This window comes from Helianthus annuus, chromosome 15 (assembly GCF_002127325.2).
Source record: "Helianthus annuus cultivar XRQ/B chromosome 15, HanXRQr2.0-SUNRISE, whole genome shotgun sequence".
NCBI classification, from domain to species: domain Eukaryota; kingdom Viridiplantae; phylum Streptophyta; class Magnoliopsida; order Asterales; family Asteraceae; genus Helianthus; species Helianthus annuus.
The window spans coordinates 170,266,839-170,338,927 of NC_035447.2; the positions used below are offsets into that span (position 1 = coordinate 170,266,839).

General features: G+C 38.8%; 4 protein-coding genes, 1 non-coding gene and 1 pseudogene across 5 annotated transcripts; 2 read left to right on the top strand and 4 right to left on the bottom strand.

The window, feature by feature from the left end:
• The first annotated feature begins 4,812 nt into the window (after positions 1 to 4,812).
• LOC110912766 (histone H4) lies at positions 4,813 to 5,280 on the top strand. The gene has a single exon (XM_022157570.2). It carries the CDS (start codon positions 4,872 to 4,874, stop codon positions 5,181 to 5,183), a length of 312 nt encoding a protein of 103 aa, XP_022013262.1. The 5' UTR covers positions 4,813 to 4,871; the 3' UTR covers positions 5,184 to 5,280.
• Positions 5,281 to 8,834: 3,554 nt separating this feature from the next.
• Positions 8,835 to 9,379, bottom strand: LOC110914407 (uncharacterized mitochondrial protein AtMg00810-like). The gene is made up of 2 exons (XM_022159199.1): positions 9,177 to 9,379; positions 8,835 to 9,120 (listed from the first exon to the last, which is right to left on the bottom strand). The coding sequence occupies exons 1-2, from the start codon at positions 9,377 to 9,379 to the stop codon at positions 8,835 to 8,837; spliced, it is 489 nt and encodes a 162-aa protein (XP_022014891.1).
• A 10,054-nt stretch (positions 9,380 to 19,433) lies between these two features.
• Positions 19,434 to 19,540, bottom strand: LOC118487843. The gene has a single exon (XR_004882786.1). It is a non-coding gene; the product is annotated as a small nucleolar RNA R71 (small nucleolar RNA).
• An 8,185-nt stretch (positions 19,541 to 27,725) lies between these two features.
• LOC110914408 lies at positions 27,726 to 37,874 on the top strand (annotated as a pseudogene).
• Positions 37,875 to 41,724: 3,850 nt separating this feature from the next.
• Positions 41,725 to 43,733, bottom strand: LOC110912768 (TMV resistance protein N-like). Its single transcript, XM_035984516.1, has 6 exons — positions 43,719 to 43,733; positions 42,771 to 43,646; positions 42,439 to 42,678; positions 42,171 to 42,360; positions 41,940 to 42,006; positions 41,725 to 41,806 (listed from the first exon to the last, which is right to left on the bottom strand). The coding sequence occupies exons 1-6, from the start codon at positions 43,731 to 43,733 to the stop codon at positions 41,725 to 41,727; spliced, it is 1,470 nt and encodes a 489-aa protein (XP_035840409.1).
• A 1,986-nt stretch (positions 43,734 to 45,719) lies between these two features.
• Positions 45,720 to 49,664, bottom strand: LOC110912767 (TMV resistance protein N-like). Its single transcript, XM_022157571.2, has 4 exons — positions 49,445 to 49,664; positions 48,832 to 49,317; positions 46,133 to 47,252; positions 45,720 to 46,030 (listed from the first exon to the last, which is right to left on the bottom strand). The coding sequence occupies exons 1-4, from the start codon at positions 49,615 to 49,617 to the stop codon at positions 45,779 to 45,781; spliced, it is 2,031 nt and encodes a 676-aa protein (XP_022013263.1). The 5' UTR covers positions 49,618 to 49,664; the 3' UTR covers positions 45,720 to 45,778.
• Positions 49,665 to 72,089: the final 22,425 nt, after the last annotated feature.

Consider the following 72,089-nt stretch of genomic DNA (forward strand, 5'->3'; position numbering starts at 1 on the left):
TTGCTTCTTCAATTCTAGCATTTCGGTAGGAGCTAATCGATAAGGTGCCTTGGCTATCGGTGTAGTTCCTGGAATTAGATGAATTCTAAATTCTACCTCCCTATCTGGTGGTAACCCAGGTAAATCTTCTGGAAATATATCTGGGTATTCTGAGACTACAGGAATTTCCTTAAGTTCCTTACCTTTAGTACTAATGATTACTGAAATCATATATACTATTCCTTGTTTTCGTTCATAATTAGCAACTTTCATTACTGATATGAACTTCAGTGGCTTTCGAGGTTTATCTCCTGTAATCATGATTACTTCTCCAGTAGGTGATTGAATTTCTATAGAGTTTTTATCACAAATGATTTGTGCATGGTTGGCTATTAACCAATCCATTCCTAACACGACATCAAATTCAGCTAATTTCATAGGTAATAGGTTTGCAGCAAATTTATGACCTGAAAGTTCTATTCCTACTTTTTGCAAAACCTGATTGATTTTTACTGAATTCCCATCTGCGGTTTCGACTGTAAAAATCTGCCTAATGGTAGTTAAGGGTAACTTAAGAGCTTGGCAGAATGAAGTATTTATAAAACTTTGGTTTGCACCAGAGTCAAACAATACTTTTGCATAAACGTCGTGAACTAAAAACGTACCGGCTATCACATCCGGAATGAGCTCTGCTTCTTGAGTGGTTAGCTGGAATGCTCTGGCATTCTTCTTAGTAGCTCCTTCGGTCGCTTTGGGTTTGTTATCTACTGGTTTGGCTAACTTAGGACATTCTGTTTTGAAATGTCCGGCTTCTCCACAATTGTAACAAATTATGGATTTCTTTCTGCAGTTTTCTTCACGATGTCCTATCATTTTGCAAAAATTGCAAAGTTTGTTACATCTTCCAAAATGTTTCTTTTTGCAAATTTTGCAGAATGGCTGAGTTAAAGATTGCCCTGCTCCTATTTTCTTGAAATTACTACTATTACCCACCCTATATCCTTGGGTAATTTTCTGAGCTAGTTCCTTCTTCCTGTCTTCATCTCTTGTGCGTATCAGTTCATCAGTTAGGGTGTTAGCTAATTCTACTGCATCGTCAATAGTGCGAGGTCTCGCAGCTTTAACGATATTTCGAATTTCGCTAATTAATCCCCAAATATAACGAAAAATGAGTACCGGTTTTGGCGAAGCCAGGTTAGGTACCACTCTCGCATATTCGAAGAATGTCGAAGTATAACCACGACTATCCACACCTAACATCCGATGAGTTAGGAACTTATTTGCCATTTGTTCCTTTTCATACTCAGGACAGAATTTTCTTTCTACGAGATTCTTAAATTCTTCCCAAGTCATAGCATAAGCCCTATTTCTTCCTTTAGCTTGTAACACAGTGTTCCACCATTCAAGTGCTCCTTCTTTAAAAAGATTTGATGCGTACATGACTTGATCATCTTTAGCACACTTACTTATTGCAATTACTGCTTCGGTTTTCTCTAACCAACGCAGTGATGCAGTTGCCCCTTCATTGCCTGCAAATTCAGTGGGTTTACAAGCAAGGAATTCCTTGAAAGTGCAACCAGGTGTTGCAGCTTTCTGTTTCTTAGGGAGCGGCGTGTGCTGAGATTCATTATCATGATTAACATGATTATTGCCCCCATTTATACTATTACTGAAGTTGTCTTCATCTCCATCATCATCTGCATCATCTGCATCCATTCACTACATCATCTTTATCACCATCATCATCATCATCATTACAAACCCACACCATCAGCATCTTCATCAGCCAGAGCCAAAAGATGTCAACGAAGCATTTAACTCATAAATAAATAAAAACCACATGACAGTTCCAATAAAAAATTTCAGCCGAAATCAACTGAATGACAGTTCCAAGACTCAATTCCGTGAATAAATAAAAGCAATTTCGTTGAATGTTGAATAGAATGAGGCTCAGAATCTGTAAAAAACAATCGGTACAGATTGGATAAAACCTCCATGGCTGCAAAACTAACGGTGGCATCAAATATATATACCGCCGGAGAATTGCCCTGCCAAGACTTGGTATATCTCAACCACCGATTCACTCAGACGATTAGAAACTCATCATCATCGCCCCTTTTATTCCAGTTAAGTAGTTGACCACAACACCCATTTCTTCTTCAACCTCTGATCTCCACCCACAACAACCCAACCCCATAACCACCGCATCAGCATCATCATCGTTTGAGGGATGCAAAAGGTGGGTATGTTGCAGAGGGTATAAACTGGTGTGGGGGTTGGGTGTTCGATTGGTAAGACAGTCGACCGGCAACCGGCCAGAGGTGCACCGGTCACCCGCTCGAAGGAAACAAGGGGGGATGGCAGGTGGTTGTTGGGGGTTTGTCGGAGGTGGGTGTGGTGCTACCGGAGAACGGAGACGCCGGAAAACCAGCCGGTCACCGGTGTGAGATCGAGAGAGAGCAGAGGGAAACGGGTGTGATGTTGGTGATGAAGATGATGCAGAGGGTAATATAGTTTTATGTTTTTAATTGTTAAAGGGTGATATAGTCATTTCACACATAGTTAACTGAGAAATTTAACTGATGTTAGGGCTGGGGACCAACCGAGTGCATTTTTTACAACTTTTGGGACCAAGCGTGTAATTAGAAAACCACTAGGACCAAGTCTGAAATTTTTGAAAACCACATGGACCAACCAAGCATTTAACTCGGTAAAGAATTAAAAAAAGTGTGATTGGTTGAAAGGGGTTGGGACCCACCATTAAACTCAATCAATCAAACTCAATCATTCGGTGAGTATAAACCGAAACCCCTCAATCACCGATCACCGAATACGTGTCGGGATGGTTGTCACGACCCCCGACCCGGGGAAATAAACCGAAAACCACATGAGCCACTACCTTAAGCCTGCCCTGCTGCCCAGCACTTTTCCTGAATTACAATAGATCACCTGAAACATGTTTGAAAAATGTTTTGTCAGCGGGGAAATACTGAGTGAATCATTCATTTTACTAAAACGACACATTTGTTATAATTTACAGTATTAAGAGTTTTTACATATGTTTCAGATATCAACCAACTACCCACAGTATTTGTCACTCGACCGGATCTGTGACTGTGGTCATATCACCATTGGCTGCCCCAATGAATGACATATATCACTTAATTTTAGGTTCGCCCACCTAATGTGATTAAAACAGTAGTAATGTGCACAATACCCCACATACTGGCTGTAATTTGGTGATTACATAAACTTAATCACTGTAATTATAATTCTGAAAATAATTTGGAGTATTGTAAAACATTTGATAAAAAGAGAATGACTCACATTGCAGATTTAACACGGACAGAATATGGATTAGCCTTGTTAACCTAATTTAAATAATAATGCACACAAAACCGGGTTAGTAATCAATACAGCAGTTACGATAACTCACGAGATCAAATTCTCACAACGAACGACAAAGTGCGATACTTAAACATCCATCGATTTAACGACGAACGACAAAGTATCACCCTAATGTGGGCGACACTTAAACATCCATTGGATATATTGATCAGTCGGAAAATGAATCGTAATAGCGATCGAGTGATTACCCTGTTTTGCGGCAGCACTTCGTGATCAGTGTGTGTTTAATTGTAGTGTTATAACTCTAATTCGACGTATACAGAAACTTTGGACGTCGTTTTAACTTCCCTGTTCAAGTCCCAAGGTCCTCTATTTATACCCGAAAAATAGCCTTGCTTACGGACCGTATGCCATTTCCCCTTACGGTCCGTAAGGGGTGCAATCTAATTACATAGGCTAGCTAGGTTCGGGACTAGCTTTGGTGACTCACTTATAAAACGAATTTTAATTTGTACAACGAATATTATGGATAATTATCACTAGGGTTTAACCCCCCTTGAGTTTTAGGGGCCCTGATCCTAATTCCGATTGTTCTGAAAATTTTAGGGTTAGTGCAGAATTACTTGGGTGTTTCAATTAGGGTTTTCTTATTGACTAATTATCATCCTAATTATGGATTTTGATGAGAGTTATTACAATGGTTCACCGATCGGTGAAATAGGGATGCAAACGAGCCGAGCCGAGCCCGAGCTCGACCAGGCTCGAGCTCGTTTAACATATGAAAGCTCGAGATCGAGCTCGGCTCAATTCGAGCTTTATTTCTAAAGCTCGAACTCGGCTTGAAGGTAATTTTTCAAGCTCGAGCTCGGCTCGGGCTCGACTCGTTTAGTATTTATTAATTAATTTATATTAATTATAATTATTATTATACATATAATTAAGTTATTTTTTTATATTTATATAAATGGTAATTATTATTATTATTATTATATAAATATATGTTTAATATATTAATAAAAAATATATAATCAGAAAACTCGTTTAGACTCGCGAGCCGGCTCGAGCTCGATAAGCGAAGCCCGGGCTCGTTTACTAAACGAGCTTATTTTTTAGGCTCGGACTCGAGGTCGTTTAAGCTCATCTTGTTCGAGCTTTTTTTCAAGCCGAACTCAAGTAGCTCGGCTCGTTTACACCCCTAGGTGAAGTCAATCACCAAAGCCACCCAAACACACCATACCATCCACCCTTAGTTTTCAATCAAAATAAATAAATACCACGTCATCGATTCACAACTCGCCCAAAAAGAACTTCCAGACATCCAGTCCGTCGATCATAATCTCATCGACGTCTCACAATGATTTAAACCTCATTACACGGATCTATAATCTCCACCGTCGATCATATCTACATTGACCGCTTAAAATTCAAAATCCCCAATTCCACCCTTTATAAACCCTAATTCACAATCCAGTTTCAATCAAACAATTTCTTTCCAGAAACCAAAAAAATCCAGTTAGCTTCTGTTGAATTTGTTGAATCTAACAATGTCTGGACGCGGAAAGGGAGGAAAGGGGCTGGGAAAGGGCGGAGCAAAGCGTCACCGGAAAGTTCTCCGGGATAACATTCAGGGAATCACTAAACCGGCGATCAGGAGGCTGGCTAGAAGAGGAGGAGTGAAGAGGATCAGCGGTCTGATTTATGAAGAGACACGTGGAGTTTTGAAGATATTTTTGGAGAATGTGATTCGCGACGCGGTTACGTATACGGAGCATGCGAGGAGGAAGACGGTGACGGCGATGGATGTTGTTTATGCGTTGAAGAGGCAGGGAAGAACTTTGTATGGCTTTGGTGGTTGAATAGTTGATTGATACTAGCATCGTTGTTAGATTATTGTATGAATTGTTGTCTTATCTTGGAACAATTTGGTTTTGAATTATTTGAAATATTGTGATAGTGGATGTGTAAGTATTTTGAATCGTTGATTTGCGGGTTGAAACGGTTCTAGTCAAAATGGTATTGGTTGAAAGAGTTTGAGTTGAAACGGTTAGAGATTCTAATGAATTTACTTGAATTCTTTCACGTATGGGATAAAATTTGAATTGTGGGAAGGAATTCACGCCAAATTCTAATACTATTTTCAACCATAGTTGTCAATAGTGCACTATGTATCAAAGCGACGGTTTTTTTTTTGTATTTTTTTTTATGTAAATAGCCTTTAGATATACTTATAAAATAGCTGGATTTATAAGTTTATGTTAAATATACATGTAAAATAACATATATATACAAGGGTATTTTGATGTAATATACATATAAAAATTTTCAATTTATTTTCTAGTGTATCGCTATTTATAAAAAAGCTGTTGGTATTTGTCGCAATTTACTACGTAGCATATAGGTCTCTTGTCGCTATTCGCTATTAACAACTATATTGTCAACCAAACGTTTGAAGACAGGAATAAGATTCAAATTCCAACAAATTATGTGAACCAAATGCCTTTAGAGTTCGAATTCAGATTCCAATTCTCGTAAATTCCATTGAATTATGGCGAACCAAACGTCCCGTCACAAACTCAAGATTGAATCGTGTAGTTGTTTTGGTTTATGAATTTTGTGACTTTACTGTTAACTCAATGGGTGTTTGGTTTAGCTTTTTAAGCTTATGCTTATTAGCTTATATAAGCTAATTATAAGAAGTTTATGGGAACATGGTTTTTTAGTTTATTTGAATAAGCTTATTTGAAGAAGATGGTTTTTTGTTCATTTGCCCTCAAATGGTGGATTAACTCATTACACACAATGATATTATACCCCTTCCCAAAATACAAAATAACTTAACAAAGAGCTTATCAACTTGTAGAATATAAGCTAATCCAAACACTTAAAAATAGCTTATTAAATGAAAGAAAATAAGCATAAACTATTTTAAAATATAAGCATAAGCTAAAAAAAAATAAAAGCTAGGCCAAACACCCCCTCAGAGGGTTAATTGAAGAACTTTAGTAGTTGCTTGGCTTTAATCAAAATTGTGCTTGTGGCTTTAGTTGCTGTTATTTTGTGAAGTTTTTAGTTCAGTGCCTTGTTTACTCTTGAGGAAGCATGAGAACAGAACAGTAGGATATGGCATGACCATTTTTTTTGTTAAAGATGTTTGATTGAAATAAAAGAATTTAATTTGTTCAAATGACATAGAGGTATTTTCTGCCTTGCCTCTTAAAGCCACTGAATGAAACCACTAATTTCATCAAAACCGCTGAACCATACAAAGGCTTTCATATCATAAATCCGCTGAACCATCTTCTTAAAAGTTGCCGTTTCATGTAACAATCTTCTTAAAAGCCGCTAATCGCTGAATGAAATGGTGACCATTTTAATAAAAAATCGCTGAATGGCATGGCATACCATCAGAGCATTCGTTTTTGTCTTTATACAATTCAAGGATAAACTTACAATCGGGGCATCGTTTTTTGGACAAATCTTTATCGGAGTTTTTCTTGTTTTTAGACATGGGTAACATGTATAGATAGTAAACCATTTTTTCTACTTGAAAACTTTTGATCTTATACACATGTTATTTGCAGGTCTACATAAATATAGTTCTTTGCAGCATGAACATCTGTAAGGTAGCTGTTTACATTTTCCTACTGCCTTTCATTATGTTCTAGATAACGGGTCAAAATAGGGCCGTGTTGGTTTTGATTACCCACATACATTTTTAAAGTTTAGTTAATAACTGTTTTGTGAAACAAACTTAGAGGGTGTTTGGGATTACGTTTTGAAGTGATTATTTGATTATTGCGTTTGTAAAACATAAACAATCTAATTTGATTATTGCGTTTGTAAAACATAAATAACCTAAAAAAGTGTTTGGATGAAAAAGTGATTATCTGCCTCCAAAATGCAGTTTTGGAGAAGCATGTACCTACATGCTTTTTCAAAACGCAGTTTTGAAAACGCAAAATCTATTTTGAAAACGCATAATCTATTTTGAAAACGCAACACCAAACACCCCCTTAATCACTAAAAGAAATAATTTGTTTTAGGCATTGAAAATAGACGTCAACGACTTTCAACCCTTTTAGCTCTTCTTTTTTAAGAAGATGGTTACATGGTTTAGCGGCTTTTAAGAAGATCGTTACATGAAACGTCGACTTTTAAGAAGATGGTTCAGCGGCTTTATGAAAGCCTTCGTATGGTTCAGCAGTTTATAAGAAAAAAAAAGACTTAATCAAATCACAGGCATAATTCATCTATGTTTTTGTACTAGTTATAACAAATAAATTATCATAAAGATGCTAACAAAAGCTACGACCAACTTGGTTCAATCCAGGCGTGCGGGTAGGTGTGTTCCCTTCCAACCCCGACAATTTCTTCAACGTTTTTGCCATTGAACATGTGGTACCTGCATGTTTCAAATGAATAGAACAGTGCATTTCCATCCCTGGAATGCAGTCGCGGAAAAAAGATGGTATTCTCCGTTTCAGGCGCTTTAGCTTCAATGTAGAGACATGTTGTGTCATCAATGTAGATCATGTACCTTCCTAAGCAGTATGCTTTCTCCCAATCTTTTGTATGATCATTCAGCTTGAATACCTCCACGATATATTCGCCTACAACGACTAGTAAAAACTGTTGATCACGTTTCACTAGAAAGCAGTCTCCTTCACAAATTCTTTCCGGTCCAACTTTCTTGAAATTGTAACGTTGAAAATTGCGTAAATTTTTTAAAACACAAACTTGGCCCTTGTCACAAAGGACATAAAGATCTCGACCACAAAATGTTGGAAAACGAAAGTGACGCAGGGGGCACCACCAAAATCCAACTAAATCGTATGCCAGGTTTGCACTCGTGCTACAAAGTGGACGCAAACACGTACATCATGACTTCTTGTATAAAATCCAACAACAACCATACAATCAGGGGAAGTAGGAGGCGCAGAGAAACATAAGCTATCTAAATCTAGATGCTATCATAAGGTATGGAGATAAAATGATGTTTTTGATTACTGAGTTCATGCTTGAATACACATACATATGCCCAATTTATAGTAAACTCAAAACAAGAATAAAAGGAAAGACAATAAATGGCCGAGCTGGATTCTTGGCTGTAAAACAACTGTGATTGGGCTGGAAATCCTCATAATATTCTTCACTTATTCTCTTCTTTCCGACACTCCCCCTCAAGTTGAGTAGTGGGGTCACCAATACTTAACTTGCTCAAGCAGCTACTAAAAGCGTTTCCGTTGACGACCTTTGTAAGATTATCTGTGAGTTGATCTTTTGACGATATATATGGGAGCTCTATGATTCTTTCCTCCAGTTTCTCTTTGATGAAATGTCGGCCTACCTCCACGTGTTTTGTTCGATCATGTTGTACTGGGTTTTCTGAGATTTGTATTGCAATTGTATTGTCACACATAACTTTACTGGGCTCCTTTTGAAAAAAACCAATGTCTTCTAGTAGCTTCCTGATCCAAAGAACTTCGCTTAACCCTCGAGCTATACCTCTAAACTCCGCTTCTGCACTTGACAGAGCAACCACCTTTTGTTCTTACTTCTCCAGGTAACAAGGTTTCCATCGACCAAGGAGAAGTACCCTGAGGTTGACCTTCGATTTTCCTTATCTTAGCCCAGTCTGCATCAGTGTAGAGCTCAACATTCAGATGTCCATTTGTTTTGAACAACACTCCATGGCCTACGGTCCCCTTGAGATACCTTAAAATTCTCTGAGCAGCTTCCATGTGGGCAACTTGTGGTGGTGCATGAACTGACTTACTAATCCAACCGCATATGCTATATCAGGACAAGTGCGAGAGAGATAAATTAGCTTACCCACGAGCCGTTGATACCTTTCTTTGTCCGCAAGCTCCCCATTAATTTCCATGCGAAGGTTGTGGTTCACCACTATTGGAGTATCTGCGGGTTTACAATCAATCAACCCGGTTTCCGCCAGAAGATCAGCGACATACTTTCTTTGACAAATGAAGATCCCCCGTTTAGACCTGAGAACTTCAATCCCGAGGAAATACTTGAGATTCCTTAGATCTTTCATTTCAATTGAAAACAGATTCCCTAGATCTGGTTTAATTTGATTGAATACACCCACCGACATCCAACAGTTTTCTTTCCTTTAGGAAGAACACACTTCTCCCACGTGTCGTTTTTCATAAGGGCACGCATCTCCGTTTCCATTGCTTCCTTCCGGTTCTTCTTACCCTGGTCTTCCTTTACGGAACTCGGTATTTGTTCGGAGTATAATGAGGTAACAAATGCTTTCGCACTGTTAGATAAGTTCCCGTCAACCATATTGGCCATAGGATACCTTGAATTTCTGGTTTCCCTTTCTGGGGAGTACTGTTTTGGAGGAACCCTTCTATTGGCTCTGGGAGGTAAAACGTATATTCCTGGTGTTGTTCCAGAGCCTCCATCATGCTGTTCATTAGATTCGACTTCTCATTGGACTGCGTTATTTTGCTCAGCAATCTCCACCTGTTCCATTGTCTCGGGACTTTCCTGATTGTTAGTGGTATCTGGATCAGATTCAGGCACATTTCCAAGATTTGGAGAGTCACCTTGAACACCAGTCTGGATGATTCTTGGGTGAGACTTTCGACAGGCTTAGTATGTGTGGATGTATGAGATGACTCATCTTCGCTTGCAGATGGTGTCCACTTCAACCAGCTCAGTGAGTCTTAATGTTCTATCTCCTCCTGACCATTGAGATGGGACTGATAGTAATATTCTGTTTCAAGAAAGTTGCAGTGGACAATGGTAATCACACGACGTCGTGATGGGTTATAGCATCGGTATCCTTTCTGATTCACCCCATAACCAACAAAGACACATTTTTCGACACATGGATCAAGTTTGGATCCTTCGGTTTTGGGTATTTGGGAAAAAACGGTACACCCAAAGAAACGAGGTGGTAAGGTAAGGGGTGGGGGTAGTTTGGTGAATGTGGATAAGGTATCTAGGGGAGTTTTTAGGTCAAGGGCTTTGGTTGGTAAACGATTAAGGAGATACACAACTGTGTTTATAGCTTCGGGACAAAAAGATTTAGGGACTTTGGATTCAAGCATAAGGGCTCGGGCCATTTCTACCAAAATGCCATTTTTTCGCTCAACTACACCATTCTGTTCTGGGTGTTTTAGGCAAGTGGTTTGGTGAATCATTCCCTTATCTTGAATAAATTGTTTCATGGAGGTATTAACGTACTCCCCTCCATTATCAGATCGTAAGATCTGAATGTTGGTTTTGAATTGAGTTTGGACCATGGTGTAAAACATTCTAAATTTGTCAAAGACTTCAGATTTGTGTTTTAAAAAATATACCATGTCATCTGGGTACAGTCATCAACAAATAATAGGAAGAAACGAAGATTTTGACCTCCATTCGTTTCTGCTGGACCCCAAACATCGGAATGTATTAGTGTAAAGGGTTCATTGACCCTAGTGTTACTTGGTTTGAAAGGTTTTTTATTGATTTTGGCTAAGGCACATGTTTCACAGTCTAATGTACTGTTGGACGGAAAGAGTTTAGGGAGTAAAAGATGTAGATACACGGCGGAAGGATGCCCTAATCTCCTATGCCAAAGCCATGCTTCTCTACTCTTTGTTCCGTGAGCAAGCATCGCAGTCCCTGATTGAGTTACCTCATCCACATAGTATAAGCCCTGTCGTTCAGTGCCACGCCCAATTAGCTTTCCAGTTCTGATGTCCTGTAAGATACAAAAATGAGGATGCATTAGAACTATGCAATTGAGTTCCTTTGTAACATGACTTATTGATAACAATTTGTGTGTTAATGAAGGAACATATAAACAATTTGACACTCTCAGATTGGGATATATTTCGACAGTTCCTCCTCCCTTTACTAAAGCATTTTCGCCATTTGCAACCTTGATGTGGGTTCTGTTTGGTTTCTTTGTAGACACGAAGTCTGACGGCTCGTACGTCATCGTATTAGTGGCTCCACAATCAAAAATCCAAGGACTGAGTTGATCACCGCTTTTCGGTGTTGTTAAATAGGCTTCCCCACTTGTTGACGGATAGTCTTTCAACAACTCATAGTTCCTGTGATTAATCATTTTCAATTTTTTTAAATGTTGTCTTATAAAAACTTTATGTTTAAACAAAAAAGGTGACAATCCCCTTTTTGTTCATTCCTTCACGTACTCTCTCACCCCACCACACCTTTTACTTTTTCTTTCCTCTTTCTACTGTTTGTCTTGTTCTTGGTAGCCACACAAAGAAAAAAAAATTATTTCTTATCCTTGAATAGCTCAACCTCTCAAACACAGAACCAAAAAAACTCCCCCAAGACTTTCTTTTCTACACAACACTTCTACACATTTTAGAGTGAGAAAGAGAGGAGAATCAGAGAGAGGCGAGATGGAGGCCTGTGGTTTACGGAGTTTAGAAGCAACGGTGCTGATGTAGATCTGGTCCTGTCACACCCCGAATTTCCACGTGTCACCGGTGGGCCCGGTGGGGGATTATCGTGACGTAGTTGATATCATCATTGTCAAACAACACAAATTATAATGCACAGCGGAAGCAAAAAAAAATTAGATTTACTTCAACCATAAAATGTAATATCTAAGTATCACAAGTAGTCGAAATAGATCCACAGGCGGATCGGAATAAAAAGGAGAAAATTGTTCAACAGATAAATGCATCCCAAAGTTTGCGAGACTCTATGATGCTAAGGAGAAGCCAGCCTATTTCGTGTAGCACCTGCACTTAATCTTTTTGGGGAAAATACGTCAGTTTACACTGGTAAATACAATTTAACTGACTCATTTTGAAAACATTTAGAAAATTGATTTAAATGCACATGGCACAAAACTTTTTATAACTTGGGAATAATTAATCAAAGTTAAACTTGTAAAAGAATTACATGTTCGTTATGCGTCTAGTCGCCCGGATCGTGCCAGGTTTAAGGTTAATTGACACACCACTCAGTATAAGTCCGCGGCGGGAAGCCAATGTTTATACGTTAATAAAATGGACGTATTACCGGGTGTACGCCTACACCCGGGTGTCAAGGGCGTGGCCATTTCTTAAAATGATGCCAAGGATATCCGGGACATGGTCATTAAGCTCCCAAAGGCGTAAAACAAACAAAACTAGTTTTTAAACGGGTCACATTGATAATACCCAACTACTAATGAGTTGGGGTCAATTGCCCGACCAAGCGGTATTTTATATACCGTACCCCCAAGCCCGTATAACGGAAAATAAGTTAAAAGTATTTACCTGAGCAAGTATAAACCACAAAAGCAAAATGCAAGTGTCTTTTACTGGGCTCCTATTCTGGAACGAAGGTTTATAATAACCTATTAGAATCCTAACGGGTCTTTTATCATAGCCTAAGCTTAGACCGGTTAGTTTCGAAGGATAAACATGGTTTAATCGCGAGGAGTGCGAAAACCGAAAAGGAATGTGACTTAGACCCTACAAGCTTGGATACTTGTATGACATGGGTAAACTAAACACATTCAGAATTTAGAGACTAAGATGATACGGTTTGGCCCGTTTCGGCTAATGTGCGTAAACTAGTTACATAAGCCGATCCGAACGCGAAAGTGCGTAACGGGCAACCATATAAGTCATATACAAGTTTCCTGAGATTATATGCACCAAATATGTTGTAATATCAGTAAGATATGTCCTATTATGCCCCAAATGATTTTCAACTCACTTTACGCCTCATAAGGGCATTTTGGTAATTTCACATAAACTTAAAAGGTCAAAATGGAAACCTGAGTTCTCAACCTTAGTTTACTGTTATGATATAAAATTTTACTAATTATATCAGTAGGTATTAAACCTTATGTATATAAACTAGTTTTAACATATACTATGTCGTAAAAATGCCTAAAAAGGCGATTTGGAGCCATTTCCGGGTTTTAAAAGAAAAGCTGATATTTTTTATAATTCCAGAAGGCTCAAATTAATATATTTAACACAACAAATCAGTAGAAAAAGGTTTGGGGTCAAAAGGTTTTGTAAAACTCATTTTATAGCCGAAAAGGGCAAAACCGGCATAAGCCGAATTAAGCTTAAAACCTTATGTTATGCTCAGCCTAAAAATAAATAAAAATCTTTAAAATTCCCAAAATATTATTATATAACAGTGGGTATAAAGTTTTGATACAAAATTTGGGTTTAGGTAGGTTACATGCTAAATACGCTAACTATTTACTAAGAAAGCTTCTATTTACGCTAATGAGCATAACTTCTAACCTAGACCTCAAACTGATGTCAAATTTTGGGGACAAGTCTATAATTCAGTAACTAAGATGTCTACCCTTTTATATTTTCATAAATCATGATTTATGGACATTTGGGCATAATGGTCAACATATGGGCATTTAACGGAAACATGCATACGATCAAGATATCTAATGAACCAAGTTGTATAATCACAAGAGGATATACTAACATGTTATTAGGTCCAAAAGAAGCTCTAAGGCAATCTTAATCATGACTAAAACGGGTCAGAACTGAAAGTTAAAGCGAAAGTCAAACTATGCGACTTTCGGTTCCAAACCGGGTCTAAACAGAAAATTGTCGAGTTGAACATGTTGGAACATGTTCTTACATTATTTACCAAGTTATATTAACGATAAAATAGGTTGCATGCATCCTACATTGCTAATTATAAGTTAATTTGGATTTAAGCATTCTGTTGACTTTTTATAGTTAGCTTTGACTCGACAATTGACATGCTTAGAGTGGGAATCTGGAAATACCCTTTTAAGGGTTTGTTACCCACCTAATTACCTACTTAAAGGTATTTTTAATTCGTGATTTGACAGAGCACATTTTAATTAATCATGAAGTCAAACCTTAATTACGACGGTTTGACTTTTACTTAATTAACTAAGCTAAAATGGATTAAGGGAGGTTAAGGTCACTTACAAGGATCCTAAATAGGATTAGAGACTTAAAGAAAGTTGGTTGCTGTCTAGGAAGTTCCAGAGAAAAGCTCCAAGTGAGTGACACATTGAATGATCAAAGTTCACCACTTCACTTCCTTATATAGGGACCAAGATGCTCTAGGATCAAGACATGGAAGTCTAGGATAGTTACAAGATCACCCCAGGTGTCCCTAGTAGGCTAAATACTGCCTAGAGAGTCCCTTGTTTCGAAAACCACTTCAATAAGGCGGTGCAACAGGCTGAACAGGCAGCTGTCCATTTTCTGCTGCCAGCGACAGTCTTACGGACCGTAAGCTTAAGGCCTTGCGGACCGTAAGCACCTCTTGCGGACCGTATGCTGAACTGGCTACGGTCCGTAACCTACCCTTGCTGAAAACGCCCAGGTACCCTCCTTACGGACCGTAAGCTTGGGGCCTTGCGGTCCGTAAGAGGTGGTCAGAGGACAAAAATTTTTAAAACTTTTAAGTCTTGACCATGCAACTTCCAAATGTCGAAACATCAGACTTTTACTGCAATGTAGGGTCCACCATTTTCAGGTTTTGCATGCTTGCATGAATATTGATACCTTGGAATCTTATGGCAACTTTAATTTGACGGAAACATCAAGAATAAGTCCTTGGATTCTCATGTTAGTTGGCCAAGGTAATTAACTATTTTGATTCTTTCTTATAAGAATTCTTATTTAGCATTATTAGTAGTAACAATCCTGTCAAATCCCGAGTTCACATAAAAGATGGAACTTTATTTATTTGGAAACAACCGGTTATCATATAGGATGACTTTCAAAAGATTGAAGGATCTTGGGATTTATAAAATTCGGGTCGCTCAGAGGTGATTTAATAACATGTCGCCCTCGGGTCGTTCAGAGGTATTTTAAATAACATAACGCCCTTTTAAATAAAATCCTGCCAAACATCTTTTATTTAATCCGGTTTTTCTGACACGTCTGTCCCTCATGACACGTGTCTTTATTTTAATGGACAGGAATTTTCGAGGTGTTACATCCTCACCCCCTTAAAAGAAATCTCGACCTCGAGATTTACTGAAACAATTGAGGGTATTTCTCTTGCATTTTGGACTCTAACTCCCATGTATATTCAGGACCTCTGCGGCCCTCCCATTTGACCTTGACAATGGGTACATGCTTCCTTCGAAGCTTCTTTACCTGTCGGTCCTCAATTGACACAAGTTTTTCTATAAACTTTAAGCCTTCGTCTATATGCACATCTGTATGCGTTATGACTAGCGACTCATCAGCTAGACATTTCTTCAGATTGCAGACGTGAAATACATTATGAATTCCATCAAGCTCTTCAGGTAAGTTCAACTTATAAGCCACTGATCCTACACATTCGATGATTTCGAATGGTCCTATATACCTTGGGCTTAACTTACCTTTCTTGCCAAATCGCATTACCCCTTTCCAAGGCGATACTTTGAGCAAAACTTTATCGCCAACCTCAAACTTGAGAGGCTTTCGTCTTTCATCCGCATAGCTTTTCTGCCTGTCTCGAGCAACTTTCAGGCGATCGCGAATTTGAACAATCTTGTCTGTTGTCTCGAAGACTAAGTCAGGACCTGATAATTGGGTATCCCCTACTTCTGCCCAGCAGATGGGCGTTCGGCACTTTCTACCATATAGTGCCTCAAAAGGCGCAGCCTTAATGCTAGTATGGTAGCTATTATTGTAGGAGAACTCGACCAATGGTAAATGCCTGTCCCAACTTCCTCCTAGATCAATCACACATGCACGCAGCATGTCTTCCAATGTTTGTATAGTACGCTCACTTTGCCCATCCGTCTGAGGATGGTAAGCCGTACTGAAATTCAATTGAGTGCCCAGAGATTGTTGGAAACTCTTCCAGAAGTGAGATGTGTATCTAGTATCCCGATCTGAGATAATAGATACTGGTACGCCATGCAAAGCCACAATCTTATCCACGTACAGTTGGGCTAGCATGTCAGAGCTGAAGGTTTCTTTAATGGGCAGGAAATGTGCTGACTTAGTCAGTCTATCAACTATAACCCATATAGTATCATTTCCCTTCGGCGTTTTAGGCAATTTGGTGATGAAGTCCATCGTCACCATTTCCCATTTCCACGTGGGAATTTCAGGCTGTTGCAGTAAGCCTGACGGCTTCTGATGTTCAGCTTTGACTTTAGCACACGTCAAGCATTTAGCTACATAAGCAGCTATAGACTTTTTCAAGCCTATCCACCAATAATTCGCCTTTAAATCCTGGTACATCTTATCAGCTCCAGGATGGACGGAATATTTGGAACTGTGGGCTTCCTTGAGGATAACATCTCGAAGTCCTCCATATACAGGAACCCATATTCGCCCATTTAATCTCAACATCCCGTCTTTGTCGTAGGACAACTGTTCTTCAGTTACTCCTAATTTCTCCTCAGGATAGTTAGCTTCCAACACAGCTTCCTTCTGTGCAGCTAACAACCTTTCATTCAAACTACTCTTAACTTCAATGCTCTTGGCATTGATCCTTATCGGCTTCACTCTTTCCTTCCTGCTTAATGCATCTGCGACTACATTGGCCTTGCCTGGATGGTTGATGTGTGTAAAATGCAACATATAAATCACATCAATTAAGGCATAAAACTAACCCTTTTTAAGTACTAATGTTGGAAAAAGAGTGTTTTTGTCTTCCTTTTGTATTTTCAGGATGAAATGAGCTCAAAATCACAAAAGAAGCAAAAAAGACAAATAATTCTACCATAAAATACAAGAAAAGGAACAAAAGTGGACTGCCCGGACCCTCAACGGCACCTCCCAAGGCAAAGGAGAAGAAACAGAGTCTGAACACGCCCGGTGTCCAGCGAACACGGGGGCGTGCCCAGGAAGCAGCAGAAAAGACAAACCAGTAGAAGCTTCCATTGCCCACCACGGGGCCGTGTCCAGCGAGCACGGGGGCGTGGTGAAAGTACAGCATGCGCATTAATTGTAATTCGCAATTACAATTAATGAAGTGAGAGAATGTCAGACGGGCACGGGGCCGTGTCCAGCGGACACGGGGCCGTGTCCAGCCTTCTGTTCAGCCTATAAATAGAGGAGCTTGGCTTCATTCTCTCTCATCCCTTGGCACACCACCTCTCTCACACCTCATCCACCACCCACCACCACCATAACACCATCATCCACCACCATCATCCATTGTCCATCGTAGAGTGTGTGAGTCGTCTCGGGATCCAAGATTGATCGTAAGAGTTCTTGACAATCAAGGCCATGTTTGCCTAAGTCTCTTACATCACTTGGTGAAGACAAGTGTTTAGTATAATACTTTTTATTTTTAATCTTTTGCACTTTTTATTTGGTTTTGTATTAATGACTTTAATAACTAGTTACTTATGTTGAAGGTGATCCTTCCTTATCGTTTGTCCGTGGTGTCTTGGCATTATTTTACTGTCTATATAAAATAAAAGATTTTCACCATTCATATCTCCACGGTCTATATGGAGGTATGTTGGCTACCTGGTCGGGGGTTAAGGGAACGGTTTGGTAAGGGTCTTGCCCTTGTTCAGTGTTTAGAGGTCCTGCTTGGGACCTGGGTCAAATTTAGTAGGATCTCCTTCAATGCCCATAGGTATTGGATGGCGGGGATCCAAACTCTTTGACCCCCTCATAAGTTAACTACTATTAATACTATAACCCGGCTATTTAGGACTGTATCCCTGCTGACTCAGACTACTTAGCCGAGGGTAACGTCACCGCCAAAAGCGGGGCCTACCACAATTTGCATTAATAACTTAATTCATTATCTTTCAATAATCCGACCCTTTAGGATTGTATCCTTGCTGACTCAAACTACTGGGTTGAGGGTAACGTCGCCTTCAAAAGAGGGGCCTACTACAATAACTAAGATAATCTCTTAAACAAGTGCAAAAGTGCGAAAATAATCAAAGGTTATACTAATACACGTGTCGGATCCAAGTGATTCATCTTGTCTATCTGTTTTTATTTTATTTTTATTTTCAGCATTTAGTTAGTTTTTATTTTCTTAGTTTAAAACATTTTTCTAACCTTTTTGATTTGATTAGACGTTGAGGATAAACCGGTATTAAAAGCTCTTGTGTCCTTGGACGACCTCGGTATCTTACCAACACTATACTACGTCCACGATGGGTGCACTTGCCCATATGTGTGTTTAGTGTTAGTGAATATCGTGTTTTATAAATTTAAAACTTGGCTAAAAGTGTAAAAAGGGGCTTAAATATACATCTAAAACATATATACACTGACACGCATCAAGTTTTTGGCGCCGTTGCCGGGGACACAAGGATTTTAAGAAAGTTAGGAATCAACGGCCTAATCATATTTTTATTTTTCTTTAATTTTTTAGGATTTTTTCTTAGATTTTCAGCTTCTGCAGAGCTCAGCACGGGGCCGTGCCTGGTCGGACACGGGCCGTGCTCAGCAACGTTACTGGCAGTTTTTGTTTTTTTCAAGTTACAGAAGACTGACCACGGGGCCGTGCCGGTGCAACACGGGGCCGTGTCCAACTTCCAGTAACTGGGATCTGGAAAAAAACAATCACTGTAATTCCGACCACGGGGCCGTGTTCGCTCAACACGGGGCCGTGGTGAACCTTCTGACCAACATTCTTTTCTGTTTTTATTGCAGGACTTGGAACCCGACGCCATCCTCACGTAGTGTATGAGCTCCAGTTCCAATAAAGACATAAAGGAACCGCTAGAAGAACCCGAACGCTTTCTCAGAAAAAGGTTAAAAGCCAAAAACCAAGAGAAGGTTTCGGGTGATCCACCCCCAATGGCGAACCAACGTACCCTTATGGATTATCTACGGCCCACCGTAGGTAATCTAGGCGCCGCTATCAATGCTCCGAATGTCGAAGCCAATAACTTCGAACTTCGACCGCATTTGATACAAATGCTCCAAAACTCCGCAACCTTCCACGGGCTTGCGGACGAGGATCCTCATCTACATATAACTAATTTCTTAGAAATATGTGATACCTTTCGGATCAATGGAGCATCAAACGACGCCATCCGCCTCCGTATGTTTCCATTCTCACTAAAAGACCGAGCGAAAGCTTGGCTCAACACCCTCCCAGCTGGATCGGTAAACACCTGGGATGAACTAGCCCAAAAATTTCTATATAAGTATTTCCCTCCTGCTAAAACTGCTAAATTAATGGCTGAAATTAATACATACTCACAAGAGGACGGGGAATCCTTATATGAAACTTGGGAAAGGTTCAAGGAGCTATTACGCAAGTGTCCCCATCACGGCCTCGCAATATGGCAACAAGTATCCACTTTCTACAATGGATTGTTGCCACACACTAGGCAGACACTTGATTCTAGCTCTGGGGGACTTTTAGGTAATCGACGCCCACACGAAATATATAATCAGATTGAGGAAATTGCTCAAACCAATTTTCAATGGCACACTCCCCGGGGAAATAAGTCTATCGCCCCGGGCGCCCATAAGGTCGACGAAAGCACTTCTTTACAAGCCCAAATCGAGGCCCTTTCTTCAAAAATAAAAAAATTAGAAATGACAAAAACAGTCTCGGTTATGGCTTGTGAAGGGTGTGGTGGGTCACATGAAAATTGGAGTTGCATGAAAGAAACGGACGATCAACAAGAAATGGTAAACTACATTGATAATAGACCTAGGCCGTCGGGTCCTCCAACGGGAACTTACAACCAAGGATGGCGAAACCACCCAAACCTTGGTTGGAGGGAAACCGGCAATAGTAGTAACCAGCAAACCCAACGAACAAACTTTCAGCAATCAAGAAATGAGTCACAAAATTTCACTCAACAACAAGGTGGACGAGAAAGGCTCGAAGATACTATATCTCGCCTCGTCTCTGACACTGATAAGAAAAACTCGGAAAGATTTCTACAATTAGAATCTAATTTTAGGAATCAACAAGCTAGCATTCAAAACATAGAAAAACAAATAAACCAACTAGCACAAAATTTTTCCGAGAGACCGCAAGGCGCATTACCTAGCAATACCGAAACAAACCCAAAAGCGCAAGTTCACCTCATCACACTACGAAACCGCACCGTAGGGCCTGCAGAAGTACCTCCACCTGCGGAAGAAACAATGCCAACACATCTGCAGGAAAAGAACTCTTCCCCATCACCAGAGCCTACCAAGGCTCCTCGAGTTCCGTACCCCGGTAGGTTAATTCGTCAAAAGACCAATGAGCAGTTCGCAAAATTCGAAAGTCTGTTAAAACAATTGCATGTCAATATTCCTTTTATCGAAGTCCTAACCCAAATGCCCAAATACTCTAAATTTATGAGGGACTTCCTTACACATAAAAAGAAAATTGAAAATTTGCAATTAGTTAATTTAGGCGAAGAATGCTCTGCCCTCGTACTCCATAAACTACCCCAAAAGAAAATCGATCCCGGAAGTTTCACGATTCCATGCTCAATAGGAGAATCACCCGTTCGCAATGCCTTGGCCGACTTAGGGGCTAGCATTAACCTCATGCCCTCATCGATGTTCAAAAGGCTTGGCTTGGGAACCACGAGCCCTACAAAAATAAGCATACAACTCGCTGATCGATCAGTCAAGTTCCCACAAGGTGTCATCGAGAATGTCTTGGTAAGGGTAAGCAGATTCGTTTATCCAGTTGACTTTGTCATACTCGACATGGAGGAAGACACCGAGGTCCCCCTTATACTAGGGAGACCCTTCCTTGCCACAGCACAAGCAGTGGTATACATGAATGACGGGACACTGACTTTGAGGTATGGGGACGATGAGGTGAAGTTCGGAGTTGGGAAGAGAATAGAGGACGACGGCCCAGTCAATTACATGAAGGTTATTGATTCAAGCTTGGATGCCGCTCTCCGACGGTGTAACTTGGGAAGCAAGGCACTCCACTCAGAAGATATATAACCGGGAATCGGGTCTAGCCAAGGACCCTTATAAACGTGGCGCACCACGGAGGCATTCCGCGGATCTATCCTTAGTTTAGTCTAATCTTTTAGTTTTTGCAGAATAAAACACACTCATGGTGGTAATGGATGAAAAAGGGAACGAGAAAAATGGAACCATGCACGAAGAACAGAGCAACCCGACAAAAATCTCCATCACAGAAGGCTCAACACGGGCCGTGCTCAACCAACACGGCCCCGTGCTGAGCCCCTGCAGAAAATCACCCAGTTCAGGTAACTGGACACGGGCCGTGTTCAGCGGACACGCCCCCGTGTCCAGGCTTCTGTTTCAATTCTGTGATTTTTGTTACTGGCACTTGACCACGGGGCCGTGCCCGGTCAGCACGGGGCCCTGTCCAGGATGCCAGTAACATAAATCTTTGCTTTTTTTAACCCACTTTTATACATTCTAATCAACCAAAAACTTTATTTTTGGACACATTGAGGACAATGTGTAATTTAAGTGTGGGGGGGGGGGGATGCTAAAAACCTTGAAATTTTTGCAAAATCCTAAACACAAGCCTTACACAAAACTCTATTGGAACCGCTAAACACCCCAAAATTTTTTTTTCAAAAACTTTTTCATTTTTTTTATTTACTTGTCTTAGTTTAAGTTGGGAATAACAAGTTCTAAAAAGGTTATATTTTTACAAGTTTACAACCGATAGCGTCGTGAAAAAAAAAAGAACCAACATAAGAAAATTATGAAACGGTATAACAAGTCTAGTTAAAAATTCGATTATATATGCTTGGTCACATTAAAAACCCATTCCCACAAAAGTGAGTTTTGAGCCTTTATTGAGCATAAAAATACACATCTTTAGATTAAATGCTCATTTTTCGTTTCTTGTGTGAATAGCCGCTCGGTCCTTACAAATCTAGAACTTGCCACGACGATACATTCCCGGTCCTTACCAACTTAAACCCAAGTAAGTAAATGATGGAGGCATTAGGACTAACCATTTTTCTTTCAAAACCATTATTTTTCATTTTTTTTACCTACCCAAAATCCCCCTAGATAGCCCCTTTGAGCCTAAACCTTTCATTTCATTACCCCAAAACCCTTTTTACCCACCAAAAAACCTTTTTATTTTTTTTATTTTAGTAACAAGTTCGCTTTTTCGTAAACATCACCTTTTTATGTGACGATCGAAAAAAAAAAATGATGATGATGAAGTCAAAAACAAACAAAAGCTATAAAAGCTTGTTTGGAGAAATACTTCAAAATAAAAAGTCACTAAAAACCAGGTACTTCACGAAAACCGACGCTTGTTACGATTTTCGCCCTTTTTACTAACCACTAACCAACCACCCACCTTTAAACCCAAGCCTTCACCCCAAAAGTCCTCTTGATATTTACAAAGGTAAAAAGTTAAAAAGGAGGAGGATTGATTGCTTGGCAAGCCTATGGAAGACGTAAGTTCCGTGCCGCTCTCGAGTGATTCACTAAAATATACACCTTCGGCCGAGTGTTGAGTGATCTCCCGTGAGGTATGTGAACTTGTATATAAATGGAATTTTAATAAGGCATGCTATGCCCAAATAAGTAATTCATCTTATGAAAAGTTCAAAATAAATCATAACGAATAGGATTGTAAATAAATAAAAATAAAACCTATAAAAACCTTGGATTCCCGACACTCTAGGACAAGCTAAAAAACTTCTCTTCTACCTATTCCGTTTGGGAGTGTAAGCCACATTTAAAGAGTTTTGCTTGAGGACAAGCAAAAGTTCAAGTGTGGGGGTATTTGATGTGTGTAAAATGCAACATATAAATCACATCAATTAAGGCATAAAACTAACCCTTTTTAAGTACTAATGTTGGAAAAAGAGTGTTTTTGTCTTCCTTTTGTATTTTCAGGATGAAATGAGCTCAAAATCACAAAAGAAGCAAAAAGACAACTAATTCTACCATAAAATACAAGAAAAGGAACAAAAGTGGACTGCCCGGACCCTCAACGGCACCTCCCAAGGCAAAGGAGAAGAAACAGAGTCTGAACACGCCCCGTGTCCAGCGAACACGGAGGCGTGCCCAGGAAGCAGCAGAAAAGACAAACCAGTAGAAGCTTCCATTGCCCACCACGGGGCCGTGTCCAGCGAGCACGGGGGCGTGGTGAAAGTACAGCATGCGCATTAATTGTAATTCGCAATTACAATTAATGAAGTGAGAGAATGTCAGACGGGCACGGGGCCGTGTCCAGCGGACACGGGGCCGTGTCCAGCCTTCTGTTCAGCCTATAAATAGAGGAGCTTGGCTTCATTCTCTCTCATCCCTTGGCACACCACCTCTCTCACACCTCATCCACCACCCACCACCACCATAACACCATCATCCACCACCATCATCCATTGTCCATCGTAGAGTGTGTGAGTCGTCTCGGGATCCAAGATTGATCGTAAGAGTTCTTGACAATCAAGGCCATGTTTGCCTAAGTCTCTTACATCACTTGGTGAAGACAAGTGTTTAGTATAATACTTTTTATTTTTAATCTTTTGCACTTTTTATTTGGTTTTGTATTAATGACTTTAATAACTAGTTACTTATGTTGAAGGTGATCCTTCCTTATCGTTTGTCCGTGGTGTCTTGGCATTATTTTACTGTCTATATAAAATAAAAGATTTTCACCATTCATATCTCCACGGTCTATATGGAGGTATGTTGGCTACCTGGTCGGGGGTTAAGGGAACGGTTTGGTAAGGGTCTTGCCCTTGTTCAGCGTTTAGAGGTCCTGCTTGGGACCTGGGTCAAATTTAGTAGGATCTCCTTCAATGCCCATAGGTATTGGATGGCGGGGATCCAAACTCTTTGACCCCCTCATAAGTTAACTACTATTAATACTATAACCCGGCTATTTAGGACTGTATCCCTGCTGACTCAGACTACTTAGCCGAGGGTAACGTCACCGCCAAAAGCGGGGCCTACCACAATTTGCATTAATAACTTAATTCATTATCTTTCAATAATCCGACCCTTTAGGATTGTATCCTTGCTGACTCAAACTACTGGGTTGAGGGTAACGTCGCCTTCAAAAGAGAGGCCTACTACAATAACTAAGATAATCTCTTAAACAAGTGCAAAAGTGCGAAAATAATCAAAGGTTATACTAATACACGTGTCGGATCCAAGTGATTCATCTTGTCTATCTGTTTTTATTTTATTTTTATTTTCAGCATTTAGTTAGTTTTTATTTTCTTAGTTTAAAACATTTTTCTAACCTTTTTGATTTGATTAGACGTTGAGGATAAACCGGTATTAAAAGCTCTTGTGTCCTTGGACGACCTCGGTATCTTACCAACACTATACTACGTCCACGATGGGTGCACTTGCCCATATGTGTGTTTAGTGTTAGTGAATATCGTGTTTTATAAATTTAAAACTTGGCTAAAAGTGTAAAAAGGGGCTTAAATATACATCTAAAACATATATACACTGACACGCATCAATGGTACCTTATTTCACAATCATAATCGTTCAAGGTTTCCATCCATCGTCGCTGCCTCATGTTCAAATCCTTCTGATTGAACAGGTGTTGAAGGCTCTTGTGGTCGGAATAGATTACACACTTCGTCCCATACAGATAATGCCTCCAAAACTTAAGTGCAAATACAACGGCACCCAATTCCAAGTCATGGGTGGTGTAATTCTTTTCGTGCACCTTTAGTTGACGTGAAGCGTAGGCAATGACCTTGCCCTTTTGCATTAACACACAACCCATTCCGGTGTGTGATGCATCACAATACACCACAAATTCTTCAATGCCTTCAGGTAGGGCTAGCACAGGTGCGTTACTCAACTTCTGCTTCAAGATATCAAAAGATTCTTGCTGCTTAGGCCCCCAATTAAACTTAATGTTCTTACGTGTTAACGAAGTTAAGGGTGCAGCAATTCTCGAGAAGTTTTCAATAAAACGCCTATAGTATCCAGCCAAACCTAGGAAGCTACGAATCTCTGAAGGTGTCTTTGGCTCCTGCCAGTTCATGATAGCTTCTATCTTTGCGGGATCCACTTGAATTCCACGCTCACTCACAACGTGTCCAAGGAACTGGACTTCGCGAAGCCAAAATTCACATTTTGAAAACTTGGCATAGAGCTTCTCTTGATGGAGTAGCTTAAGAATGCACCGAAGATGCCTCTCATGGTCAGCTCGGTTCTTTGAGTAGATGAGGATGTCGTCAATGAAGACGATGACAAATTTATCCAGATAAGGCTTGCATACGCGATTCATGAGATCCATGAATGCGGCAGGTGCGTTAGTGAGCCCAAAAGGCATCACCAGGAACTCGTAGTGACCATAACGAGTCCTAAACGCGGTCTTATGTACATCCTCCTCCTTAACTTTCAATTGATGATAGCCTGACCTGAGATCTATCTTAGAGAAGTAACTCGCTCCCTGTAGCTGGTCGAATAGATCATCGATTCTAGGCAAAGGATACCTGTTCTTGATAGTAACCTTGTTTAGCTCACGGTAATCAATTCATAGACGCATTGATCCATCCTTCTTCTTAACAAACAAAATTGGCGCTCCCCATGGAGATGAACTCGGTCTAATAAAACCTTTAGCCAGTAAATCATCTAGCTGTGTCCTTAATTCCTTCATCTCCGTTGGTGCTAATCTATATGGTGCTCTGGCTACTGGTGCAGCTCCGGGAATGATGTCAATCTTAAATTACACCTGCCTATCTGGTGGCAAACCAGGTAGTTCTTCTGGAAAAACCTCAGGATAGTCAGAAATGACCGGTATGTCTTCGATCCTGGGTTTCTTCTCGCCAATAGTTACTTGTGCCATATAAATGACACAACCCCCACTCGTGCATCCGGATGTCTTAAGCATGGTCACTTGCTTTGACAATCCGTGTTGAGTATCTCCCTGAATAGTGAGTGGCTCACCAGACGGGGTCTTGATTACTACCTGCTTCTTGTTGCACACTATCTGGGCTTGGTTTCGCGATAACCAATCCATTCCTATTACTACATCAAAGCCTGCTAATTTGAACGGGAGGAGGGACAGAGGAAAAGAGTGATTCCTAATGGATATGGCACATCCATCTAACATAGTCGAGACGGTTTCTAAAGTCCCATCTGCTAACTCTACCTCATAATTTACTTTCAAGGCTTTAATAGGCAATCTTAACAATTCACGGAATTTATCATCTACAAAGGATTTATCTGCTCCAGAATCAAACAATACCCTTGCGTAAACGTCATTAATGAGAAACGTACCAGTTATGACGTTATCATTCTGGATGGCCTCCTGCACATTCATCTGGAAGACCCTAGCGTTGGTCTTCTTCCCTTCCTCAGCCTTCTTCACTATCTTTGGGCAATTGGTCTTGATGTGCCCTTTCTCATTGCAACTGTAACAAGTTGCATCCTTCAACTTTTTGCACTCAAGAGTTCGGTGCTCAGTGGACTTGCATATCCCACATGCCTTAGGTTGGGATTTCTGCTCATACCTGCACCTCCCGAAGTGGTGCTTCTTGCAAACCTTGCACTTGGGCCTATCGCCCGACTGTTGATCGTTCCTCCTGGCTTCAGACCCCTTCTTACTGTCACGGTTCCCTCTATGCTTCTTGCCTGAGCGACGTGAATTGTCGTCTTCACGTTTTCTCTTTTCAGAGTCTGCATTTCTTAATGCTCTTTGTCTTGCTGCATCTTGAGTGAGGGACAGAGACAAATCCGTTACAGATCTAAACGTGGTAGGTCGGGAGGCTTTCACGCTGGCTTTGATTTCTGGGGCCAAACCCCCAATGAAACGCGCGATTCTCTTGGGTTCCGGGGTTACCAGGTAAGGAACCAATCTGGACAAAGTGTTGAAACTGGTGAGGTATGCCTGGCAGTCTAGGTTCTTCATAACCAGGGATAGGAAGTCAGACTCTATCCGCTCAACCTCATGCTGAGGGCAGTAGTTATCCTTGATAAGAGCAACAAATTGCTCCCATGACATATTATACAAGGCAACCTTTCCAGAGGCCTGGATCAAAGCTCCCCACCAAGCTAGAGCCTCACCCTTGAAAGACTGGGATGCAAACTTAACCATATCCCTTTCAGCGCAACCACTGATGTCTACAACTGTCTCTATTTCATCAAGCCATGTCATACAGTCTACTGCTCCTTTTTCCCCAGTAAACTCCCGGGGTTTACATGACACAAAATATTTATACGTGCAACCCTTAGCACGCGGAGCATCGTCAAACACAATCTTCTTGGGGTGAACACTGTTTTCATTTGAGGAAAGTCGGTCATCATTTTTCTTAGATTTGGGTGGAGTAGGTGGTGGTTTGTTATGAGCCTCAGAATGATTCTTTGGTTTAGCATGCGGTGTAGGTAGGGTTCTACTACGGGTCTCACTGTACTCACTGTACTGTCGTTCCAAGGCTTTTGCAACCGCATCATTCACAATTGCTTTCAGCTCAGCACCCGTCACTAAGAATTTAGCATCATCACGGTTTCCTACCGGATGGCTATTGACTTCATCCGATCCAGCCATGTAGCTTCAATTGCTACATATAAATGATGGACAAGGTTTTTACTTAAAGGCTCTTACAGTATTTTATGTTTTATTAACCAAGGTTTTAAATTGCCATTTCAGGTTAATTTGTTAGAATCTTAGGATTTTATCATCATCCTATGATACTCTATTATTAGCACATAAGGCCTAGTCACAAGGACAGTTTTTAATAAACCAGGATTTTATAGTACCTAGGTGTTTTAGGTTTGAATCGTAGTTCATTACCATTTATTAACAGGGAGTTATAAGTTACCACTGTCCTTAGTCACGGAGGACATTCAATTATTGCCCACAGGCACTTCGCCTCGAAGAAGCGGTTAAATAATTAAGGGAATTTAAAATTAACCCTTTAATAAGGATGGCCTGTGTGACTTTACTGATTCACAGTTTGCCTAAATGGTTAACATACTAACAGATGTTAACAATAATTGGAATCTATTATGTGGGTTATACCATCTTGGCCATGTTTGCAACAATGCTAAGGCTAGGTCTTACCCTTAAGATTCTCTTAATAATTAACGCAGAATAGTCCTAAATTGAGATGTTAATTATGGATCTTAACCTAATTATGGAACTACCATTTTGGCCTTGTTTTATTAATCAAAAGGCTAGGTCTCTGTTCTTTTTAGATTTTACCAATTCAATATAACGGCAGATCTTTTTAAATTTTCACTTATTTTCAGGTTTTATACATATAATTATCAATAATAAATAAAGATGAAAATTTAACTAGAACATCTCATAATTGTTTCAAACAAGTACAACATTTGCCCAAAACGGGACTTCTACGAAAATAAATGCCCACGCAGGGGCGGGGAAAGAAACAAACCCACGCAGGGATTAACTAACCAAACATGCTCACGCAGGAGCAGAGTACAAAATGACAAGCTCACGCAGGAGCTGAATACTGAAGCAAAAAGTCCACGCAGGGACTGAATTACAACTAAATAAAAATAACAAGGATCTTCAATAGTCCCTCCTTTTGGACTTTCCCTTGATCAGATCTGATAGTCCCTTGAAGAATCCTCTGTTGTGTCTGCGCTCAGTCTGAATCTCCCATTCACAACGGTCTAATCTCTCAAGGACTTCCTGCTGGCGCTCTGGAGGAATTATCTGTGGCTGCGGCGGCTGATACACAGGTGGAGGAGGCGGCGGATGCTGGTACCCATAAGTCGGGTAGCCAGTGGTCCATAGACCACCATAAGGCCCCTCTGGGTGACTAGCGTTGTAATCCCATGCTTCTTGATACGGATCCACACTAGCGTAGTTGTAGTTGTAGTGGGTATGCGCCGGCTGCTCAAAGGGATTATACGCCGCTGAACCGGCGTATGCAGGGATTGGGTTATCGAAACCCAACGGTGGTGCCGCAGGTACTGAGTTGATTTCTGGAATGGGGCTGGATGGACCTCCCATATGTGGGACTTCCTCTTCCTCCTGGAGTGGCGGATAATGACTACCACTTGAGGGCTGGGGAGTGCTGATTCGGACTCCTCCTCGTACGGACATCCGTGCGTTCGACCTTCTCCGCCTCGGTGGCTCCGGAGGCGGCTGCTGTTCCACTGGTGGTGGTGGTGGCGGAGTGACTGCCACAAATCGTTGATCCTCAGAAGGATCTTGCTGCTGCTGTTGCTGATACGGGGACGAGTGCTCAGAGGGCGTGAAGTACCAGTCCCACTGCTTGAACCTCTCTTGATAACTGTCCGGACCGCGATACGGTGATCCGTGGAATGATGACCCATCTGAGATCTCGTTAGGGTGGTTCGGCGTTCCTGTAGCAGGCTCCATTGGATCAGTATCCTCGTCCATGTCATTTTCCCCAGAGAAGTGGTCTTCCGGTCCGAGTGGGTTAAAACCCATGGGTTCTGGAAGCATGTTGGCCGGGTTGAATCGGCTTTGGAAAACTGGGGTTGGGTCACCAAAGGAGTGGTGAGAGTTGGATCTCTGCAAAGGTATGAAAGAGGGTGGTTGTTCGTTGGGCTCATTAATAGATTGGGGCCCAAAGGAGTGCTGGTAAGAAGGTGAAGAGCTGAGGGAGACTGATCGTCTTCCAGGTTAAACATAGAGCCTCCACGGCTCTTGCGGACTAGTGCTCATGGTGATGGACGGGGTGCGCCGGTGCGAAGGCCCGGCTTCGTGATCGTGACCCGTGACTGGTCCTTTGCCTCGACCGCGAAGAAATCTTGGTGGCATGTTGACCTGCATACAAGTTTTAGATAACAACAACAACATATATAAAATAAACCCAAAATAAAATAAAACGAAACAGAGTTTGTCCTATGTTCTTTGTCTAGACTCGGAACTCGAAGAATGTGCAATTTGTGCACTGAGATTAAACACAAAAGGCTAGTGTTTAATTCACTCAGTGTTGGCTCTGATACCAACCTGTCACACCCCTAAATTTCCACGTGTCACCGGTGGGCCCGGTGGGGGATTATCGTGACGTAGTTGATATCATCATTGTCAAACAACACAAATTATAATGCACAGCGGAAGCAAAAAAAAAATAGATTTACTTCAACCATCAAATGTAATATCTAAGTATCACAAGTAGTCGAAATAGATCCACAGGCGGATCGGAATAAAAAGGAGAAAATTGTTCAACAGATAAATGCATCCCAAAGTTTACGAGACTCTATGATGCTAAGGAGAAGCCAGCCTATTTCGTGTAGCACCTGCACTTAATCTTTTTGGGGAAAATACGTCAGTTTACACTGGTAAATACAATTTAACTGACTCATTTTGAAAACATTTAGAAAATTGATTTAAATGCACATGGCACAAAACTTTTTATAACTTGGGAATAATTAATCAAAGTTAAACTTGTAAAAGAATTACATGTTCGTTATGCGTCTAGTCGCCCGGATCGTGCCGGGTTTAAGGTTAATTGACACACCACTCAGTATAAGTCCGCGGCGGGAAGCCAACGTTTATACCTTAATAAAATGGACGTATTACCGGGTGTGCGCCTACACCCGGGTGTCAAGGTCGTGGCCATTTCTTAAAATGATGCCAAGGATATTCGGGACATGGTCATTAAGCTCCCAAAGGCGTAAAACAAACAAAACTAGTTTTTAAACGGGTCACATTGATAATACCCAACTACTAATGAGTTGGGGTCAATTGCCCGACCAAGCGGTATTTTATATACCGTACCCCCAAGCCCGTATAACGGAAAATAAGTTAAAAGTATTTACCTGAGCAAGTATAAACCACAAAAGCAAAATGCAAGTGTCTTTTACTGGGCTCCTATTCTGGAACGAAGGTTTATAATAACCTATTAGAATCCTAACGGGTCTTTTATCATAGCCTAAGCTTAGACCGGTTAGTTTCGAAGGATAAACATGGTTTAATCGCGAGGAGGGCGAAAACAGAAAAGGAATGTGACTTAGACCCTACAAGCTTGGATACTTGTATGACATGGGTAAACTAAACACATTCAGAATTTAGAGACTAAGATGATACGGTTTGGCCCGTTTCGGCTAATGTGCGTAAACTAGTTACATAAGCCGATCCGAACGCGAAAGTGCGTAACGGGCAACCATATAAGTCATATACAAGTTTCCTGAGATTATATGCACCAAATATGTTGTAATATCAGTAAGATATGTCCTATTATGCCCCAAATGATTTTCAACTCACTTTACGCCTCATAAGGGCATTTTGGTAATTTCACATAAACTTAAAAGGTCAAAATGGAAACCTGAGTTCTCAACCTTAGTTTACTGTTATGATATAAAATTTTACTAATTATATCAGTAGGTATTAAACCTTATGTATATAAACTAGTTTTAACATATACTATGTCGTAAAAATGCCTAAAAAGGCGATTTGGAGCCATTTCCGGGTTTTAAAAGAAAAGCTGATATTTTTTATAATTCCAGAAGGCTCAAATTAATATATTTAACACAACAAATCAGTAGAAAAAGGTTTGGGGTCAAAAGGTTTTGTAAAACTCATTTTATAGCCGAAAAGGGCAAAACCGGCATAAGCCGAATTAAGCTTAAAACCTTATGTTATGCTCAGCCTAAAAATAAATAAAAATCTTTAAAATTCCCAAAATATTATTATATAACAGTGGGTATAAAGTTTTGATACAAAATTTGGGTTTAGGTAGGTTACATGCTAAATACGCTAACTATTTACTAAGAAAGCTTCTATTTACGCTAATGAGCATAACTCCTAACCTAGACCTCAAACTGATGTCACATTTTGGGGACAAGTCTATAATTCAGTAACTAAGATGTCTACCCTTTTATATTTTCATAAATCATGATTTATGGACATTTGGGCATAATGGTCAACATATGGGCATTTAACGGAAACATGCATACGATCAAGATATCTAATGAACCAAGTTGTATAATCACAAGAGGATATACTAACATGTTATTAGGTCCAAAAGAAGCTCTAAGGCAATCTTAATCATGACTAAAACGGGTCAGAACTGAAAGTTAAAGCGAAAGTCAAACTATGCGACTTTCGGTTCCAAACCGGGTCTAAACAGAAAATTGTCGAGTTGAACATGTTGGAACATGTTCTTACATTATTTACCAAGTTATATTAACGATAAAACAGGTTGCATGCATCCTACATTGCTAATTATAAGTTAATTTGGATTTAAGCATTCTGTTGACTTTTTATAGTTAGCTTTGACTCGACAATTGACATGCTTAGAGTGGGAATCTGGAAATACCCTTTTAAGGGTTTGTTACCCACCTAATTACCTACTTAAAGGTATTTTTAATTCGTGATTTGACAGAGCACATTTTAATTAATCACGAAGTCAAACCTTAATTACGACGATTTGACTTTTACTTAATTAACTAAGCTAAAATGGATTAAGGGAGGTTAAGGTCACTTACAAGGATCCTAAATAGGATTAGAGACTTAAAGAAAGTTGGTTGCTGTCTAGGAAGTTCCAGAGAAAAGCTCCAAGTGAGTGACACATTGAATGATCAAAGTTCACCACTTCACTTCCTTATATAGGGACCAAGATGCTCTAGGATCAAGACATGGAAGTCTAGGATAGTTACAAGATCACCCCAGGTGTCCCTAATAGGCTAAATACTGCCTAGAGAGTCCCTTGTTTCGAAAACCACTTCAATAAGGCGGTGCAACAGGCTGAACAGGCAGCTGTCCATTTTCTGCTGCCAGCGACAGTCTTACGGACCGTAAGCTTAAGGCCTTGCGGACCGTAAGCACCTCTTGCGGACCGTATGCTGAACTGGCTACGGTCCGTAACCTACCCTTGCTGAAAACGCCCAGGTACCCTCCTTACGGACCGTAAGCTTGGGGCCTTGCGGTCCGTAAGAGGTGGTCAGAGGACAAAAATTTTTAAAACTTTTAAGTCTTGACCATGCAACTTTCAAATGTCGAAACATCAGACTTTTACTGCAATGTAGGGTCCACCATTTTCAGGTTTTGCATGCTTGCATGAATATTGATACCTTGGAATCTTATGGCAACTTTAATTTGACGGAAACATCAAGAATAAGTCCTTGGATTCTCATGTTAGTTGGCCAAGGTAATTAACTATTTTGATTCTTTCTTATAAGAATTCTTATTTAGCATTATTAGTAGTAACAATCCTGTCAAATCCCGAGTTCACATAAAAGATGGAACTTTATTTATTTGGAAACAACCGGTTATCATATAGGATGACTTTCAAAAGATTTAAGGATCTTGGGATTTATAAAATTCGGGTCGCTCAGAGGTGATTTAATAACATGTCGCCCTTGGGTCGTTCAGAGGTATTTTAAATAACATAACGCCCTTTTAAATAAAATCCTGCCAAACATCTTTTATTTAATCCGGTTTTTCTGACACGTCTGTCCCTCATGACACGTGTCTTTATTTTAATGGACAGGAATTTTCGAGGTGTTACAGGTCCGGATCCGGTGGGATCTGGTAGTGGTCACAAGGAGTGTATGGTGGGTGTACGGTTGTGAAGTGTGGCCGAACTAAACAACAAAACCCTAGGAACCTTTCTGTTCCTACAGTGATGATGGTCGGAGTTGTGATGGTGGAAGACGGAAGATGCGGCGAAGGCAGTGGATGCAGCGGTTGTTTGTTTGATTTTTTTGGAGTTTGATTTTGATTTTTGAGTTTTTCTGGTTTGAGGTTGGATTAGCTGGGATAGATTGTAGATGGTGAGCGAAGTGTTCAAGAATCAGAAACACTGCTCTAATACTATATCATAAGGTACCCATGTGTTGGGTACTTAGAGAGATATGTTTCCTCTATTAGATTTCACCACCGTCACATCTTTATTTGTTCCATAAGTTCAAACGCTACAATTATCTAGTGTAACCTTGGGCGCGTGGCCATCTTCGGCAGTACAGACTACTTCGGCTGTTGTACCCTGGGTGATAGACGTGTTGTGTTTGGCAGAGGCGTGAAATCTATTTTAAGGGAAGCGTGTTGTACACGTGCCTCAACCAAAACCGTCAACGTTTTAGTGTGCTCTTTGTTGCAGTCAAGGAGTATTTTTCAAGACTCAAGATGATGAATACTCGAGTCTAAGATGCTATCAAGTGCGCGTGAAGGACCCACCAGATATGCGGCTTGAATCAAGATTGGTATATATAAGTTTATTTTATATTCCTTTTATTTAGTTACTGTAACCAGTATTGTACTATGATACTTCCTTCGAATAACGAGAGTCTCGTTAATATATATTTTGTAATTATATTTTATAAAAGGTGAACCTAGTTCCTACACAATATTCATCAGTCGGTATTTTCAAATGGTGATATCTTCACCACTTGACCCGTTTGGTCTAAGTGACCGTTTATCTTTGCGAGATGAGATTTATTACCATCTCATCTACGTTACTCGCTCCGGTTTACATCGTACGGTCATTTTACTTATAAACTATTTCTTAATGCTTTTGACCCATTATGACTTACGCCATAAAGTGTCTTTCAAAACTAACGGTTATTGTCAACGCGTGACCAATTTACCGTTTTGCCCTTATTATTTATTTTAGCTTACCATTTAAGGTAGCCATTGAAAGTTCTTATTCTATTCATCATAATATGACCGGATACTCAATTTACTCCTTTTTAACCATTGTTATGGTTTCTTATCATTTTCGATTATCTTGTTCCGTACGACTACACGTCGGAACATCACTTTTCAAATGTTTAATTATCTTTCTCGTAATTAATACGATAAAGCAATATTTTTCAATTTAAAAGGAGTGTAAGCTTTACTTACCTTGCATCCTGATTATGATTTTTCTTCATTCTTGATTCGTTTGATCCGCTTCTTTCCCAAGTTTTCACCTAGCTTGTCAAGTGTCAAACTATCATTGTAATTTGTAAGATGGTTAGATTAGTCATAATCATTCACGACTATTCCATCCTATCCTTTTTATGTCGAAATTATCATTCGATCATATATAAAAGATCAGTTTGACTTTTTAAAAGTCAACTGCCTATTAACGTAAATAATTACACGAGGTAGGTCAACTACTCGTTTAATTACTTGGTCAATTATCCGGTAAGCATCATTCTTATGTTACCGTTTTAATCACTTATTAACCAAGTTCTTGTAATCATAATGTACTGAATTAACACACAATGATATTAAACATCATTGAACATGAACATATCATCAATTTTTATCATATCATACTAAACTCATTTCATAGTAAGTATGATTATATACTCAAACACACAATTTGTTCAAGTATTTCCTCATTACTATCATATATGATGATTTTAAACACAATTATATCATCAATTTCATCATATGATTAAAACCCACTTATCCTAGTGTGGTAAATCATCTAATCATTCAATTTATAGCATCTTATGTAAAATTTTCACATAGGGTTTTGTTCCTAAGCAATTATACATCATAATTCAGCCATAGCTTCAATAATTCATTCATAATTCGCGATTATGATGTTTATTCAATTTTCACAACTTCACAAATCATCAAAATTTTACATACCTTATGATCCCCTAGCTTTCGTGATCATTAATTCACGTTCAATTGCGAATTTGAGCTTCGTTTAATTCTTCAATTTGTTGATTGATCATAAACTAGGGTTTTGAGCTCCTGGGGAGCTTCCTGGGTTCGAACGGAACACCTAGAACACACACACTATGTGTGTTTATTTTGTTTATTTTCTTTATATAATACAACTTTCAAGTTATCCGAATATGGCCCCTCTTGTTTGGTTAGTTATTAAGTAGGCCACAACCTACTTATTTCTAACAATATTTCCACTTATTAACTAGGTTAAACATTCCTAGTTAAATAAGTGGGTTCGGGGAATTCATGACTCAGTTTATTTTAAGTTCCATTAACTGGGGCCTTTTACAAACTTTATTTCCTCAAAAGCTTTTGTTAAGCTTTTATTTAATATTAGGTTTATTTATTTAAAATCCTAATATTCACCGGGTTAATTTTACCACTAACTGTACTTTATCTGTCTTTTAGTATTAACGTGGTTTGATAACCAAACCCGTTTTCGGGGTGTTACATTGTTTTGTTAAAAATACATTTGGCATATCATATTATTACTACCAAGAATGATTCGGTTTTCGTGATCGTGTTGTGAGTTGTGATGTTATCACACCAAGAATGATTCGGTTGAGCACGGCACAACGCGACGCGACGCTGTGTCTAAAACTAGTTATGTGTAACTGTGAACGTCGTTTTTTATCCTATATTATTTATAACGGTAACATGATACAATATGTAACTAAAATAATTAACATTTTTTTTCAGTTCCTTAAACTACTCCAGCTACTACTTATGTATCAGTTAAATAGGAGAACAGAGAAGAAACTCATCATCCAAATGATGTAATAATCAAACAGGAAGAGATACAAGAAATTCTAGAGGACGTTGATCTCGATGATGACAAATGGTGGTGTGACAATATAGATGACATCCTTGAGATGTTTAAGCCGTATGATTACTAAATTGATCTCATCATGATGCAAAGTACTTGACACTTGAGCTTCTAGTTTTCAACTTTTATATTTAAGACTTATATTTCCTTATTCGTGTACTACTTTAGATAATTTTTATTTATCTTTAAGACTTATTCTTTTATTCGTGTGTTACTTTATTGCGTCAATGGTTTCTTGAAGTACTTGATAATTTAAATTTTAAATTTGATAATTACTAGATATGTGTAATAGTAATATTATGACATATATTCACTACAATAATGCTACCATAAATATTATACGAATAAGAAAACTACCAGAAACGAGTGTCGCAATGCAAAGTGTCACCCCCGCCACATCGCGCAGGCACTCTACTAGTTAATAAAAATAAACGAGCCAATTTGTTGTCGAGCTTAAGCTTAAATAACTACAAACGAGCCGAGCTCGAGCTCAATTAAATTAAATTAGTCGAGCTTAAATGTAAATTAGCTCACGCTAGGCTCGTTTACACCTGGAGTCATAGAAGTTGTTCGATTATTAATATATTCTTCTTAATTTCAATCATATTCATTATATTAAGCTTTTTTGTGTTGTATACTCTATTTAGGTGACTACGAGCAAGAAAGGTTTTTTTTCACCACAAAAGAAGTCAAATACCCGAATGGGAACCGATCGAATCGGGCTACTTTATCCGGATATTGGAAAGCAACCGGATTAGATAAAAAAATTGTTACTTCAAACAACAATCAAGTTGTGGGCATGAAGAAAACACTCGTATTTTACAAAGGAAAACCCCCACATGGGTCATGAACCGATTGGATCATGCACGAGTACAGACTCGCAACCCCTCAACCCACGAACCCGACTCAGGTTTCTTTCAGATTGATACAGTTTTGAATCGAATACACTAACACATTTAGCTAACAATTGTTTTTGTTGTCTCAGGGTATGGAAAATTGGGTTATTTGCAAAATTTTCTTTAATAAAAGAGGAAGTAAAGTTAGCAAGTACAATGAAGAGCCAATTGGGATAATTAGCGATTGTAAATCGGTAAAATCAAAACTAGTTTTCTATGATTTCATGTCTGCTAGTAAGAAGAGAAGAACTGATTTGAATTTGACACTGGTTTCATCATCTTCGGGTTCAAGTGGGATCACGGATGATGCTGGTTCTTGTGATGACCATGAAGAGAATAGTCGTAGCAGTCTGGATGATGTTGAGAATTTAAGGAAGCAATCGTCATAAATTAATATTTTTTTTTTAAAAGGTTATCCTAAGTTTAGTTTAATTTAGTAATGGGTTATTATTATTTATTAGCCTTTAGTTTTTAAGATTCCCATGAAAATAATCCAAGTTTTAGATGACATAAAAGAATGAAATATCAATGGATATTTTCTTTTTGAGTTTCATCCTTGAAATTTCAGTAAGTAGTGATGATTTACATACATTTGTTTTAATATATTGCAATCAATGTATTTGTTAAGTACACCTTTATAAGAAAACTACTTAGTGAAAGAAACATAAGGTTGCGTCACTATTTTTAACTTTAATTAATATAATGATTCTGATTCCGACTTTTTAATTCATAATAATCACTTTGAAATTGTTAATCCAAACAAGCCTAACACAGCTAGAGGAAAAAGATTCTTTACTAGTTTGAAATATATGATGCACTTGGATTTAAGTTAATGGCTATCCATTAACTTATACATGTCGGGCCTATTGAGCTTCAACTGATCCTCCTATGGCCCTATCTTATATGTGGGTTTTTTTGGGTCACCCGTCAACCCTTTTAACCTTTAATATTTTAATATGCCAACCCGCCACGATTGATACCTATACTGATGAATGTATCCCCTAACTCTCACGTACATGTAACACACAATACACTTACATGAACAAGCTCATTATGCACATGAATTTGAACATCGACATGTGGTATCATTTTACATCACTTAGCTTAAACATATTGTTCTACCCCATGATTTTTAAACGATGATACCTTTTCATATGTTAATATATTCTACCCCGCCACGATCGATACCTATACTGATGAATGTATCCCCTAACTCTCACGGAGCATTTTAATCCCTTTTATTTGAGTATGATATTGCTATAGATTTTTATTTTGAAAAACTAACATGTTACGTGATTACCGGTGTTCTCCGTTGCATCGCACGAGCATTATTTTAGTGAAGTCCAACACGCATACTCTTAACACAACCCCAACCATGTCATCAGTTGTTGTAAATGCACTCCATGAATCTTTAACCAATACTAAAAATTATACTAAAAGGTAACTAAATATGACAGTTTTAAATATCTAGTTTTCTATACGAAATCATAGCTACGTCATTCTGTTAAAGAATCCTAAAACAATTTTTTTTCTAATCAAATTCCAAATTCTTCTATGTTAAGCATTGGTTTCTCAAAATTATTTCACCTATGTATATGTAAATAGAAAGTCAATTTAATCGAAAAACAAAGACAACATGAAAAGTGAAAATAATTTAAATTTTTTCATTAAATGGTTTGGTCGAACAAAAAGTTAAATCATCGTTTGATAACCAATATAGCCAAAAAAGTTATGGTCTTCAAATAACAACAGTCAAAGCAAACCAACTCATACGCATCCTACTTAAAAATAATCAACATTGTGTAATAAATGGGGTTACAAAAATCCGACAAGTGATCTAACTTCATTACTAAATCATCAATCATCCATCTTTAGTTCTTGCCCACTAATCAAGTTTTAACTAGTTTTTTTTTTTTTTTTTTAGTCATAGATTAATATATTATAAATAATGAACAAAGACGATTACAGACTAATGGCAGGTAGACGAGCAACTAGTTTTTCTTAATCCACAACCATCTATCACCAAAGTTACCCTAACATCCAAATTCACTAACTCCATCTTTACTATAATCTTCAAATGTTAAGAATTTTCTCCATATCTACTACATAAATGTAATAATTGGCACTTTTTTTTATTGATTTCAAGCCTTGTCTCAACCGGCTTATGTACCCGACACACTTCACAGACAAGAGATATATGTACTTGCTGTAATAATAGAGTCATTGATCACTAAGAATCCCTTTCAAATATACATAGCCCAATATTAGGACTTTGTGGTAACATATTGACTTTGGAGTGTGAACGATAAATTGAATAAACCGATTCGTATATGGATGGGTGTATAGCGAAAAAGAATGAAGATACATGTCTGTATAACTCCAAATAAAAGTCCTTGTTAAGGCTTCTAGTAATTTAGTTTTTATTTTATACTTTTAATCGTAATTAAGTTTAAGTTATTAGTTAATTTGACTGAAATATTAATTTCGTTTATGTTTTATTCAAGTCTCTAGTGATATATATGTTGGCTTGTATGGTTTGAAGAACTTATGATGTGATAATAAAGTTTATGCATTTTAGTTATACGTAAACACTTGTTAAAACATATCTAGCCTTTTTTTAGCTTACATTTTAGGGTAAATAACACTTTTCGTCCTTTATGCTTGTACCGTATTTCAACGGATAGCCTTTAACTTCAATAATTACAGTCACAATCCTTTATTTGCAAAACCCGTTACACTCTACGTCCTTTAGTACTAAACAGGTTAAAATTTTTTATTCACTTAAGGGTATTTTGGTCAATTCATGTTTTAATTTAAATGTTTAATAAATAAAACAAAAAAAATCATATATACTTCATCTTCCCCAATTTCCTAAACCTAAAACCCTAACCACCGCATCTTGCCACCACCACCTCATCCTGCCGCCACCACCACCGCATCCTACCGCCACCACCCTGCACTGGGTACAATAACTCGTACTCTTCAATCTTGTTCTTCATCTTCATCAAATAAAAAACCTGCAACTTCAAATTACACATCTTATCAAAACTAATGGCGACAGCGTACATATCGATGAAATCGGCGGATTCAGGAGAGAAAAATGAGACCTGTTCTTCGATTATTTCGTCTACAAAACAAGGTGAAGGTCTGAAGCAGTATTATCCGCAACATATTCTTGATTCTTAGCTTCTAGTTCCTCAGAAGACTCATAATCTCAATCGCCTTAGGCGCAGTGTAACGAGCTTAATTCGCGAGATAGTTATATAACATCCCTATATTGAAGATTTGTGAAACCCTAGAATGTGTACTGTTGTTTTGTTTTGATATTATTGTGTTTATGTTGTGAACTGTGAAGTATTGTTATATATGAGAAATACAAAAACCTAATTGATTTTACACTTGAGTTTTAGCTGTTTATGTGTGATTTTGATGCTGATGCGTTGTTGTTTATGTGATTTGTGGTTAATCGATTTGATATTGTAGATTTGATTAATGTCACTGAATAACTCATGAAGTTGTGTTATGGTTAAGCGGGCAAGGGTTATGGGTTAGACAAGTGCAGGGTGGTGGCGGTAGGATGTGGTGGTGGTGGCGGCAGGATGAGGCGGTGGTGGCAAGATGTGATGGTTAGGGTTTTAGGGTTAGGAAATTGGGGAAGATGAAGTGTATATGCATTTTTTTGTTTTTTCTATTAAATATTTAAATAAAAACATGAATTGACCAAAGTACCCTTAAGTGAATAAACTTAACTAAAAATTTTAACCTGGTTAGTACTAAAGGACGTAGAGTGTAACAGGTTTTGCAAATAAAGGATTGTGACTGTAATTAGTGAAGTTAAAGGCTACCCGTTGCAAGCAATCTGGTATAAACATAAAGGACGAAAAATGTAATTTACCCTACATTTTATGTGATATGCAATGGATTGCAATCTCGTTATGCATCAACTTGAAACGAGTTATTATTCACTCATGGATGAAAAAATGTTACATAAAGCATGCTAAAATAGGTTTGGTAATCATATAAGTTGACCAATTTCGAAACCAGCACCCTTAAATGCTATATATAACTTGGAGTTATTTCATACTCACTCAAGTATATACTTAATTTTGAGAATATTGGTTTTCTAATAAATAAAAAATACAGCATTTAGGAATTGTTTGTTGTGGAAATAAGTAACCGTAAAGAAAATATTGATGGCCTGGTAGGTGCCAGATATTTGTTCGGTATCACGAGCCCCTTTTATAACTGATTAATCAATTTGATTTGTGTTTTGTTATCAATATTATTGTAACAATAACGTTTTTGTATGATAGCCAATACACTAAAATCGAAAAAACATAGAAAAATAGAAAAAAAGTGTTTGTGGAGAACCAACCTTATTTTGGCCCGTATAAAAATGTCGTTTCAACTCTATATCATTTTGACTCATCTTGTATCCTCTACAAATAACATACCTTTGTAGCTTATACATACGATAGTATGCATAAAGGGGAGCAACAACCAGCAAAAACGATATGAAACCTGGTAATGAACAAAGTATAGAATGTGAAGTCTTAAAGATAATAGAGGAAAATTTATTACAACTTCTTTTAGGTTGCAATGATGTTGGAAAAGCAAAAGCAAACTTAAAATGGTAACAAAATGTGGGCAAATGTTGAAATTTGAAACTAAGATCGACTACCAACCCCATGAAATCTGAATTTCAGAGGACTCTGAATCATACACGATCTCAAATGTCTTTCTATCTTCATATTCTTCATCCCAACACTCTGAGTAATCGATTGGATGTTCGTTTAAATCACCTATTTTACTTTTACTACGAACAAGTTCTACATGAAGACCCGTGTTATTCATATGATTATGTTCACCTGTTATCTGAAATGAAATATTTTTAGTGTATGTAGGATTGAACCATGGGATGTTCCTCAATGAACTAAAGGGTACATAACCCACCCTTTCCAAGACAAATTTTTCCCAATCTTCACCAAACTCTTCAGGGTGATCTGTGGACATCTCCTGCTTAATAACTATGTGATACATCCCATGATGAGCACGAAATGATAATAAAAATCCACTAAAGTCAGTGTACCAGTTGTGTGGAAGTTGCAATGTAACTAGTCTCGTAAAAATACGTGACGTTGGTTCAACGGCGGGAAGTATGACAGTCATAAAGCGATTTTTAACTACACATCCCTGCCACAGTTAAATTCAATTTATGATGAGCTCTATTATTATATTGTAAGTTAAAAAAAGAGTGAATTTCAAAAACAAGATAAGAGTTATACCGCAAGCATAGAAAGTAGTACCCTGTTATTCACTCCCCCCCAAAGTGAGACTTTCCACAACCATTTATAACCTAATAAATCTCTTACAATTTCAAGTGAGGGACAATCTTCTGCTCTGAGAATAGCTATGGTTGATGGGAGGTCCGACAATTCTACAAGGCTTTTGCAGTGTGACAAATTGAGGAGCTTGAGACATGGGATTTGAGAGAGGCAGGAAGGTAATCTTGAAAAGTTGTTATGACTTAGGTCTAGTAGTTGTAGGTTTAATAACTCACAAATATCAGATGGGATGTCTCCATCTCCCAAATTGCGCCAACTAAGATTTAATTTCCTTAGAAAACGTGGAAACTGAGGTAGGAAGGTAATCTTGAGGCTCAACTGAGGATTACTTAAATTGAAAGATTGTAACCCGAAACAACTGAGATTCAGGTCTTTCAAACTTCTTAAGAGATGAAAGTTTCCCTCTATCCTTTTCAGTCTGCGACAATTATTTAAATTGAAAGAAACAAGGTTGGTACAAAATCGTCCAACTGATGGTGGGATTATTTCTATACCAGTATCACTCAAATCAAGGGTTACCAAGCTATCCATGTTTGACTGGATATCCGGAAACTGTTGAAGTTCATCGCAATTAGTGAGATCAAGAGTCTCCAATTTTTTCATGTGTATGATGGGTGGAAACCTTTTAAGTTCTTTACAATATCCCACGTTCACGAAAACAAGCCTTTTGTGATATCCAATTGATGGATGAATCTCTTCTAAACTCTTACAACCCAATAAATTCAATCTTTCAAGACATGAAAGGCCTTCAAAATCTGGTGTCGTGATTAGGCACATTGATCCGCTGAGATCAAGAATTTTCAAAATTGGTAGACGCTGTTTCAATACAAGTAGCAAAAGTCAGATAAATGAGTAAGTATACAACAATTTCCTTTCACATTGGCATACTTCTTGCCAGACCATTGATCATTAGGCAATTTATACACAAATTTAAACTAGCATATTATAATAACAACCTCTAACATGCACAGTAAATTCCAATTTCTTAAAATATCATATCTTTTATACATCATATAGTCTAAAAGTCTCCTCGATCCTGGCCCAAAAAACTACAATGTTATATTCACTACTAGTAAAGGGGATAATTTCCTATAGAAATTTCCTACACAATTTTTTTCGTCACAGATTACAACACCTTTATAACGAATTTCCTACAAAAAAAAAAAAAAATTCATGATTTTGTTACAAATTTTCGATGCATCCATGACGAAAAACAAGAAAACCCTAATTAATTGACAGCTGCGTCACAAATCTGTCAGAAATATTATATTTTCCTACGCATTTATGACGAAATATTTATTTTTTAATTAACTTAAACCATCCGTCGGAATTCCGTCACAACTTGTGACAAGTTTCCGACAAAAAATAAGAAAACCCTATTTAATTGACAGTTGCGTCACAAATCTGTCACAAATAATCTACAAAAGGTTAATTATAATTGTTTACCAAATAAATACTAATATATACAAAATAAATAAGGGAAAATGATAGTATTTCCTACACAATTCTACAATTCTGACAAAATATTTATTTATTAATTAAAATAAACCATCCGTCGGGATTGCGTCACAACTTGTGACACATTTCTGACAAATATTCTTGTATCAATACAATTTCCTACGCATTTATGATTGGAACTTGCGTTGTAACGCATGATTTTTGAATTTATGTCGTTGTAACTTCGGTGAATTTTGTAAAACAGGTTTTTTGGTATTGCAGATTATTTATGGAATTTTTCGCCAGAAAAATGCAGAAATATTATTTATTTTATTTTTTTTTGCAGTTTTTTTATTTAATAAATTAGTTGGTTGGAGATGTGTTACAACATAAATAGCTTTTGTCGGAAAACGGTCAAAAATAGTAGACCTTTTTTCTTTATTTTGTCAGAAATTTGTCATACTCCAGTTTCGTCGAAAAACCGTCACAAAAATACTCAGTTTTCGTAGGAAATTTGTAACAACACTTCTTATTTATTTGTTGGAAATGGGTCACAAAAAATACTCAGTTTCCTCGGAAATTTGTAACAACACTTCTAAATTATTTGTAGAAAATGGGTCACAAAAAATACCCAGTTTCCTCGGAAATTTGTAAAACTTCTAATTTATTTGTAGAAAGTGGGTCACAAAAAATACTCAGTTTCCTAGGAAATTTGTAACAACACTTCTGATTTATTTGTAGGAAGTGCGTCACAAATAATGTTGTATTAAAATTGGTTAATTTTTTTGTTTTTTTTTGTTTTTTGGTCGGAAATGTGTAGCCAAAAAATAAATCCTAAAAGATAATAATTAAATATATTGTAGGAGATTCGTAGCAATTTGCGACGTAATAGTTTCGTAGAAAATGTGTAGGAAGTTGCGTAGGAAATGCGTTGAAAACAGGTTTCCTACGAGCTGTTTTCCTACATCAGGTGTTTGTCATAAATGCATAGAAAAGCCTGTTTTATGACGCATTTCCTAGGAAAACTGGTGTAAGAAGTTTCAGATTTTCTAGTAGTGATTATAGACAATTTGTTATACTAAATTTATTACTTCTCCCAATTTCTGAGTGTTATGTGCCTTATGTCCAAGGCTTGATGCAAAACTACTATCAAGCCGGGGGTCTCACTGGAAGCAATATCTCTATTCCTACGCTTAGAACATTGTTATATCATAGACAACTTGTAATATTAAATTTATTACCTCTAGCAATATCATCAAAAGTTTCTGTAAAGCATTTGGCATGCGTATAATGTTGACTATTCAGGAAATTGAAACTAAGCTAATCGACTCCTAATTTCGTAGAGAAAGCATGACAATATGACATGTATTTTTGTTAATGTAATATCTATGTTATATAAACCTCTATTTATAGAGATGTCTAAGACTCAATAACCACCATCTAACAAACAACTAACTAAATGCAATTAACTCATTAGTAACTCTAATAACTAATTATGTTCATTTTATGATTCATTTTACAGTTGCATTGCAATGGTTTGTGAAACTACAATATTTACCTACCTTACACCCTTCCCAGAGTTTTTTTTGCTGGCTCAAACTCAACATTAGACAACGAAGCTTTGTTGGCTGAAAATTTGATGGGAATGAAGATGCCGGATGTTCATCCCACAATATCCATCGAAGGTTCTTCATGTTTGCAACAACATCAAATAGACCTGGATGGCTGATATGTGTTGGCAAGTTAGCTAATACTTCATTTTCCTGTGTTAATTAATCAAAGGAACCAAACTGTGTTAGTAACGCTACAGACAAACGTCATTAGATGCATATATACAAAATTTATTTTTGCAAAGTTAATTTAACCATTGAGGGTGCAGCTGCCCCAATGTCACAGAGGTATTCAAGATCTTTCCAATTCCAAATCCTGCTATGTTTCTCAAGATTATTAGGGTGTTCCCCTCTAACAATGTAGTGGGCCATTTCTTCTATCAAGTCATGCATCTCAAATCTTCCTTCTTCTGTAACTTTTATGAGGGATTTTTGTTCCAACACCTTTAACCCTATAACAGGGTGCAAATTACAAGCATCAAGCACCATCATTGCACGATCCAAATACGATTGTAACCACCATCCCCTCATGAAACATGCAATATCTAAGAATAAGTCTTTCTGGTAGGGTTCAAGTCCATCATAACTTATTTTGAGTCTCTCCATGACTTTCTCTTCTGGGATGCATTTTAACTTGGCCAACGTACTTTTCCACTCATCCTTGTCTTTGTCATATAGAAAAGAACCTAGAACTTTAAGCGCTAAGGGAAGCCCACCAGCATAAGAAACTACACGCAATGAAAGCCTCTCATAATCTTCAATAGGTTTATCTTTGTGATATGCATATCTATTGAAGAGCTTGATTGCTTCGTAATGTGATAACAAACTCACTTCATAAATATTTGTATGAGCCCTGGAGGATAGCAAATGCTTATCTCTGGTAGTAATTATTATCCGGCTTCCTTCACCAAACCAATCATGGGATCCCGCTAACGCCTCAAGTTGCTCAAGATCATCAACATCATCGAGAACAACTAAAACCCTTTTGTGACATAGCCTTCTCTTTATCATGCTTCTTCCTTCTATCTCACTGTCGACCACCACAGTTGTTTTCAAAGCAACTGATAGAATTTTTTCTTGCAGCGTTTTCAAACCATGCTTGTTTGATTCCTCACGAATATTTTCAACAAGGCAGCAAGCTTCAAATTGGTGAGAGATCTCCATATAAGCAGCAGATGCAAGAGTAGTCTTACCACCACCCCCAACTCCCCATATTCCAACCATGCGCACACTACCCGACCCAATTTCCAACTTTGATTTAAGATCTTGTAAGCGGGTCCCTATTCCGATCAGTTCTTTATTGTCGTTTGTATTTACTGAAGAAAGCCTCGAAGAAACTGTACCAACAATATCCCTGATGCATTTTGCTTCATGGCTGCACGAAGGGTACATAAGGATATTTAGAAGTAGTTCCCACTCACCTATTCTTTTAAAATTACCAATTGTACAACGGAAATTGGATTTAAATTGCTAAATGTCCAGTATGAGATTTATTTAATTTCAAGTTAAAAAAGACGCAAAAACAATGCATGTGAAATTAAAATAGGGAGTAACACAAAACAAAATATTATAAAACCTACATTTTGACTATATGTTATATGTTTTGTAAAAGACTGGTTCTATATAGCTAGCATTTTTGTATAAAGAACATCTTTTTATATCTTGGCGTCAGGGAATTTTTGTAACAGTTTGGTTTGGTTTTTTTTGGGGGGGGGGGGGGTGGGGTGGCACTTGGCACCATGAATTAAACATCCTTTTAAGACCGGTGGGTATGGGGAGGATAGTCTCTTTGGAGACTACCCGCCACGTAGGCGCCACGTAATCACGGGAGGAGGAGCATCTACCCAAGGGTGTGGGGACTAGCCAAGACTACCCCACCATTAATAATATAGTAATATATATAGAGAAAGTATAATGTACTTCAAGGCTTAACCTACATTAACATAAATGACAAAAAATATAACGAGCGTTATTATCATAGAACGTGCGTGATTATAGTCCCATGCGTGATTATGTGGTCCCATACGTGATTATACCCCTGATCCAACGGTTACCATTGTCTCCTACGTGATGTATGATAAGGCTTTTTGTATGTTAACCTTACTCAATATATATATATATATATATATATATATATATATATAAAAGAGGAGAGAGAAGTCAGATGGGGGCCACCACTTTTGCTCCGTCTCCTGCGTCACAATTCCGACGGAACTGCCGAGCCGAGCCCCTTGGGGGCGGTGTGCGACAGGGCTAGGGGGGGGGGGGACGGCCCTGTGCCGATCCCCATACCCATTGGTCTAACACTTTCTTTTGAATTCTATAAATTATTAATATTAATGTGTTAAATTCATCATTGCAAAAGTTGCTAGAGGCTCCCAAGTAGGTTGAATGGGGAGTTGTTAATAGTCAGCTTAGGCGAAGAGTACTCGGACATGTTAAATTATATTGAAATTAGTTTTCAGGAAATTATATACATGTCAAATATCATAAGTTTGGTAATATTAAAAAAATACGTGAATATCAATATAAATAAAAACAAATACATGTTCAAATAGTAAAGTATTTCAAAAATTGATATTTATTCTTTAATGTGACAATTACAGAAATTAGGTTTCATTTTTTAAGTCAAACTCAGCCTAAGTTGACCAACTAGATCCGATTCCGCCAGAGTCGACCGCTTGATTGATTCCGAGTAATTAGGTGGAGTAAAAAAAATCGTCTGAGCAACCTACGGGATTACGACCTTGTTTTACAACATTGGTTAGATATATTTAAATGTGTTAAAAAGTAAATAATTACCATTGTAACTATTTTTTCAGTAAACCCGACTACTTTCAACTTATGTGACCCACTCTCAAGTGTCAACGATAAAAACAAAACTTAAATCTACTCGTTATAGAATGCAAATATCTTAAGCATAAAAATGTAAAAAAAAAAAAAGAGAAAATTACCTGTTTTCATCGATGACCCATCCAGAAAGATTGCCTGCTTTTTCTAGAGCTTTTCTCCATGATTCAACTTTGTGCATATTTTCCCTCTTATGTTTTGTAAATGCTTCTTCATATTTCCCCTTTTGTTTTCTAACATCCGATGGATCTACAAAATAAAATATGGGCTCAACGATTTGCCCTCTCGTGTCCATGCACTCTATAATATGTTCAAGCTCGTCCAAACACCAAGATGAGTCCGCATAGTTTTCCGAGAATACAATAACGGCTATCCGTGATTCCTGGATCGCCTTCAAGAGGGCTGGACGGATTGACTCACCCCGAGCAAGTGTTTCGTCATCCTTGTATGTCTGGATTCCTTGTTGTACAAGATCCTTGTAGAGATGATCCACAAAGTTCTTGCGGGTGTCTTCCCCTCTAAAACTCAGAAAGACCTCATGATTCCATGCCGGAATCGACTGAGAAGAGGAGGATGAAGAAGCTATTGATCTGTAACTCGAATTTGTTTGGAATTAGCATGAAAGAAAGCAGTGGAACATGAATACTATATTTTACAAAAAGGAATAGATAAGCAATACTAAATCAGACACTAATAGATCGAGGATAGAAACACAACCTGTCTTGTTCGGAAGACATTGGGCTGTGTTGTTGATGGCGATCGGAGGATCTTCCGAAGAAAACGGAAACGATGTAGTAGACGGTGACACCGGCGGCGAGAACAGTGAAGAAAGTAGTGAGAGAGAGTCCGGTGATGGCTTCTTTGAGAGTCTCCATAAGTTCAACAGCCATTGTTGACGAGTGTTTTGATGGTGTTGTTTCTCTGGTTCAGAGTCTCCTAGTGGGTGTGTATGTGAGTAAATACATAAAGAAATTATTGTTTTGGTAGGTACAAAAGTTGTCCCTATCAACTACTTTGTGTCTTTTACCTATCATTTCGATTAATTAAGTCGGAAGGTCCTTGGATCCCTTTATTTTTCCTTCAACTTTGTTGACCAACTACTATTATTATATAGGTTATTGGATCGGATTAACTATTTGCGTTTGGCCACTAACACTTTCAACTTTGACTTTGTCTCCCACCACTTTCAACTAAAAATTTGGGTTACGATATCACTTCTTAGTTAAATGGACTCTAACTAAGTTTTTTTGGCTAACGTGGCATATTAGTCTGTCGAGGTAATAGCTATGTGTATTCGGTAGATTATTATGTTTCCATATATATTGTAATTAGCCAAAGTTAGTACCTTGTAACATTGGTTATATATTCATGAATGAGATACAGAGGCAGCAAGCCATTCACAATATACAAATCCTAGCATGGTATCAAGAGACCAGGCGTCTTCTTCCTAAGTGTCGATCTCATTTTTTTTCATCAAACCCTCCTGTTTCCGATCTCCCTTCTTCCCTCCTCTCCCCTCTGTTTGTCCCCTATATCCATGTTCACTATGGATCAAAAACTTCACCCAGCCGCCATTGTGTCTAACATCAAAAGCCAAATCCATGTTACTCTTGAGATGGACAACAGACTCTACAACTCTTGGAGTGAACTCTTTCGCATCGCATGCCGTGCATACCGGGTTCACGACCACTTATCTCCCAGACCAGAAGAAGCCGAGTCATCCTCTTCTTCGAAGGAATCAGACAAAGACAAGGCAAAGGCAGTCGATGACTCATGGGACTACCTGGACGCAATTGTGTTACAATGGATTTACGATACTATTTCTAGTGATCTTTTGCATACTATACTCAAAAAAAAATTCAACCGCATATGAGGCATGGGTGGCCCTGGAAAATATTTTTTAGGATAACAAGAATACTCGTTCCATTCATCTGCTTCATAAATTCTCTAATACTCGTCTCAGTGGTTTCTCAAGTGTATCCACCTACTGTCAAGAGTTAAAGGTATTGTGTAACGCCTCGTATTTTTTTATTTCTATTTTAGATAGTTCATATTCGTATTCTACTTTCGAGGCGTTAATCAATTAAATTCGTATTTTTGTACCTGGTTAATACATACGCAAACCGGTACTTTTCGGTTTGTAATTACGCGTACATCAAACCTTAAGACATTAATACGTAGCGTATCTAGACGTAAACTAACTTAAATTGGCTTTTGGTAGGCCTAGGAACGACTATCCGGTTTTACAATACGCGAATGGTGATTTGCGGGAAAACTGCTGAACATTAAATGGTAAACGAACTGACACCGGACGAAACACTGACAACGCTGAAAATTTCGATACAGTTAGCTTGGTAATCAAATTTTATTATCCGTGATCAAAATCGGATCGAAAAACGGATTTGAAACGACCATCGAAACAACTCACGCGCTTTTAGCGCAACCAACAAACGAACGCGACCAAAATCGACCACCGACATTATTTCACAAAACTTTTGATCCTAACATAATGTTTTACGACATTCTATGAGGTACGGGTGCGAAAATGGGCTTCGTAAATGTATCAGGCCATGCGAGAAGCGGGCTTGTGGGCCTGGGGCCCAAGCCCACTTAAAATCCCTAATATAAATACCTCTTTTATTTTGACACAAACCCTAAAACTACTCATCTTCTTTCTGCGTACACAAAGACAGTAGCTCTCCATCTCTTCATTTCAACATTTGAGAACCCTAACATCAATTCACACCTTGAAAACCCTCAACAACATATACGCACACAACAAGCAGACACCCTCTCTCTCGTGTCTTGACCGGAGACCGGAGCTCCGGCGCCACGTTTTTCTCCGGCGCTGGTATACCCGGTTTTCCGGCAAACAAACACCACACCATTCGAAGAACCCCCACTCGATCTGTTCGATACTCTCACACGCACTCGCAACACCTCTTGAACACCGCTGCACCCTGTCGGAGCTCTAACCAGTCGCCGAAACAAACTACACGACACCGCGCATTCACCGGAGTTCAAAGAAGTCATCTGAGGATCGCGACGGAACTTTCGCTGGATCGTTTCGGATAATCTCTCTTGTTCGTTCTCTTGGAATTTCCCATCTTACTCGTGCGTTACTTACAAGAAATCGCAACGCAACCAATGTGAGCATACTCGACCCTCTTTACGCTTTAACACATTTTTGGGTGCAACATGTATCAACTAAAAAAATTTACAATACATGCAATAAAACGTATTCAACCACTCAATCCATCAAACATGTTATTTGTTATGCTTAGGTTATTTATGTATGCTAGTTTCAACTTGTATATCCATGCTATTAGATTTGCTTAGGTTGATTATGTATGCTAGTTTCAACTTGTATATCCATGTTATTTGTTATGCTTAGGTTGTTTATGTATGCTAGTTACAACTTGAATATAAGTTGCCATGTTGGATTTGAGACAAACTTTTATACTTATATTTACATTCAAACTTGTATGCTCGCCAACACTTTTTGTATTGAACTATGCTTTTAATACACGTTGCAGGATTTTGATGATGCAAGGAATTTAGTAGGACTTCCTAGAAACGCATTCAAACTTTAACTCGATGATGCAAGGAATTTATGAGTGTAAGACAATTCAATGATTTGATTTGATGTTGTTATTAACTCGATTACCGCAGATGGCTCTAGATTTATTTGCCCAAACCCCAATGCTCTATCACACATTGGTCAAGTAGTTAAGGTAATTAGTTCACGATCGTCCTCCCCGGTACGGTGTGAGGGTGCCAAACCTAATAGCGCTATCAACTAATAACCCCGTTGCCTCCCTGGCAACTAATCGGTATATGGAAGGGGACTTATCGATAGAAATGAGTGTAATAACCAACATCCCAATAACCCGATGTTCCTCCCCGGAACGATTACCAGATGTCCCTCACCTTGGTTTGCTCGGTTTGTTTAGTTACCCGTTTCCAAGTTAATCAACCAAACCCTAACGTGGTTACCAATGAATATCGGTTTCACGATTAAACAAGTTATTGTTTTCACACAGGTTGTATCACACACCAGTTCACAGTATATCAGTAGCCAGTACACCTTTATAATACAAGTTCACATCTCATGTGAATGTCATCATTAGCACATAACGTAGCAGGTGGGTTTGTTATACCAATTGTTCACACCAAGTTTCTTATTATCAATGACATGTAGCATGGATAGTGTACACATATAAGTTTCAATCATCAATATCGTCACAGATACCTACTGTTCAATACCATGACTTGCACGGCGAAGCACCCTTGTGACGAAAGGCACATCTTTCGTCGAAGTGAGGGGTGACGAAACATCCACAGGTTTCGTCGAGATGATTGTCGACGAAACGCCCTTGTTTCGCCATCCTATGTTTTGTCGACTGCACTGGCAGTTTCATCATTCTCCCTAATCCCCAATGTTCACAGTTACCTTTCACAGATCACAGTCCAATCGGTTTCTAGTTTTTATTATGCAACACATCATCGTTATTACTAATTAACAGTTTATCAATAACACTATCAATCATTATAGATAGTAACATCGAAACACTACCACGCATCATTCATACGGAACCCTACGGTTAGCATGAAACTATCATTGTAACCATATCAATTCATCAATTAGATACAACACCAGAATCACATTCAAACAATCATCAACCATAGGGGTTCCTAATCTATAGCAAACATCTAAACATTTAATCATCTAACTGTTTGCCGTCATAGACAAACCCTAGCCTCACATAGGGTTATCACACAACTACATCAACGATTAACACAATGAATACTAACCGACGATTATGAGATGATAAATCCGATCGAGATGTAGAGCCTCGTGAATCCAAGGTTGTTGGAGAATGGGGGATGCGTTTTAGGGTTTTCAATTGGCCAGTTGTGTGACAAATATAACAGTTTCACGTAATATACTCACATAAGTGTATTGTGCCCTTACTGGGCTTTGACGTAACCTGGGCCGACGAAACACCTATGTTTCGTCGTGATGTGTATGACGAAACACCTAGGTTTCGTCGAGTGAGGTGTGTGGCGAAAGTCTTATGTTTCGTAGTCATAAAGGTGAGAATACATATGTTAAGTTTATGACTCAAACAGTCCATTACTTACCAAACTATAATTCAATACATCAAACATGAATAAGTTACAATGCTAACAAATTATGAAAACACTTTGCGAAACGAGTAACGTGTCAAATAAGGACTTTGAAAACTCAGGTTGTCACATAAGCTCTCACCATCTCCCACATACGAATTTCTCCAGGCATCTCTCCGTCCATCTCACTGACCTTCTGGTATGATCCCTTCCAAAACCCATCCTCCAGCCCATTCCCTAGCCCAAACCCCACCACCTCCTAGCCCACACTTGCCTAGCGACTCACCTTTGAACATCCATCCCACAACATCTGGTCGCCCACTGTCTACAACCTACACCCCTGAGCCAACTATCTCCAACCCATCATCACATAGTACCAACTCTCCACATGCCACTTCTTGGCCCACCTTGTAACGCCCTGTGTTTTGTACTTTCTATTTATAGCTTGTCTTACTCGTGTTGCTAATTTTGGAAGCTTTGTATCATTGTACTCGTTCCTTCTAGTACTCGTTGTAAACTCGAGATTTTGATCATGAATGAAAACTTGCATTTCCTTGTTACATACTATACATACACCATAATACGATTAATCATGAGATCATTTGATACTTCTTTGTGATACTTACAAACATATGTTGAACTTGTAAATATGTGACATATACTTGTCACTTACAAACATGTTACATACTTGTACATTACACTTTTTACCTAGTTAAATCATGTTTTATTTCATATTTCACCTTATTACAAGTTAGGGGAAACATTGTTGCATATTATTACACAACTTAACTAACAAAATTACTCATTATAATGTTTTAAAAAAATAAAAAAATAAAGAAACATGGCAGCCCAAATTCAGCAAAATTCAGCCCCATATAGTTGGGTTTTGTGGGCTAGTTTCAAGGTGTAACTCCTTCTAAACACTTCCAAAGCCCAACCCATTGAAACCCTAATCCTTCCCCCTATAAATACCACTTATAACCAGCCTCCCTACCACTTTTGCAACACAAAAAAACTCTCAAAACATCCTCCAAACCGTAGCTGAAAGCAAAGGTTCGAGTAGATTGACACCCCTTCACGAAAATGAGCATAACTCACTCAATTCTTATCCGATTCACTCGATTCTTTTTCCTACTTGCTTGTATAATCATGGGGTTCGATTCCTAGACTTCTCCTTGGAGAAATCAGACCTGGAATTGCTCCGAAATTGACCAAAAACTTTCTGTTTTGTTTCAAACTTATGCAAACTTCATCTAACTTGTGTGAAACACATCTCAAACCAATGTCCTAATGCTTACAACCCCTCTTATGGTTGGTTAAGCTTAAAAACATGGTTGAGACATCTAAATCAGAGGTTAAAACCTCATAAACTTTCTGTTTTTAATTAGGGTTTTACCCACAAGTAATGTTCAAGTGTGAAACTTGTTGAATGTGTGATGGTTGGATTAGCTTGGGCTATCCTTCATAAGAATCCACTCATTACTTGATGTTTTGCTATAGATTAGTTGTTGTTAATACCTTGATACTTGTATGTTCATGACCCTCCTTGTTGTTTATAACAACAAGTGTAGTGGTGAACAATAGAGGTGCCTAAATGGAAGCTTGTTCTTCCTACCTCATGTATGTATTCTATGACACAAAGAGGTACCTAAATGGAGACATTAATCTCCTACCTCATACTTGAATCTTAAGACTTGTAAACTATATAATATCTAAGTTATTCTATATGTATACATCTAAGTAACTAAGACTTGATGATGACTTAATAGTTATTTGTTAAGTGGACGTTACATCATCTATGACCATGCCCTTGTTACGACTCTAATGGATCTTAGAATCCATGAAATCATACCAACTCTTTTGAGTTTCAATAGTGTCAAGAACAAGAGTTATGTGTACAAGATGATTATTTTCACCTATGTTACTTTCTATATTTTAAAAACCCCGAATCTATAATCTTCCGTTATACGCCAAACTCACACACCTACGTTTCCTTGTGTAGAAGGACAAGGTGCTCCGAACTAATTCATCCACAAACTTGCTCTCGGAACTTCAAGTCACCACTTGTAAACCGTGAGTATACTCGTACTTCCCCCTTTTTTTTTACTTTTACCACTTTTGGGGTGTAACATGTTTACCTATTGAAAAACTTACACATGAACACTTTGTTAAACACATGAACGTTCCTATAACATGCTTGTATACGTGATGACTTGATACTTTAAACTTGGGTTATTCTTATGTGTTGAACTTATCATTAACTTCGTACGAGCCAAACCTTGACATATGTAGCGCTATAGGATTAACGACCCGCCCGTAAACTTGAGGTTATGTCTTGAGCATATTGCGTTTTCTTGGTTTGATATGTTAGACACATGCCATATTTAATGTTTATCTTGAATCATATGCTTGCCATGAGGAATTGTTCACACTTTTTATCTTATGCTATGTACGTACCAAACTTGTATACTCGCCTTTGCTTTTGCATTGAATTGTATTTTTAAACATGTTACAGGTTGATGATGATGAAATGAAAACGGATAGCAAAGATGCCTAAATACTCACTTAGACGTTTAGGTTTAAAGTGTTGTATCAATTTTGTTTATGTTATGTTGAACAATGTTGTTATTTGCTTTTCTTGTAATGTTTTGACATTTATTTTGGAAATGAAATTTGGATTATTAAATTATTGTCACAAATAGCGTTATGATGTCTCGAGCAATCTTCACACTTCGTCTCATCCCGATGTTTCCGCCATTGGTTGGGGTGTGACAGATTGGTATCAGAGCCATAACTATAGGGAATTAGGAAAATTGCCATGCTTTTGCCCTAGTCTATAGTTTTAGGAACTTTGTCTCTTATTTGTTGTTTAAAACATTTGTGCTCTATCTTACATGCTTCCTAGCTACACTTCTTGTTAATAAATTTATGTGCCTTTCCTAAGGCAAACACAAATACACTTATGCTATATTTTTATATATTCTTGATACATTATCGAGACGAATTTACCAAAATAGGCGTGAAACCCACAATTTGGTAAACGACTCTCACTCTACCTTTAATCTATTTTTGCACGAAATTTCACCATTAAGCTAGGAGTGACATCCACAACTTAATGGTAATTTCCATTTCAACTCTAGTGGACCCTTGTCAAAGTGTCAAAATTTTATTTTGGCCGACAAGTACCAACCACATTTAGGGTACGAAATCGTCAAGTTAGGGGTGAAACCCGCATCTTGTCGATTAAGTCCCATTCCTTGATTTTTATTCTCGCCAAAGTCCCGAATGTTCCAATCATTTAGAGATGTGTAGTAACCGGAAGGGTAAGATACCGTTAATCGCTTCTCGACGAGAGTATCTTACTTATAGGCCAAAGCACGATATCTCTAAATCGAAAGGACTTTCGACCCACTTTGGAATTGTCGACGTTTCTCTACCCGAAACATTCCTATGTTTTATTGAGCCTCTCTTTTATGTATCTCAATTTATATGTGATTTTATACTTGAACGTTCATTCATTTCGAAATGTTGTTTTAATCATGTCGCACATTATCGCAATCACAAACAATAATAATTCTCATGAACCAACTAAATTTATATTTTCCTATTCGCAACTTATGTGCTATACATGTTGAATGTGTGTTGGGAACCTATGCTTTATGTGAACTTTACTTGGTACTTGAACATCTACTTGCGTTGCATACACGAACCTTGTTTTCAATTAATGATCAAAGTCTCATCCTTTCCCTTCTCTTTCAAATCTTTTAGATGTCTTCTAGTTCATCCAAGAGACAAAGGTCAAAGAAGGGTTCGACCTCCTCCGCCATGTCCCAAAAGGATTGTATGAAGTTTATGGCTAAACAATTTGCAAAGGTCCTACCCGACATTGTTAGCAAGATCCAAACCGATTCACCCCATGGTTCGGTCGACTCAAAGGCCGACAAACCCAAATCGACCTTCCAATTTAAGCACTTCATGGCTTGTAAACCCTTAGAATTTACCGGCAAGAATGGCGCTACCGCCATGATGAACTGGTTTGATGCCATCGAGCTTACCTTCTTGCAAAGTGGTTGCCCTGACGAACTAAGAACCTTGAATGCAACCGGTGTGTTTCGTGAAAAGGCACTTGAGTGGTGGACAACTGAGCGTAACAAGAGAGGAAACGAGGTCGCACACGCTATGCCGTGGGACGATCTCAAACAACTTATGAAGGATCACTTTTGTCCCCCTCACGAACTCCAAAAGTTGGAAAATGAATTCTGGAACCTCACGCAAAAAGGGAGTGACATGGATGGTTTGATTACACGCTTCAAGCAGCTTAGTGTTCTATGCCCTGGTCAAGTAGAAACCGCCCCCAAAACCGTGGCCAAATTCATTCGTTGTGTTGCACCTTCTTTAACAAACCATCTTGCATCTGCCAACCCTCAAACCATTGAAGACGCGTACCGCATAGCTACCGAACTTAACAACAATTGTGTTCTTCATGGAACCTTTGACAAGGTTTCAACAAAGAATGCGCACCAAGCTACCATTGACTCCCCTAATGAGTCTAAACCCTCCCAGCAATCTAAGAGAAACCAAGGCAAGAAGCGGAAGGCTTCAAGCCAAAACTGCGCGGTCGTCACTCCGCCAAACCCACAACCCCTTCAAACTGTGCCTGCTTTCGATGGTGAACGCAAGGTTTATACTGGAACGCACCCAAAGTGCGACAAATGCCGATATCATCACCCCCCAAACGCTCATTGTCGAAAGTGTGACAAGTGTGGCCGGTATGGGCATCTCTCGCCATACTGTCGTATCCCCCCACAGGCCTACCAAAACCAAGCTCTTTTGGCTCCAAATCAAGTCGCTCCTGTGCGAGCATGCTTCACGTGTGGTGATACCAACCACATGGCCAATGTGTGTCCTCAACGATATCAACCACAACAACCTCGACAGCAACAACCACAGCCACAACCCCAACAACAACAACAGGTTCAAGAACCCGCTAGGGGTCGAGCTTTCCTTCTCACCACAGCTCAGGCTCAAAATGCAAACGACGTCATCACTGGTACGTTTCTCATTAACCATGTCTATGCTTCATGCCTATTTGATACTGGTGCCGATAAAAGTTTTGTGTCGTTAGAATTCGAGTCTTTGCTCAAGTGTAAACGCTCTAAGTTGCCAAAATCTTTCGCTGTCGAAGTTGCTAATGGTAAAACCGTCAATGTCAATTCTGTTCTCTCCAATTGTTCTCTAATCCTTAACGATCATACATTCTCAATCGATCTCATACCTATGCAAATGGGTAGTTTCGACGTCATAGTAGGTATGGACTGGCTTGGGCGAGTTCGTGCTGAAGTTGTCTGTTCTGAGAAGTTTATTCGCTTGCCTCTTCCAAATGGTGATTCTCTACACGTCTATGGTGAAAAGCCTTCTCAAGGCCTTAAGCTTATGTCATGTATCAAGGCAAACAAGTGCTTACGCAAGGGTACCTTCGCCTTTCTCGCCCACATCGTGGAAAAGAAGGATAAAGGCCCAAGCATAAGTGACGTTCCTGTTGTACGTGACTTTCCGGATGTATTTCCCGAAGACCTTCCTGGTCCTCCTCCTGCTCGTTCTGTCGATTTTCGCATCGATTTAGTGCCTGGCGCTACGCCTGTCGCTAAGTCCCCCTATCGTTTAGCACCCTCTGAGATGCAAGAGCTCTCGAGTCAACTTCAAGAGCTTCTTAACAAAGGCTTCATACGCCCTAGTACTTCTCCTTGGGGCGCTCCCGTGTTGTTCGTCAAGAAGAAAGATGGATCCTTTCGTATGTGTATTGACTATCGTGAGCTCAACAAGCTTACTATCAAGAATCGATACCCTCTTCCTCGCATTGATGACCTCTTCGATCAATTGCAAGGCGCAACCTGCTTTTCAAAGATCGATCTTCGTTCTGGGTATCATCAACTTCGAGTACTCGAAGAAGATGTGCCTAAAACCGCCTTTCGTACGCGTTATGGTCATTATGAGTTCGTGGTCATGCCCTTTGGTTTGACCAACGCACCTGCTGTCTTTATGGACTTAATGAACCGCGTGTGCAAAGCATACTTGGACCGTTTTGTGATCGTCTTCATCGACGATATCCTCATCTATTCCAAGACGCAAGCAGAGCATGAGCAACACTTGCGCCTTATTCTTGAACTCCTTCGTACTGAACACCTATATGCCAAATTCTCCAAGTGTGAATTTTGGTTACAAGAAGTTCAATTCCTTGGTCACACTGTCAACAAACTTGGTATTCACGTTGATCCCGCAAAAATCGAAGCTGTGAAAAATTGGGTCGCACCTAAATCTCCGTCCGAAATCCGTTCGTTTCTTGGTCTTGCTGGTTACTACCGTCGTTTTATCTCCAACTTTTCGAAAATCGCTGTTCCTTTGACCTCCTTGACTCAAAAAGAGAGACCTTTTGTTTGGGGTCCCGAACAAGAAGAGTCTTTTCAAACGCTCAAGGACATGCTTTGCAATGCTCCTATCCTAACGCTTCCTGATGGTAACGATGATTTTGTCGTGTATTGCGACGCTTCAAACCTTGGTCTTGGTTGTGTCCTTATGCAACGTGACAAAGTTATCGCTTACGCATCGAGGCAACTCAAAATTCATGAGAAAAACTATACTACTCACGACCTTGAACTTGGTGCGGTCGTTTTTGCATTGAAGATTTGGCGACACTACCTTTATGGTACTAAATGTGTAGTCTTCACCGACCATAAGAGCCTTCAACACATCTTCAATCAAAAAGAACTAAACATGCGTCAACGTCGTTGGGTGGAATTGTTAAACGACTATGACTGTGAAATCAAATACCACCCGGGTAAGGCGAATGTAGTAGCCGACGCCCTGAGTCGTAAAACTCACGTCCAAAGTATCCGTTGTTTCCAACTCGTCCACGATCTTCAAAATCGCATACGTAACGCCCAGTATACATCCGTTAATGAGGGTAACCTCTACAACGAAATGCAATGTGGTGCTGAGAATAGTCTCGTGTCCAAACCCGATGGTATTCTATACTATCTCAATCGCATCTGGATTCCCAATCGTGACGATCTTCGCAATTTCCTGATGAAGGAGGCCCATAACACGAAATATTCTATTCACCCTGGTGCTGATAAGATGTACCATGATATGCGTACTTCCTATTGGTGGCCTGGAATGAAGAAGGATATAGCCACCTTCGTTTCTAAATGTCTTACGTGTTCTAAAGTAAAAGCCGAACATCAACGTCCCTCTGGCTTGCTCGAACAACCAATAATTCCCGTTTGGAAGTGGGAGAGCATTGCCATGGATTTCATCACTAAGCTTCCTCGCACTACAGCTGGTCATGACAGCATATGGGTCGTCGTTGACCGATTGACCAAATCAGCTCACTTCCTCCCCATTCGTGAAGACTTCAAAGTCGAGAAATTGGCTAAGGTCTACATGAAGGAAATCATCTGTCGTCACGGGACGCCCATTGATATCATTTCTGATCGTGATGCTCGTTTTACGTCTCGTCTTTGGGAAACTTTTCAATCTGCTATGGGTACTAAGCTTAACCTTAGCACCGCCTTCCATCCTCAGACTGACGGTCAAACCGAGCGTACTATCCAAACCTTAGAGGATATGCTTCGTTCATGCGTAATAGATTTTGGTGGCAACTGGGATTCATACTTGCCCTTGGCTGAATTCTCGTACAATAACAGCTATCACACGAGTATCCAAATGGCTCCTTTCGAAGCATTGTATGGTCGCAAGTGCCGTTCGCCTATTTCTTGGCACGAGATTGGTCAAGCCCAAATCACCGGTCCCGAGCTTATACAAGAGGCTACGGACAAGATTTTACAGGTTCGAGACAACTTATTGAAAGCCAGGAACCGACAGAAGAGTTACGCTGACAAAGGACGCAAACCTATGGAATTCGAGACAGGTGACAACGTGCTTCTCAAGGTATCCCCTTGGAAAGGCGTGGTTCGATTTGGCAAGAAAGGGAAACTCGCACCTCGCTACGTTGGTCCTTTCAAGATTCTCGAAAGGATTGGCAAGGTTGCGTATAGACTGGACCTGCCTGAAGGACTCAGCAATGTACACCCTGTCTTCCATGTGTCCAACTTAAAGAAATGTCTAGCTGACGAAGGACTCCACGTTCCTCTCGAAGACCTGCAAGTCAACGAAACACTTCACTTTGTAGAAAAACCGGTCGAAATCATGGACCAAGGAACCAAGCAATTGAGGCGCAGTCGAATTCCTATTGTCAAAGTTCGATGGGAAGGAAAACGTGGCGCTGAATTTACTTGGGAGCTCGAAAGCGAAATGAAATCGAAATATCCTCATCTTTTCCCTGAGTCTTCCTAAATTTCGGGACGAAATTTCCTAAAGGAGGGGAGACTGTAACGCCCTGTGTTTTGTACTTTCTATTTATAGCTTGTCTTACTCGTGTTGCTAATTTTGGAAGCTTTGTATCATTGTACTCGTTCCTTCTAGTACTCGTTGTAAACTCGAGATTTTGATCATGAATGAAAACTTGCATTTCCTTGTTACATACTATACATACACCATAATACGATTAATCATGAGATCATTTGATACTTCTTTGTGATACTTACAAACATATGTTGAACTTGTAAATATGTGACATATACTTGTCACTTACAAACATGTTACATACTTGTACATTACACTTTTTACCTAGTTAAATCATGTTTTATTTCATATTTCACCTTATTACAAGTTAGGGGAAACATTGTTGCATATTATTACACAACTTAACTAACAAAATTACTCATTATAATGTTTTAAAAAAATAAAAAAATAAAGAAACATGGCAGCCCAAATTCAGCAAAATTCAGCCCCATATAGTTGGGTTTTGTGGGCTAGTTTCAAGGTGTAACTCCTTCTAAACACTTCCAAAGCCCAACCCATTGAAACCCTAATCCTTCCCCCTATAAATACCACTTATAACCAGCCTCCCTACCACTTTTGCAACACAAAAAAACTCTCAAAACATCCTCCAAACCGTAGCTGAAAGCAAAGGTTCGAGTAGATTGACACCCCTTCACGAAAATGAGCATAACTCACTCAATTCTTATCCGATTCACTCGATTCTTTTTCCTACTTGCTTGTATAATCATGGGGTTCGATTCCTAGACTTCTCCTTGGAGAAATCAGACCTGGAATTGCTCCGAAATTGACCAAAAACTTTCTGTTTTGTTTCAAACTTATGCAAACTTCATCTAACTTGTGTGAAACACATCTCAAACCAATGTCCTAATGCTTACAACCCCTCTTATGGTTGGTTAAGCTTAAAAACATGGTTGAGACATCTAAATCAGAGGTTAAAACCTCATAAACTTTCTGTTTTTAATTAGGGTTTTACCCACAAGTAATGTTCAAGTGTGAAACTTGTTGAATGTGTGATGGTTGGATTAGCTTGGGCTATCCTTCATAAGAATCCACTCATTACTTGATGTTTTGCTATAGATTAGTTGTTGTTAATACCTTGATACTTGTATGTTCATGACCCTCCTTGTTGTTTATAACAACAAGTGTAGTGGTGAACAATAGAGGTGCCTAAATGGAAGCTTGTTCTTCCTACCTCATGTATGTATTCTATGACACAAAGAGGTACCTAAATGGAGACATTAATCTCCTACCTCATACTTGAATCTTAAGACTTGTAAACTATATAATATCTAAGTTATTCTATATGTATACATCTAAGTAACTAAGACTTGATGATGACTTAATAGTTATTTGTTAAGTGGACGTTACATCATCTATGACCATGCCCTTGTTACGACTCTAATGGATCTTAGAATCCATGAAATCATACCAACTCTTTTGAGTTTCAATAGTGTCAAGAACAAGAGTTATGTGTACAAGATGATTATTTTCACCTATGTTACTTTCTATATTTTAAAAACCCCGAATCTATAATCTTCCGTTATACGCCAAACTCACACACCTACGTTTCCTTGTGTAGAAGGACAAGGTGCTCCGAACTAATTCATCCACAAACTTGCTCTCGGAACTTCAAGTCACCACTTGTAAACCGTGAGTATACTCGTACTTCCCCCTTTTTTTTTTACTTTTACCACTTTTGGGGTGTAACATGTTTACCTATTGAAAAACTTACACATGAACACTTTGTTAAACACATGAACGTTCCTATAACATGCTTGTATACGTGATGAGTTGATACTTTAAACTTGGGTTATTCTTATGTGTTGAACTTATCATTAACTTCGTACGAGCCAAACCTTGACATATGTAGCGCTATAGGATTAACGACCCGCCCGTAAACTTGAGGTTATGTCTTGAGCATATTGCGTTTTCTTGGTTTGATATGTTAGACACATGCCATATTTAATGTTTATCTTGAATCATATGCTTGCCATGAGGAATTGTTCACACTTTTTATCTTATGCTATGTACGTACCAAACTTGTATACTCGCCTTTGCTTTTGCATTGAATTGTATTTTTAAACATGTTACAGGTTGATGATGATGAAATGAAAACGGATAGCAAAGATGCCTAAATACTCACTTAGACGTTTAGGTTTAAAGTGTTGTATCAATTTTGTTTATGTTATGTTGAACAATGTTGTTATTTGCTTTTCTTGTAATGTTTTGACATTTATTTTGGAAATGAAATTTGGATTATTAAATTATTGTCACAAATAGCATTATGATGTCTCGAGCAATCTTCACACTTCGTCTCATCCCGATGTTTCCGCCATTGGTTGGGGTGTGACACACCTCTCCACCTGTCACCTCGGCCCAGACCCAATCACCACCCAACGACCTACCCACGTCCCAAAATCAACTTCCACCTACCACTCACACCACCTGAACCATGCGAACGTGTGCCATGGATGGCATTCGTAAACCAAAACGCCAACTCAACATCCACTCCTTTAGTGGTACTGCCATTAAACCCGTACCTAAAAATCCCGCCCAGGCTCTTTCCACACCGGAATGGTATAACGCCATAACTAACGAATTTGATGCTCTAATTAAAAATGAGACTTGGGATCTTGAGCCTCGTCAGTCCAACATGAACATCATTTGTAGCATATGGTTGTTTAAACACAAGTTCAAGTCGGATGGTACATTAGAATGGTACAAGGCTAGACTAGTTTGTGACGGTCGTACACAACAGGTAGGCATTGATTGTGGAGAGACATTTAGCCCAGTTGTAAAACCAGCTACTATTCGTACCGTCTTATCTATTGCATTATCACAATCTTGGGATGTTCATCAACTTGATGTGACAAATGCGTTTTTACATGGCACTTTGCATGAGACAGTCTATATGTATCAGTCGATGGGGTTTCATCATAAGGATTTTCCAGACCATGTCTGTCGACTCAAGAAATCACTATACGCCTTGAAACAAGCCCTGTCACACCCCGATTTCTGGTGGGCCCGGAAGGGTACAATCGTGACGGTCGGATAACAGTTATCACAATATAATAATATGCAGCGGAAGGGTACAATCGTGACGGTTGGATAACAGTTATAACAATATAATAAAAGTATTACAAGCGTTTGATACGAGCCCACAGGCAGGATCTAAATAAACAGAGCTTTAGACATCATAGGCCTTAAGCAACAGGGGTGCAAATTCCTTAGCCTTCATTCTAGCCGACCCGTATTCCCAGCATATAATAAGGTTCGGTACCTGTTGTTCAATCTTTTGAAAATACGTCAGTCAAAGCTGGTAAATACAATTAACTGACTCTTTGGAAAAATAGTTTTTTGAAAAGAATTTATACATATGGAACACCCATAGGTGATCTTTTAAATATATCTTGGGATTATTCTTGTTACGAGATTATATACTTGATTAACCCACTGGGTTGTCCTGACATGGTATTATTAACCCCCAATTATATCAATTATCAAGTAAACGGATTAAACCGTATTCTTAGATTTTTGCGCAATCATAGGCGACTTACTTATGTAATAACCTCCCCAAGAGACATATTTGTCATCCCAAGTTTACACTAAAATAAGTCAAGAGTATTTACTTTTTTGCTAGCTTCCAATCAACATGACTATATTTGGCAAAAAGCCGCAAGTCTAAGTATTATTGATCCAACTCCGATTATCTGGGTGGTACGATAGTCTGGAGTGAACAGATTTATTATATGTTAGAATGTATACGAGTCAAAGGTAGTTCCTTTAGATATGACCCGATACTTAAGAATAGGTTCGCTAGATTAAGCATACACCGAATAGAATGTGGTTTAAACCCAACAAGTACTAGGACTTGTATAATATGGGTAAACAAAGCACATTTTGGATTTTGAGATCAAAACGATAAGGTTAAACCCCTTTTCGGTAAACTTATGTAAACTAGTTACGTAAGTCTAACCGTACTCGTATAAGCGATAACGGGTAACTGGATGAGTCATGAAGAAGTTCCATATGCCAATACACTTTAAACAAGTTATAATATCAGTATGATATCAACTTGTATGCCCGTTAAGATTTTAAAACCAAATTATGCCTCATAAGGGCATTTTGGTAATTTTACAAATTATAAAAGGAGCTTGTAAGTAAACTGATGTTATGGTCATAAACATTCTGTAAAATGGTTTAATCATGATATCATATCAGCAAGATATCAAATATATGCGTGGTTGCCGCTCTAAGACCAAGCTATGCACCGTAGGGGCATTTTGGTCATTTCACACATAATTTTGAGAATTTATTTGGGATTCTGAGTTCACAACTTATACCTATTGTAAAAATATTTTAAATGGTTTATAAAATCAGTAGGTAACAAGTCTTGGTTCATAGATATGGTTTAAAGCCATACTACGCGCCTAAAAGGCGTTAATGTCGTTAAATGACGATTTTTGCGATGGTTCATGAAATCTGATGTTATGACTAGATTTAAAAAGTGGAAATATTTTATTTGTCATAACATACCATTAAGCAAAAGGTTTGGTTTGAATATTATGCTTAAAACCCATTTTATGTGCCAAAAGGGCATTATCGTCATTTATCGGCATTGTCTAATAACTTAAAGTTAAACTCAGTTTATAATCTGGCTGACTTAGCATCCAAAATAATCCTAATTATAGTATCATATCAGTGTATAATGAGTTTTATGCTAAAATTATGTTTAAAACTCATTTTTGGGTGTAAAAGGGCATTTTAGTCCTTTTAAACGCATAGTTTACGCTTATATGCGTAAACTCAATTTATGACCAGATTATAAACATCAAAATATTCTAAACATGTTTACTTATCAGTACATAACTCATTTGCATGCTCATTTATATTTAAAGCCTTATTTTTAAACTAAAGGGCATAATAGTCAAAGTACGGCATAATAAAAAGGAACATGCGCATAAACTCAGATTACTAGTCCGATCGTGTAATATAATCTTATGGGGTTATACTACATTATATTACGATCATAATGGAACCTAAAATCAGTAGCATACTAGTCTTTTCGGTTTATAACCAAAACTCAACGCAGAAGTCAAACTTCGCGACCTTCGGTTGCGAACCGACCCTAAACCTGGAATTGACGAGCCGAACATGTTTACACATGTTCTAATAATTATTACCAAGTTGTTTAAGTGATAAAACATATTATATATAACTACAAAAACCAACTTGGGTTGCACCCTTTAGTTAAAAGATACGTCAGTTAAAAAATCTATTCACATAAAAAAGTAATTACTAAATGATGGTCGCCTCTCTAAAATGAAAGGGTGTGATCTTAATTTGATCCATATAAAAATGGCCACCTCTTTAGAAACGTTGTATCTTTTGTTAAAAGGTTCTATTAGTTTAAGTTGTGAAGGGGCATGTTGGTTCAAAGCCTTGATCACAATGAAATTAAATGCACCGCTTTAAACGTTATATCTTTACAATTACTAAAATATTTTAACTAAATCACATAGATGTTCCGCATACAGTTGCCTATCTCTTCCTTTTTACTAAGGTAGTGTTTGGTATGAAGGAATGAGAGGTGGAATAGAATGAATGATTACGAGGGAATGAAGAAAAAGGTGTTTGGTTGGTCAATGGAATGGAATCACCCATTCCAAAAGGCATTTCATTCCCTCAAAATCGTTCCTTCCACCTCTCATATTTTTTTTTCCATTCCATCCCCCTTGCACCATTCATCAACAACACCACACCCCACCACCTTCGCGATAACCCACCACCACAACCACCCACCATTGACGCCATTGCCGCCACCCGCCACCACCTCACCCCGACAGCAATCGCCGCCATCCACTCGCCACCATTATCACCCACAGTTGCGACCAACCACCAACACCACTCGTCGCCGCCACCCACCACCATCGTCGACGCCACCACCACCGCCACCATCAACCGTCGCCGCCACCAACCGCCACCTTTGTTGCCACCCACCATCAACGGCCACTTTGCCGCCACCACCACTCGTCGTCACCGCCACTCGCCGCCACCACCACCACCCATCGCCGCTGTCGACACCCACCACCGCCACCTATAACTACCCACAATCACTACCACCAACACCACTCACCGCTTATTTTGTTACTCCGTTTTTCTTGCCTACCGAACAATACACAATAATAATTCATTCCATTCACACATGGTAACCAAACAAGACATGGAATGGTAATGATCCATTTCACTCCCTCGTCCATTTCATTACCTCGTCCATTCCATTCATTCGTCCATTCCATTACCCCATACCAAACAGACCCTAAGAGTTTTTCTTTTATAATCCCTAAATCAAATTTCAAACTGGAACTACGAGGGTTCTTTATGTACATAAAAATGATACGTTAGTTAATATTTTCAAGCCATAGATATGCGCATGTCGTAACTTCTTCTTTCACCGCGTCTCCTCAAATCGCCATGTCTCTTCCACCGCCACCACCATTTCCACCCTTTATAACCCTCAACGCCACAGGATCACTCTGGTCGACATTATCATGGTCATTCACCACAAAATTTATCAAATTCTTAAAATTGGCGCCAAAGAACAACAATGAATATAAAACCTCTACTGCTGCACACAAGCGGATGCGGATTCACATTCTGAACGGTTCAAAAGAGGTCCCTTTTACAAGACGCTTTACCCAATTTCCTGGTCCCAGTACGGTTCGACACTCAACAAAAACACATCATCGTTTATAGGATCTATACAGGCATATGACCGATTCACATAAGGAACCGATGCAACATAAATTCGCTGTATTTCATTCTCACTCTGGCCATTCACTTTCCCCTTCGTTTTACCTTTTTCTCCAATCGTTACTCACTCCTGTTCTTGCCGAATCCGGTATGTTTTCACTCCCACCATTCTGTGTGTTCATGGTGGTAAACCAAGAATTACTGTTGTGCTTTTTTGTTTTTGGTTCTTTGTTCAGATTCATATTCATATTCATATCTTTGTTTACATGCTATAAAAACACATGTTTTTTCCTCATATTTCCAAGTTGTATTTGGATTTTAGTTTGTTGCAATTATTATTAGCAGTGCTATTTTTCGGCGTCAATTTCTTTGTTACATATTGGTTAAAATTCGTAGATGATCATCATTTTTATGGAAGAATATCGTGAAATTAGGATACGATATTTGTTTAATTTGTTAATACTTTTAACTTATTTTCCCTTATACGGGCTTGGGGTACGGTATTAAATACCGCTTAGTCGGGCATTGAATCTTTAATTGTATAGTGGTTAATTCATTGAAATGACCTGTTTAAATTGTTTTGTTTGCTTAAAACCTTTGGGGGGTTAATGACCATGTCCCGGATATCCTTGGCATCATTTTAAGAAATGGCCACGACCTTAGCACGGCGGTGTAGGCGTACACCCACCAGTGCATTTATAAATAATAAGGTATAACCGCCGGTTTCGTGAATAACCCGCCGCGGGACTATACCATGTGGTGTGTCAATTAATCTTTAACCCGGTGTTCAACCCGGGCTACTGAACGTATAAGAAACATGTAATTCTTTTACAAGATTATATACAAATAATTATCCCAAGTTATAAAATCTTTTGTGCCATGTGCATTCAAATCAATTTTCAAACATTTTCAAAATGAGTCAGTTAAATTGTATTTACCAGTGCAAACTGACGTATTTTACCAAAAAATGTTAAGTGCAGGTAGTACTCGTAATAGGCTAGCCTCTCCTTAGCATCAATAAGAGTCTCGCAAGCTTGGATGCATTAAGTCTGTTGAACAAGTTTCATCTTTATTTTGATCCGCCTGTGGATCTGTTTCAACTGTTTGTGATACTTAATATTACAATTTTATTCGGTTGAAATAAATCTATCTTTTGCTTCCGCTGTGCATTTAAATTTGTGTTGTTTGACTATGATGATATCAACTACGTCACGATACTCCCCACCGGGCCCACCGGTAATATGTGGAAATATTGGGGTGTGACAGGTTGGTATCGGAGCCAACACTAAGTGATTAAACACTGGCCTTTTGTGTTTAATCTCAGTACACAAATTGCACATTCCTCGATCCTCGAGTCTAGACAAAGAACATAGGACAAACTCTGTTTTGTTTTATTTTTGTCTTTCATTTTATATATACTCTTGTTGTTATCTTTGTTTATGTTGACAGGTTTAACAATGCCGCCATGATTCCGGAGAGGCAGAGGCAAGGCCCCGGTGACGGGCCATGATCACGAGGCCGGACCTTCCCACCGGCGCACACCATCAATCACCATGAGCACCAGTCCCCAAGAGCCTTGGAGGACTTACATTGAACCGGGAAGGCGATCCGTCTCCCTAAGCGCCTCACCATCCTACCTTCATTCCTTTGGGCCTCAGTCGGAAAATGAGCCCAACAACCCCCAACCTTCATTCATACCTCTTCAGCGATCGAATTCGCACCATTCATTCAATGACCCCACTCCTGCTTTTCAGAACCGGTTCAACCCGGCTAACTACATTAAAAAACCCATGGGTTTTAACCTATTGGGACCAGAGGACCATTTCTCCGGCGATCACGCCATGGATATGGACGAGGACACGGACCCCGTCGAGCCTGCAACCGGAACCCCAAACCATCCCATCGAAATCTCTGATGGGTCTTCTTTTCATGGATCACCCTATCGTGGTCCAGACGGTTATCAGGCGAGGTTCAACCAGTTTGAGTGGTGTTTTACCCCCTCTGAATGTCACACCCTGGCTTTGCGGAAGCGTGGTTAATTTGGTGTGACTTCTTAATACCATAGCTTAACCATAACAAAGCTATATGAAATAAAAACATGCAAGATCATCCATTCAATTTAGTTTTAAAATCCAAAAACAACAACATTGTTTTAACGGGAAAACACCCTAACAACCATAACTTGTTCAACAACCTCACAAACTCAAACATAACACAAACACGGTTTAAGGACTGTGACTTGTCCAGGAAAGAGTCACATTCCCTAAACCCCGGATGACCTCGTAAAAGTGCAGCGGGAAAACGTGCCATACCGTGCCAGATCCTTTAATTCTCTGAAATACATGTAAGTTGAAAAATCAACAATAATGTTGAGCGAGTTCATGTGTAAGTGGGTAAATAAACCTTTGCATTTATCAAAATCCTGGTATGTAGCAAATAAGGAAAAAGAGATCACCAATGGTTTGCAAGGCCATTGATATGTGTGAAATGCAAGTAGGAAGGCTCAAACCTATCAGATTTATGCGTCGGGTACAAAGTCATCCCGAGGCCCGTTATGCTGGGCCTGGGACTGGGCTCGCTACACCCAAATAGATCTATCGCTCCTGCCCCTCGGTCCTACCCTGAGGATTAATGACCTCAAGTTTCCGCCTACCCATTCACATGATCTAAGTAACAAACCTCCTTACGCTAACCATACCATGTATAAAGTACTCAGAAATATAGTAACATGTATTTCACCCCCGTAGTTTAGAAAACTGAAAACAGTTAAGAGAAAAGGGGGACATGAACTCACAGTCGGTGCGTCTCTACCAAGTATACTCCAAATCAAGCAGCTGTGCAACGACCTACATGTGCTAACTCTATTAGACGGACGGCCGTGACTTAGCTTTATGGTTTAAGTTTTTGGGAAATAGTTAGACAACTATTTCGTGTTTACTTTTCGTATATACTTGGTAGTTAATCTACTTCCCAAGGATGGGGGATTTAATACATGTGTGTATGAAATATATTAAGTCTTACTTAATATATATTTACTTCTAACTCCAAAATATAAATATTTTTCTCAAAAATATTATAT

Coding starts and splice junctions, on each gene's coding strand:
- LOC110912766 (XM_022157570.2), top strand. CDS start 4,872: ATGTCTGGACGCGGAAAGGGAGGAAAGGGGCTGGGAAAGGGCGGAGCA.
- LOC110914407 (XM_022159199.1), bottom strand. CDS start 9,379: ATGAAAGATCTAAGGAATCTCAAGTATTTCCTCGGGATTGAAGTTCTC. Junction 9,121..9,176: donor GAGCTTGCGGACAAAGAAAG/GTATCAACGGCT, acceptor GTCCTGATATAG/CATATGCGGTTGGATTAGTA.
- LOC110912768 (XM_035984516.1), bottom strand. Junction 42,361..42,438: donor AAAAATTTGTCTTGGAAAGG/GTGGGTTATGTA, acceptor ATTTCATTTCAG/ATAACAGGTGAACATAATCA. Junction 41,807..41,939: donor CGTATGTATAAGCTACAAAG/GTATGTTATTTG, acceptor TTTCGATTTTAG/TGTATTGGCTATCATACAAA.
- LOC110912767 (XM_022157571.2), bottom strand. CDS start 49,617: ATGGCTGTTGAACTTATGGAGACTCTCAAAGAAGCCATCACCGGACTC. Junction 49,318..49,444: donor ATGTCTTCCGAACAAGACAG/GTTGTGTTTCTA, acceptor TTCGAGTTACAG/ATCAATAGCTTCTTCATCCT. Junction 46,031..46,132: donor GGGCAGCTGCACCCTCAATG/GTTAAATTAACT, acceptor TAATTAACACAG/GAAAATGAAGTATTAGCTAA.